This window comes from Rhinopithecus roxellana, chromosome 12 (assembly GCF_007565055.1).
Source record: "Rhinopithecus roxellana isolate Shanxi Qingling chromosome 12, ASM756505v1, whole genome shotgun sequence".
In the NCBI taxonomy this organism is placed as follows: domain Eukaryota; kingdom Metazoa; phylum Chordata; class Mammalia; order Primates; family Cercopithecidae; genus Rhinopithecus; species Rhinopithecus roxellana.
The window spans coordinates 120680193-120747891 of record NC_044560.1 but is presented as its reverse complement, the minus strand read 5'-3'; the positions used below and the strand labels follow the sequence as shown (position 1 = coordinate 120747891).

Genomic DNA, 67699 nt, shown 5'->3' with positions numbered 1-67699 from the left:
GTAGCTGGGACTACAGTCATGCACCGCCACACAAAGCTAATTTTTTTATTTTTAGTAGAGACGGGGTTTTATCATGTTGGCCAGGCTGGTCTTGAACTCCTGACCTCAGGTTATCTGCCCACCTCAGCCTCCCAAAGTGCTGGGATTACAGGCGTGAGCCACTGCACCCAGCATGGTAGTTCTTTAAAGTAAGCTAAACACTTAAAGATGTCAAAATTCTGAGTACAGAATATTCACAGACTTGTATTTATACAGGTCTAGTTTTATCACTCACTTTTACCTCAATAGGATTTAAAGAATCTCTGATTCACCCACCTTGGCCTCCCAAAGTGCTGGGATTACAAGGGCGAACCACCACATCTGGCTGAAAATTACACATTCTGATGTGGAAATATACAGAACAGTGAACTATACACACTGTGGAAATATACAGAACAGTGAAAATTTTTTAAGAATTTAGTTTGGGGCCGGGCGCGGTGGCTCAAGCCTGTAATCCCAGCACTTTGGGAGGCCAAGACGGGCGGATCATGAGGTCAGGAGATCGAGACCATCCTGGCGAACACGGTGAAACCCTGTCTCTACTAAAAAACTACAAAAAACTAGCCGGGCAAGGTGGCGGGTGCCTGTAATCCCAGCTACTCGGGAGGCTGAGGCAGGAGAATGGCGTAAATCCAGGAGGCGGAGCTTGCAGTGAGCTGAGATCTGGCCACTGCACTCCAGCCTGGGCAACAGAGCGAGACTCCGTCTCAAAAAAAAAAAAAAGAAAAGAATTTAGTTTGAAATACAGATATGCAGGACGTTGCAAATGTAGGAGTAGGGTCAGGAGCAAGAGCAAAGTTGGAGGTGCCACATACTTACAAACAACCAGATTTCATGAGAACTCACTATCGTGAGGATAGCAAGTGCTAAACCATTCAGGGGAAACCACCCTCATGAGCCAATCGCCTCCTGCCAGGCCCCACCTCCAACACTGGAGATTACATTTTTTCAACATGAGGTTTGGGCAGGACAGATATCCACACCGTATCAATAGTACAGAATACGTTTCACCTACTTTCCCCAGTAGTAACATCTTATATAACCTTAGTACATCATCAAAACCAGGAATGCGACATTGGTTCAATCCTCAGACCTCTTTCAGACCTCACCATTTTATACACTCATTGTGTGTGTGTAGTTCTGTATTTTTTTTTTTTTTTTTTTTTTTTGAGACAGAGTCTCTCTCTGTCACCCAGGCTGGAATGCCATGGGGCGATCTTGGCTCACTGTAACCTGCACCTCCCGAGTTCAAGCGATTCTCCTGCCTCAGCCTCCTGCATAGCTGGGACTACAAGTGCATGCCACCAGGCCCAGGCTGTTTTTTTGTTTTGTTTTGTTTTTTTGAGACAGAGTCTCACTCTGTCACCCAGGCTGGAGTGCAGTGGCACGATCTTGGCTCACTGCAAGCTCCGTCTCCCAGGTTCACGCCATTCTCCTGCCTCAGCCTCCTGAGTAGCTGGGACTACAGAGGCCCACCACCACACCCAGCTAATTTTTTGTATGGGCAATAATTCAAATTCAGATTATGCCAAAACTGGAAAGACAGTTGTATTTTTCCATTATACTGTTGTCTCTGAGGCATACAAATAATATGACACCTCCCTCTCCCTCCAAAGGTGTTTACTCTGTAAAGCTGGCAGGGCCCAATTCTGTTTTTGAACCACCTTAAAGAGTGAATCAAATGCCAAGATAAAGGTAGCTTAAATAATAATGCCTTTATTATTGTAAAAAACAAAGCAATGTGAGGCAAGCAGTTCCAAAGTTGGTGACTTAGAGGCTCGAAAAAATCCATGGAGGTGTCACATGAAACCAACATGTCTTGAAAAAAAAAAAAAAGAGTCCTTCTTGGCAAGCTGCCAACAACACTCATATTGGGTTCTCTGGCACAAAGCTGGGTCAAGTTCATGCCCTAACTTGTCAGAGAGGACGACTCAGACTATTCATGATCTCTTCTAGCAAATGGGGAGAAACAGAGGTCTGCTTCCTTCAGCAGGTTCAGGAGGTAAATGATGCACATTATGTGGACCTCACAGGCGGTAGACGTGATACGGCTTCTGCCTTAGAAACTGTCAGTGACATAAATGGCAAGAGCCATATATGGCAGGTGAGAAAGTCTAACACTTTCTAAATGGCAGGTTAGAAAGTGTAACACATACCTGGAACTTAAGGGGAATCTGCCTACTGCATATCCTTAGATGGGGCTTCCAGTTCAGGGACTGGTCTCTCTCACAGGTGTACTCCTTCAGTATAATTACACTAAAAGGAAATTGCATATTCTCAGTACAGTTAAGGCTTTTCTCCAATGTGAACTCTCTGATGTTGAATGAGGACAGATTTGCAGCCAAAGGACTTCCCACATTCACTGCACTGATAAGGCCTTTTTCCAGTGTGAACTCTCCGGTGTTGAATGAGGCTAGAACTTTGGCTAAAGGATTTCCCACATTCACTGCACTCATAAGGCCTTTCTCCAGTGTGAACTCTCAGGTGTTTAATGAGGTTAGATTTACAGCTAAAGGATTTGCTACATTCACTGCACTCAACAGGCCTTTCTCCAGTGTGAACTCTCTGGTGGTTCTTAAGGTTGGAGCTATGGCTAAAGGATTTCCCACATTCCCCACACACATAAGGCCTTTCCCCTGTGTGGACTTTCCGGTGTGAACTGAAGCTGGAGCTTTGCTTAAATGATTTCCCACATTTACTGCACTCATAGGGTCTTTCTCCAGTGTGAAGTCTCCGGTGGTGAATGAGGCTGGAGCTTCGGCTAAAGGATTTTCCACATTCATTGCACTCATGAGGTCTTTCTCCAGTGTGAACTCTCTGGTGGTAAATGAGGCTGAAGTTTTGGCTAAAAGATTTCCCACATTCGCTGCATTCATAAGGCCTTTCTCCAGTGTGAACTCTGCGATGCTGCATGAGGTTGGACCTTTGGCTAAAAGATTTCCCACATTCGCTGCATTCATAAGGCCTTTCTCCAGTGTGAACTTTCCTATGGCTATTGAGGCTGTAGATCTGACTAAAGGATTTCCCACATTCAGGGCACACATAAGGCCTTTCTCCAGTATGAACTCTCTGATGTATAATGAAACTGGAGTAGTAGGTAAAGAATTTTCCACATTCATTGCACTCATAAGGCCTTTCTTCACTGTGGACTTTCTGGTGCTGAATGAGGTTACATCTTCGCGTACATGCTTTCCCACATTTGCTGCACTCAAAAAGCCCTTCTCTAGTGAGGATTCTCTGGTCCTGAACAAGTGTGTCTGTGTGGCTAAAGGCTTTACTGCATTTTCCCCAGTTGCGATGCCTTTTTCCACTGTAAAAGGCCACCACACACTTGTTACTATTATTTGGCTTCTCCCCTGTTTGAGTGGCCTCTTGATGGAGAAACCTCATGTTGGCCAGGAAGTCTTTCCTGATCTCCCTACAGGTGAAGGGCTTCTCCGACACATGGACTGTGCAGCTCTTTGTAAATGAGGCTGTGTCCACATAACTTGTGAAAGGTGCCTCTTTAATGTGCTGCCTCTGGTGCTGTTGAAGATTTGCATTGATGTAGAATTGTTTTCCATATGTGTGTAGTTTCTGCCCACAGTTTGTTCCTTGGTGTTCAGCCAAGTGCAAAATATCTCTCAAGACCAGGCCACATATTTCACAGGAGTAGGCATTCTGGGAAGATGAACCTTCTTTGGAAGTCCTGAACTGTGGCACTCCTTCTACAGAAATTCTCTGTTCAGGTGTTTCCTCATGTTCCACTCCATGCCAACAACCTAAAAGTAAAGAGGTCATCGTAAAGTACATGTTACCTTTATTAGGAGGAGGCAATGCAATCGCAAATGCACATCAGTTATAGCAAAGAACCAGTATATGGGCCTGTATTCAGGAAAAGTGAGTCGGGGGTCAGGTTGAGGAAGCACCTGTTGTGCATTACTGGTCCCTAAGGTTATGGAATAGGGTGGGCCTTCCCAGGTACAGTACACAAGGCTAAGGTATGGCCCAGGACTAAGAGGCATGTTCTACAATTAATTCCTCTGATAACAGCTTTTAGCGGGATCGTATCTGCTGGTGACAAGTGATGCTGTGAAGTGTAGGTCTAGGCCCAGGAAAATCTCACTGGAACAGTAACTAGTGTTTAGGGACTATTAAGGGAGATATGCACACTTCAGGACAAAATAATATTACAGAATGCTACAGAGGGAACAGTGTAAAGAACAGATGGGATAAGGAGTCCAGAGAGGTGAGGATTAGCGTTAGCTAGAAGTCAAAATAAAAATGACAAGTAGGAAAAATAACAAGTTTGTAAACTGTTAAGAATGAAGAGGGGAAGGTCAAAGTGAAGTGTCTCGGGCAATGGCATCAAGACAAGTCAAACAGGACAGGTTCTTGGTGCAATTTAAACACAGACCTGATGACAAGCCTTTTCCCAAGTGCCATTCATGTAGGCCAGGCCCTCTCTGATCCCATCTTGCTGAGGCTGGAGTCATGAACATCCTGTGAAGAACAGAGGACACTTTCCCTAGTCCTAGTTGAGCAACTACATGAGACCAGGATGATGTAAGTCCTAAGGGAAAGACAGGACACGTGAGCAACTAACACTGGCCCAGAAGAACTGGGCACAAAAAAGAACAAGAAAAGTTAAAGAAGTTTGTATAAATTCAAGTTAGTGTTGTAACTTTAGGATGTTAAATGTAATTCCCATGGTAACTATTTTTTAAAAAGAGCTACATTAAGTATACAAAGAGCTGGGCGTGGTGGCTCCCGCCTGTAATCCCAGCACTTTGGGAGGCTGAGGTTGGTGGATCAACTGAGGTCAGGAGTTTGGGACCAGCATGGCCAACACGGTGAAACCCTGTCTCTACTAAAAATACAAAAATTAGCTGGGTGTGGTGGTGTGTGTTTGTAATCCCAGGAGGGGTTACTCAGGAGGCTGAGGCAGGAGAATCGCTTGAACATGGGAGGCAGAGGTTGCAGTGAGCCAAGATCGCCCCACTGCACTCCAGCCTGGGCGACAGAGCGAGACTCCATTAAAAGAAAGAAAGAAAGAAAGAAAAAGTACACAAAGGAAATGAAAGGAATTAAAAAGTTTCACTACCAAAAAAAAAAAAAAGTGAGCCAAACACAAAAGAAGCAGTAATGTAGGCAATTAGGATCAAAAAAGCTATAAGGCTATTAAGACATGGGGAAAACAAAGAGCAAAATGATAGAAGTCACCCCTTCCTTATCAGTGATTACCTTAAACGTAAATGCCTTAAACTCTCCAAACTTTTAGCTTAAACTCTGCCAAAAGACAAAGATTGGCAGAATGGGTTAAAATGAAAACAACCCATGATCCAACTTTATGATGTCTACAGGAGATTCGCTTTAGATCCAAAGATATAAATAAGGTGGAAGTGACAGGCTACAAAAAGATATTCCATGCAAATAGCAAGCAAAAAAGAGTAAGAATGGCTACACTAATATCATACAATAGAGACTTTAAATCAAAAACGGTAACAAGATATATAAAAGGATATTATATACTAATAAAAGGTCAATAGAGCAAGAGGATATAACATAAACACTTATGCACCTAATAATAGACCATCAAAACACATGAGGCAAAAATTGACAGAACTGAAGGGAGAAATGGATGGTTCTACAATAACAGTTAAATGCAGCAATACCTGACTCTCAGCAGTGGACAGAAGAATCAGAGAGACTTGAGAAAACAGAGGACCTAAACAACCAACTAGCTCTAACAAATATATAAAGAGCATTCTACCCAACAACAACAGAATACACATTCCCTTCATGTGTACCTAGAACATTCTCCAGGACAGACCATAAATTAAGCCTCATTTGATTTAGAAAGACACATATCATACAAAGTATCTTCTCCAACCACAGTGGGATGAGGTTGGAAACTCTTAATAGAAGGAAACTAAAAAATTTACAAATCTGTAGAAATTAATACAATACTGAACAACCAATGGGGCCATGAAGAAATCAGAAGGGAAATAAATTGGAGATACAGTAAAAGCAGTACTAAAGGGGAAACTTATAGCTATAAACATTAAAAAGATGAAAGATCTCAACTCAACAATCTATTTTTACAACTTAAGGGATTATAAAAAGAGGAACAAACTAAAACCAAAGCTGGCAGGAAAAAAATTAATAAAGACTAAAGCCTAGATAAATAAAATACAGAAGAGAAAAACAATAGAAAAAAAATCAACAAAACCAAAAGGTGTTTCTTTGAAAAGGTTATCAAAATTGACAAACCTGGCCTGATGCAGTGGCTCATGTCTGTAATTCCAGCACTTTGGGAGGCCGAGGGAGCAGGTGGATCACCTGAGGTCAGGAGTTCAACAACAGCCTGGCCAATGTGGTGAAACCCTGTCTCTATTAAAAATACAAAAATTAGCCAGGTGTGGTGGCATGTTCCTGTAACCCCAGCTACTCGGGAGGTCAAGGCAGGAGAATTGCTTGAATCCAGGAAGTGGAAGTTGCAGTGAGCCAAGATCACACCACTGCACTCTAGCCTGGGTGTCAGAGCAAGACTCCATCTCAGAAAAAGAAAAAAAAGACAAACCTTAAAGAAAAGCCCTTGACTTGATGGCTTCACAGATGAATTCTACCAATCATTTAATTAAGAACAAATACTTATCCTTTTCAAATTCTCTCAAAAAACTGTAGCGTACACACTTCTAAACTCATTCTATATGGCCAGCATTACCCTGATTCCAAATGACGCAAAGATTGTGTAAGAAAATAAAACTTGGCCAGGCGCAGTGGCTCAAGCCTGTAATCCCAGCACTTTGGGAGGCCGAGACGGGCGGATCACGAGGTCAGGAGATCGAGACCATCCTGGCGAACACGGTGAAACCCCGTCTCTACTAAAAAATACAAAAAAAAAAAAAAAAAAACTAGCCGGGCGAGGTGGCGGGCGCCTGTAGTCCCAGCTACTCGGGAGGCTGAGGCAGGAGAATGGCGTAAACCCGGGAGGTGGAGCTTGCAGTGAGCTGAGATCCGGCCACTGCACTCCAGCCCGGGCAACAGAGCGAGACTCCATCTCAAAAAAAAAAAAAAAAAAAAAAAAAAAAAAAAGAAAATAAAACTACAGACCAATATCCTTGATTATTAACGCAAAAACCATCAACCAAATATTAGCAAACTGAATTCAACAGCACATTAAAAGGATTATGCACTACTACCAGATAGAATTTATTTGTGGAATGCAAGGATGGTTCAACAAACAAAAACTGATCAAAGTGGTGGCTTGCACCTGTAATCCCAGCTACTTGGGAGGCTGAGGCAGGAGGATCGATTGAGGCCAGGAGCTTAAGACCAGCCTGTGTAACATAGCAAGACCCCATCTCTAAAAAAATTAAAACAATCATCTCAGCTGATGCACTAAACGGATTAGACAATATGCAACACTTCTTCGTGGAAAAACACACAGTAAACCAGGAATAGGGGGAAATTACCTAAACATAATAAAATCCATATGCAAAAAAACAAAAAAACAAAAAACCCACAGCTAAAATTATACTCTACAATGAAAGACTGAAAGATTTTCCCCTAAGATTAACAACAAGATAAGGATGCCTACTTTTAGCCCTTCTGTTCAATGTAGCAATTAGGCAAGAAAAAGAAAGAAAAGGGACTAAAATGGGAAAAGAAGAGTAAAATTATCCCCGCTCACAGATGATATACATGGAATAACATAAAGATTCCACGAAAAAACTGTTACCTGTAATCCCAGCACTTTGGGAGGCCGAGACGGGTGGATCACGAGGTCAGGAGATCGAGACCATCCTGGCTAATACGGTGAAACCCCGTCTCTACTAAAAAATACAAAAAACTAGCCGGGCGACGAGGCAGGCGCCTGTAGTCCCAGCTACCCGGGAGGCTGAGACAGGAGAATGACGTGAACCCGGGAGGCGGAGCTTGCAGTGAGCTGAGAGCCAGCCACTGCACTCCAGCCTGGGCAGCAGAGCAAGACTCCGTCTCAAAAAAAAAAAAAAAAAAAAAAAAAAAAAAAAAAGAAAAAACTGTTACAACTAATAAGCAAATTCAGCAAATAGAAGAATACAAATACAACATGCCAAAATCAGTTACGCTTCTATACGCTAATGACGAACAATTTGAAAAGTAAACAATTCCACTTATATCAAAAAGAATAAAACATTAAAGATTAACTTAACAAGTAAAAGCCTTGTACACTAGAAACTACAAAATATTGCTAAAATGAATTAAATAAAACATTAATAAAAAAATATATCACATGCCTGTTCATGGACTAGAGGGCTCAATATTGTTAAGATGTCTATACTAGACAAAGTAATCTATAGAAAGCGTGATACCTATCAAAATCGAAATGATGTTATTTTGCAGAAATAAAAAAATCCATCCTAAAATTCATTTGAAATATTAAGAGACACAGAATAGCTAAAACAATTTTGAAAAGGATGAAAGTTGCAAGACTCACAGTTTGTAATTTCAAAACTTACTGCAAGGCTATAGAAATTAAAACTATGGTACTCTCATAAAGAAAGACATATAGATCAATGGACTAGAAGAGACCCCAGAAATAAACCCTCAAATATCTGGCCAAATGATTTTTGACCAGGAGAAAGAAGACAAATTTTCAACACATGATGCTAGGAAAACTGGATATCTACATGTGAAAAGAATGAAGTTGGTCCCTTACCTGACACCACATATAAAAATTAATTCAAAACAGATCAAAGATCTGAATGTAAGCACTAAAACTATAAAACTCTTAAAACAAGGAAAAAGCTTCATGACACTGGACTTGTTAATGATTCCTTGGATATGATATAAAAAGCATAGACAATAAAACAGTAAAACTGAATTCATCAAAATGAGAAACTTGTACATCAAAGGATCCTATCAACACACTAAAAACGTAACCCACAAAATAAGAGAAAACATTTGCAAATCACGTATCTGATAAGGGAATATCTAGAACACACAGATAACTCTTAAAGCTCAATAAAAAATTATATTTAACACTTTTAATTACAATTAATAAAACCCAACTTAAAAATAGGCAAAGGACTTGAATAAAAACATCATTTGAAGATATACAAATAGCCAATCAGCACATGAACAGATGCTCAGTATCAGTAATCTGCAAATCACAACCACAACAAGATATCACCTCACACCAATCTGGATGACTTATCAAAAAAAATCAGAAAATAACAAGTGATGGTGAGGGTGTGAAGAAACTGGAACCTTTGTCTGCTGCTTGTGGGAATGTAAAATGGTGCAGCTGCTATGAAAAACAATTTTGGTGGTTCCTTAAAAATTAAAAATAATTACCTTATGATCCAGAAATTCTGCTTTTGGGCCAATACCCAAAAGAATTGAAAGCAAGAACACAAATATGTATCTGAACACCCATGTTCACAGTAATATTATTCACAACAGCCAGAAGGTGAAAACAACCTGTGTCCACTGATGAAGGAATGGATAAACTAATACATACAAAAGAATATTATTCAGCCTTAAAAGGAAGCAATTCTGATACATATTACAACATGGATGAACCTTGAAGATATTATGCTAAGTGAAGTAAGCCAGACAGAAAAGAACAAATATTGTGTGATCCCACTCATATGAGGTACTTACAGTAGACAAATTCATACCGACCAAAAGCAAAATGGTGGTTGCCAGGGGATGGGAAGAGTTACTGTTTAATGAGTACAAAGTTTCAGTTTTATAAGATGAAAAAGTAGTATAGAAGGATGGTGGTGATAGTTGTACAACAATGTGAATGTGCTAAATGCTGCTAAACTATATACTTGAAAATGATTAAAATAGTAAAGTTTGTTATATATATTTTACAATTAAAAACAAAAAGAAGAACACCTTCGAGGAGGTTTTCATAAGAACAGTCTGTGTAGTGTCTCTGTGGCGCAATTCGTTAGAGCATTCTGCTGTTAATGGAAAGGTTGATAGTTCAAGAACAGTTTCTGTAAATAGTGACAATGTCAGTGACTGCATTTCATGTCACAGTCAAGCACAAATAAATGTCAGGGTACATGAAGGGAGGGAAAACTGGATGCCATAGATCTAGAAAGTTACCAGACAGGGAGAAGGCAAGTCAGGTGGGATCTATTAGGCTTACTATAAGACTTGGATAAGGATTGATCCCAAATCCTTACCCAAGATGCTTTTGGGCTGGGATGATAAGGGAAGTAGGTTTGGGTTGCACTCAGTCTACAACATCTACCCAGGGAACTGGGGAAGGAGGCAGTGCCTATGGTCCAGATATGAGGACAGAGCTGCTCCTGAGGAAAAGGAGAAACACAGCCTAGTACAGGGTACAAGGGTGAGTATGAGGGCCTTACCCAGGGAGGACGTAAGTGCAAAGTTCTCTAGCATCACATCGAAGTACAGGCGTTTCTGAGCCTCATCAAGGAGATCCCATTCCTCCCAGGAGAAGTACACGGCCACATCTTCAAAGGTCACACTTCCCTAGCATAATAGGGATTGATGAAACCATGAACAGTCTCACTTTGGAAGACTCAAAATCCATGTCCCCATACATTCTCCTCCCAAGCTCCACAAGTCAGAAGGGACACCAGACCTTGGTGTCATTGATCCCTGCTGTCTCTTCACGTTCCCATTAGTCACTGTGTTCATTCTGTTTTCCACTCTGTATCCTGTCAACACTCGGGTTAGATAAATCTCCCTCCTCTGATCCCAAACTCCAACTTCCTCACAATAGATGCCAAACTTCACAGAAATGAGGGAAATCTGCAGTTCCCTGAACCAGTTCAGACTCACCCCCAAGGAGTTCCAAAAGCTGGTACCCGCTATCATAAACTTTCACCCCTTTACATTGGCTGCTCCAAATGGAAACATTGGCCTGGACTTAGCACCCTGAGCTCAGGGATTCTCTAGAGTTCTCAAACCAACAGCTGAGAGAATGGTAGGTGAGTCCCATTACACCCCAAATCTAAAGAAATTATCTGTGTGGGGAGGGAGGAGGGACATTCCAGACCAGTGAGGGGCTGAGATACCTCCACTTACCTGTGCAAGCTTGAAAAGTACCTCTGTAGCTATGGGAACCTGTGGAAAGACGCAGGCCTCAGAGGAATGTGATCATGGTAGTGCTCCATGGGCACAGGCCTTCCCTGTACCCTTGCCTCGGCCGAGAGCCACGTAACTTTGGGTCGACAGTCTAACCTGTGAGCCTCAGTCCTTAGTGCTGCCTCTCACCAATTGTGTGGCCTTGGAAAAATATTCAACCTCCCTCTGCCTCAACGTCCTCATCCATCTCTAAAGTCTTTTCTTCCACTGAACAGCCCGCAGAGGATTTTTCAAATCCTAACTCAGATGGTGTCTCTCGTTTAAGCTCTCTATGGCTCCCACGGCCCTAAGAATAAAGGTAGATCTCTCTCAAACTTTGTTCCCTGCAGTAACAATGTGGAGCCCAGGTTCCTGAATGCCCCCTTCTCGGTCGGTCATCCAAGCTCTGCAAGCGCCGGTCCTGTCCCTTGTCCCCCTGCCCACCACATCGGATGTCAGAAACAGGGGCCCCACCCACGGGCCTCAGTGTCCCCGACCCTGTGCTACAGAAGCGAGAGCTGGTGCCCCTCACTTGGGATTTAAGAATCTCGGCCGGGGGAGGTCCGGAGATCGCAGCGCTCACCGTAGTCGGGTTCCTCAGTGCGGTCGCCATCCGAGTCTGTGGGCGGAGCTGGACCGGGAGCTGCTGGCGACTGGGGGGGAACACGAGCACCACTATCCCCAGGCAGGCCTGGCAGGCGGCTCTGCCCCCGACTCTCAGACCCGACTCTCGCGCCTTCACGGTCCGTCACTTCGATTCCAAAGAGGCACACCAAGGAGGCTAACGGCTAGAACGGACCGGAGGGCACCCAAAATGACCGCTGCGAAGACGCCAGAAGTCCCGCCCTGAGAGGCACGCCCACACGGAAATGCCCCTATCTTGGATTTTCATTGGATCAAAGTACTGCCGCTCGACGCAAAGCTTTCTGGGAAATGTAGTCTCCCCAAGGCTACGGCGGACGGCACCTTGTGTGCAGACTGCTGGGAGCGCTAGGAAACTGAGTCTGCCGCCCTCCAGGGCGACTGAGGGGCTTCGGTGTTTGAGGTCTTAAGTAGGTTGACACTTGAACAACACAGGTTTCAGCTGTGCGGGTCCATTTACACGTAGGCTTTTTTTTTTCCCCCAATAAACGTTACTTCGAGTGTGCTCCTTTAGCTCCCCCACCTCTTGCCGCAGAGACAAGACTCATTCTCTTGCCCAGCGTGAAGAACACAAGGATGAAGACCTTTATGATGATACACTTCCACTTAATGATTAGTAAATGTATTTTCCCTTCCGTATTATTTTATTTTCCTTTTTTTATTGGGTGAAATGTCAATGAGCCTCTTATAATTTTCCTGATACCCTTTCTCTAGTCTGTTTTAGAATTAGTATAGTTCTTACACTAAAATATACATAATGCATATATCAAACAAAATGTGTAATCATATATATATGTGTTATGCATATATAATACAAAATGTGTTAATCGATTGGGAGTTTATGTAATTCATAAGGCTTCTGGGCAACTACATAAGGCTTCCGGGCAACAGTCGGCTATTAGTAGTTAAGGTCTAGGGGAGTCAAAAGTAATACGAGGATTTTCAATTCCGTGGGGGTCGATGTCAGCTGTATATCAGTCTCTAGTGTAGAGGATCACTTCAGTACTTAGACATCATTTCAGATTCCATGCAGCCCACCCCAGCAGATCTCCACTGGTAGCTGGAAGTGAAAAAACGTTATCTTATTGCTCTTCAAATGCATGCAGCCTGAAGTGTTAAAGTTACTTTTTGTAGGTTTTGTCAGGGACAAAAGACGCCAGACAGGGCTATGACGGGAAGATAGTGGAGGGATAGTGGGCAGCCCTGAATCCAATGGACAAGGAAAGTTCCCTGCTTCTGGTGTCCCCAGAAAACGCTCTCCTGCCTGCAAAGTCAGTTTTGTTCACAAAACATGAAGCTTTAATACATGAATGTTCATTTTCCTTGTATAATCAAAACATTTATTTATTTATTTATTTTGAGACAGGGTCTCATTCTGTTGTCCAGGCTGGAGTACAGTGGAACAATCATAGCTCATTGCAACCTTGACCTCCTGGGTTCAAGTGATCCTCTGGCCTCAGCCTCTTGAGTAGCTGGGACTACAAGCACACCACCACACCCGGCTAATTGAAAAAATTATTGTAGGAATGGGGTCTCCCCATAGGGCCCAGGCTAGTCTCAAACTCCTAGGGCCATGCAATCTTCTTGCCTCAGCCTCCCAAACTGCTGAGATTACAAGTGTGAGTCACCATGCCCAGCCAAAAGTTTTTAATGCATAAAATATCAAATTATGATCATTATTTTAAACAGGGCCTCACTCTGTCACCCAGAAAGTTTATATTATTTTAAGGTACATATATGCACATTGTTAAATGTACACATATACATTTTATATATACTAGATCAAATTTTACATTTCACAATAAAAATCATCCTTTAGGACAAATTAATACCAATAAAATTAAATTAAATTAAAAATTGTAAAATGATTTTATCAAATATATAATGTATTTCTTTACACATTTACTACAAAAATTTGTAAGTGGAATGACTACTATTGTACATTTGGTTAGATCTCACAATGGGCTTGTCATTGTTTTTAGGAAAAAGGTTAGAGTTCTTGGCTGGGCTGATATTACAGAACCAACCATTACATATTGCTTCACCTCCTACCATGTATCTCCTCTACATCCCACACATGCTGGATTTCTTCAGACCCCTGAAAGCTGTGTGTGCATTCACATGCAGGGATCTTTCCAGGTTACTTTTTTCCTACCTGAGACTGCTGAATCCTATTATGCTTTAAAAATTCATACTTTCAGGTAACCAACTGAAAAACTAGTGAAAAATGACACAACTCGCCAGCCACGGTGGCTCACGCTTGTAATCCCAGCACTTTGGGAGGCCGAGGTGGGCGAATCACCTGAGGTGAGGAGTTCAAGAACAGCCTGGCCAACATGGTGAAACCCCGTCTCTACTAAAAATTCCAAAATTAGCTGGGGGTGGTGGCGGGCACCTGTAATCCCAGTTACTTGGGAAGCTGAGGCAGGAGAATCAGAATCACTTGAACTTGGGAAGCGAAGGTTGCAGTGAGTCGAGATTGCGCCACTGCATTCCAGCCTAGGTGACAGAGCGAGACTCTGTCTCCAACAACAACAACAAAAGGACACAACTCTTTCTGTCCAAATTCAATGTTTCCATCCATTGCACGTACTCAAAACTTCCCAGTACTCCTCATGAGGTAATGAAGCACAATTAGCTGAAGTAAGTTTTGTATAATCATATAAAATTTTCAGGGCTGGATTTGGTGGCTCACGCCTGTAATCCCAGCACTTTGGGAGGCTGAGGCGGGCGGATCACAAGGTCAAGAGATCAAGACTATCCTGGCCAACATGGTGAAACCCTGTCTCTACTAAAAAATACAAAAATTACCTGGGCGTGGTGGCGCATGCCTGTAGTCCCAGCTACTCGGGAGGCTGAGGCAGAAGAATTGCTTGAACCCAGGAGGTGGAGGTTGCAGTGAGCCGAGATCATGCCACAGCACTCCAGCCTAGTGACAGTGCAAGACTCCGTCTCAAAAGAAAAAAAGAAGAAACATCTTGATTAAAAACTGAAATGGGCAAAGACTTTAGGTTTAGATACCTCACCAGAGAAGATACACAGATGACAAATAAGTGTATGAAAAGATAATTCCTGTCATATGTCATCAGGGAAGCGAAAATTAAAACAGCAGTGAGATACCACTACACATCCATTAGAATGAACAACCTCTGACAACTGCAAATGACTGAGAAAATGTACAGCAACAGGAGCTCTCATTGCTGATGGGATGCAAAATTGTACAGCCACTTTGAAATGGAGTTTGGTGGTTTCTTACAAAACTAAACACACTTTTACCATACAATGTGGTAACCATATTTTTCAGAATTTATCCATATGAATGGAAAATTTATGTCCACACAAAAACCTGTACATGTTGGCATACCTTGGAAGCAACAAAAATGTCCTTCAGTAAGTGAATGGATTAGAAACTGTAGTATATCAAGACAATAGAACATTACTCAATGCTGAAGGTCAATCATCAAGACATGAAAAAACATGGAGGTACCTTGTATGCGTACCACTAAATGAAAGAAGCCAATCTGAAAAGGCAATATGCTGTATGATTCCAATTAATGACATTTGAGAAAAGGTAAAAGTATGAAAGAGCAAAAAGATTAGTGGTTGCTGGGGGTTTAGAAGGGTAGGAGGGATGAATTTGTGGGGCACAGCGGATTAGTAGGGCGATGAAACTATTTTATATGACACTCTAATAGTGGACACGTGTCATTGTACCTTTGTCCAAACACAGAATGTACAACACTAAGAGTGAACCCTAATGTAAAGTAGGGACTTTGGGTGATAATGATGTGTCAGTGTAGGTTTACAATTGTTACAAATGTGCCACTCCGGTTGGGGTTGGTGGTGGGGCGGGCCGGGCGGCTATGCATATGTAGGTGCAGGGAGTATATGGATATCTCTTTACTTTTCCCTTAATTTTACTGCAAACCTAAAAGTGCTCTTAAAAACTTAGTAATAGGCCAGGCGCGGTGGCTCACGCCTGTAATCCCAGCACTTTGGGAGGCCGAGACGGGCGGATCACGAGGTCAGGAGATCGAGAACATCCTGGCTAATCCGGTGAAACCCCATCTCTACTAAAAGATACAAAAAATTAGCTGGGCGAGGTGGCGGGAGCCTGTAGTCCCAGCTACTCGGGAGACCGAGGCAGGAGAATGGCGTGAACCCAGGAGGCGGAGGTTGCAGTGAGCTGAGATCGCGCCACTGCACTCCAGCCCGGGCGGCAGAGCGAGACTCCGTCTCAAAAAAAAACAAAACAACTTAGTAATAAAAAAGATTGTGTCAGCACCATAAGGTAGGGTGGGGAAAAAAAGATTAAAAAAAAAAAAATTGTGGCTGCCTCAGAGGCATATTCTGCGTCCTCTTGAAAGATAGTTGGGGATCAAAATTTTCCCTGTAGATGAAGCCACAAGTGGCATACCTTGTAAACCCTTTTATGCGGAGGAATTAAGTGTCCAAATAACAAGTATTTCACAGGATAGCAGTCAATGACCTGGTAGTGTAATCAAGGGCAAGAATATGTTTGAGAAGATAGTTGACAAGGAGGTCTGAGATAATGACATGTGAATGGATATACGGGCAATTGTGCACATTGGGGAGATTTTTTATGGTATAAAAACCATCACCAGTCACTCTTGAATTGTGCTTTGACCACATGATTTGTTTCACTTCCAGGCAAGCTCCTGCTTTTTGGACACTGTACTGTTTCTTTTCCATAGCATATTTTCCCTGTGTTTACAAATCACTCTCTGCTCTGCTCTGCTTAAATACATGCTCAAATATTATCTCTACTACAAGGACAACCCTGACCTATTTCCTATAGAAATTCTACCTACTTCACATGTTGGTTATTACTTGGTGCTGATATTCTGATATTTTCCATAGAATCTGTCTCTTAATAACTTAGTGTATGTTTTCCAATATTTTCATTATTATTTCCAGACCACATCTCTCAATTTGAATAAAGACTACTTGAGAATACATTTCTTTGTAGGTTGTTCACTGCTGTAAATACAAATCTAGAAGAGCCTCTGAACCAGATAAGATGTTGAGTAGTGCTTTCCCTCAACTCTTCCACCTTTGTACTCTTACTTAAGTCTTTTTACTCTTTCCTTCCAAGTTTGTTATTCATCACCATTCATACGAATGAAAAAATGTCACACTTTGTAGAAATAAGAATTTAGGCCGGGTGCGGTGGTTCACACCTGTAATCCCAGCACTTTGGGAGGCTGAGGTGGGTCGATCACCTGAGGTCAGCAGTTCAAAACCAGCCTGGCCAACATGGCGAAACTCTGTCTCTATTAAAAATACAAAAATTAGCCAGGCGTGGTGGTAGGCGCCTGTAATCCCAGCTACTTGGGGGGCTGAGGCAGGAGAATTGTTTGAACCTGGGAGGCGGAGGTTGCAGTGAGCCGAGATTGTGCCATTGCAGTCCAGCCTGGGCAACAGAGCGAGACTCCGTCTCAAAAAAAAAAAAAAAAGAATTTCATGGGAGCCAAGATTCTAGCATAGCCAAGGGTTCAACGTACATGTTTCATGTCTTAGAACTGTTTCCTCTATTGACCTTTATTTTTTCTCATTTCACAGATAATTTTCTCTTTTAGGTATGATGTCATTCTAAATGGATAACTCCAGCAATTAATGTTAATAATTTTCTATAATTTTCTAACTTCAAAAACATATTTTTTAGAGATTATCTCCAATCCTCTTGGAGACACTGTCACTGCAATTACAGGCAGAAGAATAAAATTACCATCATTTCCCAGCAAGGAGATGAGGTCATGGAATCCCAAACCTTATTCTCAGAGTTCAGATATTTCTACATAATGTCATATTCTTCAAAAAGTAGACTATATCTTGGAGAATCCAGTAAGAAATGTTATATAAAAAATTGTAATTTTGAGGTTTGGAATACAAATACTCAGAAGGAACATACTACGAGGTACCCAGAAGCATAGACTACCTCATGCATTTGCTTTAGTGCCCCTAGAATCTCTATTCCATGTTTTCTCTTATAACCTATGTTTTCTCTTCTTAGCCTCCATTTCATCCCTGACCAAATACTCTGAACTTCACACAATCACTCAAAGAGTTTATTTGCCTGTGAAGTGAAGAGCAATAAGACAAATTGTTTTACTCACAACTACTGAGTGGACATTTGGTATCTCTGTAGCAATTAATAGGAAATAAACATTTTTGCTTTTTTAAAAAACATGATTTCAAAATAGAATCTGTAGGGGTATTTTACTAAAGATTCTCAGACACCTGCAAGACCAAACATTCGTTCTAGTTTAGTTTAAGAAAAATATTTGTAAAAAGTTGTAAGTTACAAATAGATAATCCTGAATATAAGGACTCTGAGGCTATAATTGTTAGGCACATTTGAAAGCATGTTTTTTTTGTTTGTTTTGTTTTTGATGGAGTTTTGCTCTTGTCGCCCAGGCTGGAGTGTAATGGCGCAATCTCTGCTCACTGCAATCTCTGCCTCCCGGATTCAAGCGATTCACCTGCCTAGTGTTAGTATTTTTAGTAGAGACGGGGTTTTGCCATGTTGGCCAGGCTGGTCTGGAACTCCTGTCCTCAGATGATCCGCCTGCCTTGGCCTTCTGAAGGGCTGGGATTATAGGTGTGAGTCACTGCAACTGGCTGAAAGTATCTTTTATAAGTATATAGTAATGTAATTATCAGTATTTTGCTATGTCCTATGTTGAAGTAGCTCAGGTAATTCTGAATCAGTATAAGTATTTAGTATGTCATCTAGACATCGTAAGATGGCTTATTCTGGCAAAATTTACTGTGGTCACATACACTCTCTGATGAATATCTAGTTTCCTAAAGACTGTAATTTTCTTTTTTTCTTTTCTTTTCTTGAGACAGAGTCTTGCTCTGACGCCCAGGCTGGAGTGCAGTGGCGGGATCTTGGCTCACTGCAAGCTCCGCCTCCCGGGTTCACACCATTGTCCTGCCTCAGCCTTCGAGTAGCTGGGACTACAGGCGCCCACCACCACGCCTGGCTAATTTTTTGTGTTTTTAGTAGAGACGGGGGTTTCACTGTGTTAACCAAGGTGGTCTCGACCTCCTGACCTCATGATCCGCCCGCCTCGGACTCCTAAAGTGCTGAGATTACAGGCGTAAGCCACCGCGCCTGGCCTAAATAATGTAATGTTCTTAAGTTAAATCTGAACTGTGCTCCCACAGTACCTCTGTACCAGAAAACCTTGAGCCTTTTTGAAAACTTGAAGTTTGTAAGAGGCTTAGTGTTAAGCATAATTTTAGGATCTGCAGACTCCTAGTCTTTTTCTCCAATTAATACAATCTTTGTTAATCTCACATTAATTTGGTATGCTTGTATATGACTTAAATTTTATACATTTTGATATTAATTTATTTCCTTTTCATTAGTCTCTTATTGTGCTTCATCAACCTAATTGTTGTTGTTCTAATAGCATTTTTTTCAATTTTTACAGCGCTAATTTACTATTGTTTTAAACAAATCTATGCATATGTGGCATATTATCCTCTCTGAATCACTTACTCTATGATTTGGACTGAGATCACTATTGTTAATTTTCTCAGCAACAATTTTATTCATTTTCAAATATACTAGGAACTCCGTCGCTAATCTGTTTGTGGTAATTGCTCAATTAATTGTCTTCCACAGCTCTTTAAACCAATCCCAAAAGGTCGGGCATGGTGGTTCATGCCTGTAATTCTGCCACTTGGGGAGGTCGAGGCAGCCGGATCACCTGAGGTCGGAAGTTCAAGACCAGCCTGACCAACATGGAGAAACCCTGTCTCTACTAAAAATACAAAATTAGCTGGGTGTGGTGGCACATGCCTGTGGAATCCCAGTGACTCGGAAGGCTGAAGCAGAAGAATTGCTTGAACCTGGGAAGTGGAGGCTGCAGTGAGCTGAGATCATGCCATGGCACTCCAGCCTGGGCAACAAGAGTGAAACTCTGTCTCGGAAAAAAAAACAAAAACAAAAAAAAAACAAAATCCCATTTCTGATTATGAAATTCAAAATGATCAAGGCTATTAATACGTTATCCCACATACCAGAAGTGCTGTTTTCAGTTCACCAGTATCTCCCCTCCAAAATTTGATATCTTTTATTGTTATTTTTTGAGACAGTCTCCCTCTATTGCCCAGGCTAGAGTGCAGTAGCGCAATCTTGGCTCACTGCCACCTCTGCCTCCTGGATTCAAGCGATTCTCCTGCCTTAGCCTCCTGAGTAACTGGGATTACAGGTGTGCGCCTCCACACTTAGCTAAAGTCTCCAATCTCATCTAAATTGTCTAAGTCCGGTACGGATGGGGCTCTAGGTATAATCTCATCTTGGGGCACAATTCCTGTGTTGTTGGGGGGCTCACTGGACATTGTTGGTGAGACCCCAGACCCAGCCAGCATCCAGGTTCTTAACACCATTGAAGAATTCAGTGACGAGTCACAATGAAGCAAAGGCAAGGAGCTTTTATTGTGAATCAAAAGTACACACGAGAGAGAAGTGTGGGAGTGCTCCTGAGAGCAAGTCATGCAAAACGAAGTTTGGGTTTCTACTTGTATGGGTGTTCCTCTAATCGGGGTAATCATTAGGTATTCTGGGAAAGGAGGGAATTTCAGGGACCCCCGATTACCACCCCTCCTCCCTTATTTGCGTTTGACTGGAAGAGTCGTGGACATGTCACCCTGACTGGGGTTCTGGCAGTTTCCTCTTCCGTTTTGGGTTTTCTATTATCCCACGGTTTCTTTGCCTAGTTCCCGTTTTAGCTGTTGTTTGGGTTTTTTCTTTTTTTTCAGCCGCACCAAAACCAGGGTGTTGAGATTTTCCATCCTCCTGTGACCACCCAGTTCTATTCCTGTCTCGTCTGGATCCGTAAAACTAGAAAACTAGTTATCTGCTCCCAAACAAAAGGGTGGGAAAGACCTAGGGTAATAGTTGTATGTATATGCATTGTTTCAAAAAGGGAGGAAATGGAAGGGGGAAAACAAATGGAACCACCAATCCCAAGAAAATTTGAAATCTAGTTTGGCAAATGCCACTGGGAGGCAAGACATGGGAATATCATGTAGTTCAGGACTCTGCCCACTGGACTCTCCTCTGCTCTGAGTCATTCTTCCTTTCTCATGAAAGGTAGCAAGGGCTCGCACCTGTTTCTGCAGCCAGTCCCATGTATAGAATATTACACCCTTTAACTTCACACTTTACATGCCTACACCCTTTAACTTCATACTTTCAAGGTTCCTTTAGACCCAAGGTGAGCATTTTCACTGGTATAAAATTTTCAAGAATTTGTGAGTCTCCTGTATGTCACTGAAATTCACACCATTAGAAAAGAGGTTTATGCAGATTATTCCCCCTAGGGAATCCCCTATCTATACTTTTGGCTTTTGCTGAGATGACTGATAGTTTAAACTTCTTACAAATTGTTTGTATTGAGGGGATCTACAAGTCATGTTTAATCTCTTCAAAGAAATGAGTGTTCTAATGTGTGTTTTGATCTCGGTAATAGCAAACATCCTTGCCTATCTCTCTAAAACATGCTTTCCTGACAATGAATCTCTTTCAATTTTTTTTTTTTCCAATTCAGATGAGCTGAGAATTTCCCAAATCATCAAATCTTGGGTCTTTTCTGTTTCGCAGTTCTTCCCTGTATGTATCTCTTTTCCAATATATTTTACTATAATCAGTAAGAAACATGGCCACACCTTCAAAACCTCTGCTTAAAAATGTTCTCAGCTAAGTGTCCATATAAAGACTCATGCATCAATATTTGCAGCAGCTTTTTAGTATTTAAAAATGGGGTGTGGAGTGCAGACACCAATCAAGATAAATGGATAAACTGTGGTATATCCATACAGAATATGACTCAGTAATTTTAAAATGGGCTATTCATCCATACCATGGACAAATTTCAAATTCTGTTGCATGAAGACAACAAACAAAATTAACACTTTATAGACAGACTTACATAAAATTCTAGAAAAGACAAATTTACCTATAGTGAAAACTACTCAATGGTTGCCTAGAGATTTTGGGGGAAGGAGAGCACTGAGATAAAGGTTAAGGGCCTGAGGTTAACTTTGGGGGTGACAGATCTGTCCAACACCACTGATAGGGTGATAGTTTCAAGAGTGTGTGTGTGTATCAAGACTTACTGGTACACTTTAAATATCTGAAATATATTGCATGTTGATTACACCTCAGTGAACCCATAAAAAGTTATCCCTTTAAAAAATCTGGGTCTCCCACTTCTACTGGAAACTGGACAACTGGACATCATTAAGAGTGACTCTACATCACTATGGTGACTCTTATCACTCCAAATACCTTGGGAAGACAATCTCTTCCTCAGTAGTAAGAAAAACTGGCAAACAATGAGGACCATTGCCAACAGAGTCACCAGACACTCCAGCTGGTCACAAAAGCTACTTCTTTGGACCACCACACCTCTTTACTTCGAGGGTTACTGCCTGTGCAGCAAAGACATTAGGTAAAGAGCCCAGGGAGGCAGAGGAATCTAGGAAAACTACATTCATTGCTGCACCAGTGATCTTGACCTAAGAGTAACACGGCCCTGGAGATCCTGAGATTTCTGGATACCTGATCCCATTCAGCCTCAGTGCCTGGACTGTCTGTGGATGTGTTTTTACAATGGGTACTTCCCCTCTAGTTCGCCGCAATCTCCCCAATCCCAATTATCCACACCCAATATTTATCAATTTTGTTTCCCTACTGGATGTTTTAGATCTTACCAACAGTGGCCTGTGTACCAGATTCAGGCCTTCAGGGAATATGGCCACTCGGCAGGTCCTGAGGAAAAGCTTTCCCTCAACAGTGTTGGGGAACATGGGACATATGCTGGAAACAAGACACTCAGTCCATGCTGTTTCAAAACACTGCAGGCTGTCACAGCAGCGGCACCCTCCTCAAGGTGAAATATGGGCTCTCAAATAATCCAGACAAATCAGGTCTACACAAGATCTGAATTCTTACTTAACAAGCTTTGTCAGCTATGGAAGTTAACATCAAAACTGAACTAAGAACTGTTCTCCCTCAACCCACTGTCCCATCTGAGGCAAAGTTGGAGGTGCCCCACAAAGGCTGTCTTCAGTTTGGCAGAGTCTGTTTTCAATCCACTCCAGACAGTAAGAAGAACCCCCAAGATTAAAAGTGGCTTAAACTGTAAAGCCTTTATTATCACAAACCAGAGCAACACGAGGCAAGTACTTTCCCAGGCCAGGTGACTTGGAGGCTGAAAAAACTCATTACAAGTATGTGAGACCAAGAATATCCACGAAGAAAGTAGACCTTCTGTATAAGACACCAGCAGATACAGCGCAGACCCTCGTGGCTAAAGATGGGTCATGTCCATACCTGTATCTGTCATACAGAATGGAATGAGGACCCCCAATGAACTCAGGCATCTCATGATTTTCTCCAGGGACTGGAGAATACAAAACCCTGCGTTCCCCAATGCTGGGGTATCTAAGCTGGTAGAGTTAAGATGGTTTTGGCCACAGGCATTGACAGCGACAAAACTCTGGCAAAAAACCTGAGCAAGTCAGAAAGTGCAACATATCCCTCGAAGCTTCCTACATACCTGGCACCATAAGGAATCTCCTTGGTATCAATGTTCAGATATATGAAATTCAACATCTGATTGATGAGTCCTGTTGTATTCAAAGCACTCCTAAAGCCTGCCTGCAGTGTGAACTTTCTGGTGCCGATTGAGGTGGGAGCTTAAGCTGTAGGCCTTCCCACATTCACTGCACTCATAGGGCCTTTCTCCAGTGTGAACTCTTTGGTGTCGAACAAGGTGGGACGTTCTGATAAAGTCTTTCCCACATTTACTGCACACAAAAGGCCTTTCACCAGTGTGAACCCTCTGGTGTGCAATAAAGTCAGAACTTCGACTAAAGAATTTCCCGCATTCAATGCACTCAAAAGGCTTTGACTCAGTGTGAATTCTCTGATGTTTAATGAGGGTGTATTTGTGGCCAAAGGATTTCCCACAATCACTGCAATCATAAGGATTTTCTCCAGTGTGAATACTCTCATGCTGAACAAGTGTAGATTTGTGTCTGAATACTTTCCCACAATCACTGCACTTATAAGGCCTTGCTCCATTGTGAACTCTCTGGTGTACAATTAGATTGGAGTGATGGCTAAAATATTTCCCACATTCATTGCACTTATAAGGCATTTCTCCAGTGTGGATTCTCTTGTGCTGAGTAAGGTTATCTTTTCGACTGAAGGTTTTTCCACATTCGCTGCATTCATAAGGCCTTTCTCCAGTATGAATTCTCTGATGCTGGACAAGTGTAGCTTTGCGGCTGAAGGCCTTCCCACACTCGCTGCACTCGTAAGGCTTCTCTCCACTATGAATTCTCTGGTGCTGGACAAGTGTGTCTTTGCGGCTGAAAGCTTTCCCACACTCACTGCACTTGTAATGCATTTGTTCACCATGAAATGCATCCCCACTCTCAGTGCTCCTGTGTATCTTCCTCTTACTGCGGATGGCCTTTTGTTGGCAGCCACCCAAAGTAGCCTGGAAGTTTTTCTGCTCCTCCTTACATGTAAAGGGTTTCTCTGATGGGTGAGGTTCTTTGCTAACTGTGCAGTTCTTCACAATTGAGGCCTCACCTTCATCCCTTCTTAAGGGTTTCTCTATACTGTAACACTTCTGGTGTTGATGAAGGTTTGCCCTGAACCAGAATTGTCTCCCGCATGCCCCACATGTGTGAAGTTTCAGTCCATGGTGTGTACCCTGGTGTTCATCCAGGCACAAAATATCTTTCAAGATGGGGGCACATATGTCACAAGAGTAAGCTGTCTGTGTGGGCAAACCTGCCTTGGAAGTATTAACATGTGACACTGCTATAGAAATGCTCTGTTCAGAAGATGACTCTTCATCCTTCACTCCATGCCAACAACCTGAAGGCAGAAAAATACTATTGATGTACATGCTGACTTTGGTGGGTGGGGCAACTCCATCACAAACGTGTCTGTTGTACCCAGGACTGAGTACCTAAGTTTCCTGGTGGAACAGAGCTAGGATCAGGTTGAAGAAAAGGCTGCTGTACAGTACTGGAATCTAAAAGTCACAGAACGGAGATGGCCTCACAAGAAACAAAGACACGAGGATGGGGTGTAGTACAAGGTCTCCAACTTCATCCTCTGCAATGACTTTTAGCAGGACCTTGGCTGACTGTGGGTGACAGGTGAGTGCTATGCCAAAATGTGTGTCCAGGCCCAGGAAAATGTGACTAAAAACAAGTAACGTGTTCAGGGACTATTTAAGGATATGCACACATCTTATGACACATCAGTGTAAGTGTAGTCCAATAGTGGAAAGCACTGCAGAGAGAGAGCTATTGCTCTACTAAGAGGCCTTCTGGTAGAGAATGGGAGAAGACAGCCCTGGGTCAGAAGTCAGATTAGAAATGACAAGAGTGTACAGAATGGGGATAAAAAGGTAGAACTAAGTTAGGGCCTCTAGCCTTGGCACTTGTGATGGGCACAACATAGGTTTCTGGAACTACAGGAACCCAGCCCTGAGGTTATGGCGTCCCTCAGCTCCCACTCACCAGGGCCTGTCCAAGCCCCTCCTGCTGTGACTAAAGTCATGCCCTCTCAGGCACCCAGGGTTTTCTCTCTTGTTACAATTCAGCAACCACAAAGGATCTGGAAGATACAAAGCATAGGGGAAAGATGAAACAGACTGAGTGTGAAAGCACTAGCCCAGAGTAGCCCACCCATGCAAAACTGCAAGAAAACAAATACTACAAAATGAACCTCAGAAAATTGTCCAGCAGGAACAATGCAAGGGGCTCACAAGTGGTGACCATGATTTGACCCAGGCAGACTCAAGGAAATTACAATTAGAGGAAGCGGGTAGAGCCTGGAGTCCGGAGGTGTCATGATTGTGGACAGTCACCTGGCCGCGGAGAGGCCAAGCAGGATTCACTGGGTCACCTTAGGACTCCTGACCCCCAAACCCTTCCTGGCAAGGCTTCAGGGCAGCAGGAGTTAAGGAACACAGGGAAGAGAGGAGGCAATGCATCTAGCTGAGCCTTGGCACCCAGGGGACCTATGTGAGGGAATCAGAGAAGACAGCAGTGCCCATGCTCTAGCTATGGAAAGGAAAGAGCAACCCCCAGGGCAAAAAGGAAGAGTAGGGCCCAGCCCAGAGAAACGGGATACTGGGGCCTCACCCAGGGAGACTATAAATGCAAAGCACAGAAACCATTATTTCATAATAAAAGAGTCTCTGAGCCTCATCCAGCAGCTCCCATTCCTCCTAAGTACACAAATAAATCCGTGAAGGTCACACAGCCCTGTGTGAGATGGACAACTGAGCTTAAGGGCAGCCTCTCTCTCCGGGACTCCTTGTCACATCTAACTCAAATGAGATAACAGGCCTTGGTGTGACTGAGCTCAGCACTGTCTCAGAAACCCTTGGTACCAGAGCTCTGGGCTCATGAATTCACACTCCATCTCCATGTGTACATCACCCTTTTGGCCATACCTCCTTACATCTATGGACACCCACAACATAGGTACCTCCACGGCTTCCCCACATGCAAATCTGCACACAGCATCCAGAGAATGCTTGGATAAAGCATCCAGGATAACATCTGGTCCTGATCAATGGACACACTGCCATGGTTTGCCCTGAATCCAGTTACTAAATCCCCCCCTCCTGGCTCTATTTCACAGGTCAATTAGCAATGCAGAACCATGTGCAGATCTCAGATAAACTCAGCCCTTTTCTGCTTTGCCATTGTACTACTGAGGTCAGTCACAGGCTTCTTCTCAACATTTAACTCATTCAAAACCCACACTCACTGGGCACCTACCCCAAGCGCAGTGATTCTGCCTACTGTCCCAATCTGTCTCTGGGCTAATTCACTAGCTTGACTGAAACTCCAGGTCCCACCAAAGGTCACCATGGAAGCCTGAGGAGCACATAAAGAGCTGAATAAGCACAGCTTTGGCCTCACTGTCACCTCCCTTCTATTACTACAGTAATTCACCTCACATCCACTCTCTCTCTGGAACACTTTGCCACCTGGCCTGGGACCCTATTATTCTCCTTCCTCCCAAGGACACTTCCTTCCCTCTTCTATCCTCTAAGATGGCCCCTACTTCCACCCTGCTGTGCCTGCCCTTACAGTGCGCTGATGGCACTGTCACCATGACCTAAAGATTCTCTAAATTGGAAGCAAGCCTCAATCCTGATCCACATGCTGGGCAGCCACCCTGTGGATAGCTCCAACCTGAATCCCTTCTCTGAACTTCAGATCTCTGTGTCCAGCTGTCTACTTGACATCTCCACACAAGTGTCTTTGGAACATGGTAGATTCCACACAGCCAAACTGCACGACTGATATTACCTCTGAAAGGTACTCCTACCCCCAACTTTGTTACCTCAGTTGATGGCATATATATATCTTCTCAGACGAAAACATCCAGGGTCATCCTTCACCTCTCCCCTTTTCTTTCTCATCCTCCACATCAGAAAATCTGGTTGGTCCCACTTCAAGAAAAATGATTCAGAATCCATCCACATCTCCAACCTCTACAGCCACCACTGTGGTCCAACCTGAACTGTTGCATTAAACTCCTCAGTGGTAGGCCGGGCGCGGTGGCTCAAGCCTGTAATCCCAGCACTTTGGGAGGCCGAGACGGGCGGATCACAAGGTCAGGAGATCGAGACCATCCTGGCGAACACAGTGAAACCCCGTCTCTACTAAAAAAATACAAAAAACTAGCCGGGCGAGGTGGCGGGCGCCTGTAGTCCCAGCTACTTGGGAGGCTGAGGCAGGAGAATGGCGTAAACCCGGGAGGCGGAGCTTGCAGTGAGCTGAGATCCGGCCACTGCACTCCAGCCTGGGCGACAGAGAGAGACTCCGTCTCAAAAAAAATAAATAAATAAATAAACTCCTCAGTGGTACTCCTTCCTTCATCTTCACTCCCACAGTCTTTTCTTCACTGTACAGTCAAGAGAAAGTTGGTTAAGACCAAAGTCAGATCACTCCCTCCTAGCTCCAAACCTGCAGTGGCTCCCAATTCTCTCAGCAAAGAAACCCAGATCCTCAGGCTGCCATTTCTGGGCCGAATCCTGTCCCTGCTGTCCGATACCACTAGACATAATGGAGACCTGAGGTTCCCCAAACACTCCTAGTTTAGCCTCAAGTGAAGTATATGCACATGCTGGTTCCTGTGCCTGAGATAATGTTCCACACTTCATCCCATTGCTTGCCAGAAATGGAAACTCCACATAACTCCAAAACAGAATTTACAACACAGAGCTTTGGGTGACTGCAGGACCTCCTCAAACAGTAGGCAGAAGGGACACTGAAGAGTTCCAGAACACTATCATTCTTCATACTGAGTTCCTGAGATAATGGGGGTGTGATAATGGGGGTGTGTTGGGCTAAGTGAGGGCGTGAGACAATCTGCACTCATCTAGGTAGGAATCACAAGTTTCTGCCACCATGGCAACCTCACAAGAAGAGGGAAGCTGGGAGTGGCAGGTTCCCACAGTGGGATCTCATGGACTGAACTGTTTCCCTAAGCTCTGTCTACCCTGCCCTTTGGCAGAAATGATTTTGGGTTACCTCTCTAACTTTAGATACTCAGATCTCAGTGCTGGCTCCTACCAGCTGTGTGAATATAAACAAAGACCAGTGTCTGAGTGTCCTCATCTTAAAAGTGGGGATAAAAACGGCACCTACCTCATAGGGCTATTGTTTGTATCAGGATTGTCTGTACATCTCAAGTGCCTTTAAAACAGCTACTACTATACATGCAAATGAACTGATGAGTTTTTAAAAAATTAGGTCTGTTTTGCTTGCTTTAAAAGTTTTTAAGAAAATTTGGTAAGATTTTCCATTGTAATAAAATAGTTCAAGGCAAATTAATATTTTGACCAATCATTAAGTGCTAGTATAAATTTACCTTACTTTGTATATACATTTTTTAGTTCCCTACTTCCGTGGACTTGCAAGGTGTACACTAGCCCTTGCACTAAACCAGCCTACCTGATACACATTCCTCTGAAGGGGAGCTGCAGTGATCCTTCATTAGAGATGTTCATCAATTCTGCTTACCTGAGGGTTTGGGTAACTGAGGCACCAGTGCACTGGTTGGGGATGGAACTGCTCCACAGGCAGCGCCCATGAAGGCATGCTAAGCCTGTAGGATGGCAAATCTACTGCATCCCTCACCTTGGTCTCCAGTGCAGGCCAGGCTACATATGCTCTACAGCCCTCTCCTCTTGCTGGCACTGTAAGATATAATAAAATTGCTCTTCAAAGGTTTACTGTTAACTTCCTTGTTCTTTGTTCTCAAACCTAATTTTCTTGTTCTCCATGCCTCCTTCTCCTAGTTACTGTAAACAACCTTCCCGTCAGCACTAATCATTAATTCACATCTGTTCCCTTATTCACTATGCACCCATTCCCCCCACCTTAAAACCACACGTCCCACACAACCCACATGTCCCACCACTGTAACTCACCTTCCCCTTCCCTCTTTCTTATTTGGGAAAATATACCCAATTGGGTCAGCTTAGATTGTGCGGTTCGACCCCAGCCCCTAGGGGAGTGACACAGAGGAAGGTAGGGACTACGGGTTAGAGATAAAATCCCCTTCCCTCCTTTGTTCAGTGTGCTCTTGTGATCGTGATTAACGCAGGCAGCACACTTGCACAGAAGTAAATTGCCTTGCTGAGAAAACTTTTGCCTGAGTGCTGGTTTCACTTTGCAGCATGGAGCATTTACTTCCAACACCACCATCTACAATCTTTTCACATGCCAGGACCCCTCCTTTCTGGAAGGAATCTTAAGTGTCTACCCCTTCATCCCTGGTCTTCCACCCTAACCCCACCTCTCACTTCAGAGGCCACATAAGATAATATCCTTAATATTCCACCCTCTAAATCTGATCCACTACAGGCTTTACCCTTATGCCTCACGCATTGAAAGTCTCTAGCGCAACTCCCTCTCCAGAACTCCAGACTTGCATGTTCAGGAACCCATGTGAACCTCCAAAGCAGAACACCTTAGATTCACCAAGTACAAAACCCAATTCCTGATCCCCCTGAAAGGTGCTCCCTGCTGTGACTTACCAATTTCCATTCTTTCACATGTTCAGGAAGGAAAACAGACCAAAAAAACCCCTGGATAGCCCTCCCCTCCCCACATTCACTTACGACCACATCTGATGCAGCAGGAAACCCCGTTGATTCCATCTTTAAAAACCTATCCAGAATCTCACGACTTCCTCACCCAAATCCCTCCTGCCACTGCTCTGGCCTAGCCACCACGGCAACACTTCTGGAGATTGTTGCAGGGACCTCTTCAAAGGTCTCCCTGCTCTGCCACCATCTTCATCGTTTCTACCTCACTTTAGTCTGTTTCCTCCTCAGCAAACATTGGAATACTTTAAAAATCCTTTATCAAATCCCTTCCCTCCACCCTTCAAAACCCGCCATGGCTCCTATCGTCCTCGCAATGAAGGTGCAACTTCTCCCCGCGACACTGCAGGCGTGACTACCGCTCACACACGCTCCCGACTGCTACGGGCTCAGTCCAGCTCCAAGCCTGTGCTCAGGCTGCCCCTCTGCCCGTCACACTCGCCCCCACCTTACATGCCAGATTTAGGAACGAGGTCCCACCCACCAGCGCCCCGCTGCTCTGGACACTGGGGCCTGCGCAGCATGGACTCAGACAGGCGCTCCTCGTTCGGAGCTTCAGGATTACGGGCGGGCGAAAGTCTGCGGAACGCAGCACCCACCTGCGCCCGGCTCAACACCGCGGCCGCCGCCATCATAGTTCATAGACCTCACAGAGCCGCGAGGCGGGTCCCAGGTCGCGGGACCCTGGCACCGTGGTCGTTCGTCCCCGGGGGTGGAAGCAGGGTCTTCGCTGGCGAGCCACTCTGCAGGAGGAACAATGACTCTTCCCGCACCCTCCCGCTTCCGTCACCTCGGAACTGCCCAGCCACCCCAAGCTTTTGCTCCGATGGTTCCACTTAAGAGCCGACAAGATGTCCGCCGCGAGGAAGATGCCGGAAGTCACGCCCAGAGAGCTTCCGTCCGCAGGGAAACGCCCCTAAGAGTGCCGCCGAGGCGCGGCGCAGACGTTTCTGGGCAATGTAGTTCTCATGTGCAGTTGGCCGTGGCAACTCGCCTGCACGCTGGGCAAAGACCAAATGGTACTGCGAGGGGCGCTGAGAAATTATGCCTTGAGACTCTGAGGGCAGGGCGTGGCTTCGCTCCTCTTAAAGGACCCTCAACCAGGTCTTGTGTAGTGAAGCCTGCAGGGATCTCCGAAATATTGGGATATAGTCTTACATATGTTCCCCGAAGTCACACCACCAAATGGACACACAACATCCAATGTCACTCTGAGTCCACTCATGGTTCACTCAAATTTCCTTCATTTAAAAAATATGTGTACTGGGCCGGGCGCGGTGGCTCAAGCCTGTAATCCCAGCACTTTGGGAGGCCGAGACGGGCGGATCACGAGGTCAGGAGATCGAGACCATCCTGGCTAACATGGTGAAACCCCGTCTCTACTAAAAAATACAAAAAAACTAGCCGGGCGAGGTGGCGGGCGCCTGTAGTCCCAGCTACTTGGGAGGCTGAGGCAGGAGAATGGCGTAAACCCGGGAGGCGGAGCTTGCAGTGAGCTGAGATCCGGCCACTGCACTCCAGCCCGGGCGACAGAGCGAGACTCCGTCTCAAAAAAAAAAAAAAAAAAAAAAAAAAAAAAAAAAATATGTGTACTGTAGAGGGAAGCTTTGAGTCAGTTTTGTGAGCCTCAGTTGGGTCAGGGTTAACAGAGAATTGTCCCCAGGCAGGGCCATGGAGTGGAAGAATGGTCTCCAGACAGTGGCTATGGAGGGATGCTGGAGCTCCCTGAGGCAAGTGGACTAATATAGAGCTCTTCCTCTGGTTTCCTCAGAAAAGAAATACCTGAGAGAACCATGAGGAGGAAGACAGGCAAAAGAAGGTGGTCAAGGAAGGCACCTTTCCTGCCTGTATGGTCACTAAGGTCCAACCAAAGGAGCAATACTCTTTTATCCAAATGAGAGTTCCTAGCCCAAAAATTGAGATATATCTATTTCCTTTTGGGAATGTTTCTTATCTGAAAAGAAGAAGCATTATAAATGTTTTTATGTGCCAAGACAGGGATTGAAAAGGTGTTGTCTGAACCCAGAAACAAAGATTTGGAAAAGTGGGATCACATTTCTTGGCTGGGAGGTGATTCTCATTTCACCTGCAATTACGTGGACAGTGTCTGAATTGAGAATTGAGATTTACTTATGGTTTAAAAAAATGAAAGAAGGGGGAATGTATGGGGAAAGAAAGACAAAAACATTTGTGAATTGTTTAAATTACTCAGTTTTTTTGTTTTTTCTTTGAGACAGAGTCTCGCTGTGTCACCCAGGATGGAGTGCAGGGCACGATCTCGGCTCACTGCAAGCTTCGCCTCCCGGGTTCACGCCATTCTCCTGCCTCAGCTTCCCGAGTAGCTGGGACTACAGGTGCCCGCCATCACGCCTGGCTTTTTTGTCTTTTTAGTAAAGACGGGGGTTTCACCATGTTAGCCAGGATGGTCTCGATCTCCTGACCTCGTGATCCACCCGCCTCAGCCTCCCAAAGTGCTGGGATTACAGGCGTTAGCCACCGCGCCTGGCCAAATTACTCAAAGTTAATAATTCTGTAGTTATTCATAGATACATGAAGAAATGGACCTGGAGACACATATCTGTCATAGGTGAAAACGGTTAAGATGACAGCAAAATTTGAGCAGGAGATATTGAATTCCGAGAAGTGAGCAAATGAAGCTGAGCACACAGCTGTGCTAGAACTATGATCACAAGCAGGGTTTAGTCTCCAAAATGTAATATTTTTTATTTATTTAATTTTGGAGACAGGATCTCGCTGTGTTGCACAGGCTGGAGTGTAGTGGCATGATCATGGCTTGCTGCAGCCTCAAACTCTTAGGCTCAAGGGATCCTCCCACCTCAACCTCCCAAAAAGTTGGGATTACAGATGTGAGCCACCGTGCCAGGCCTCTTCATTCTTGAAAACACTCAGTAATACCTGGAGGGAGAAGTAAAGAAAACATTTAGAAAGTGCTGCTAGAATGTTATGTGAACAGGGATGCTGTAGTATTATGCTTATTCATAGTTCTAAAAAATGTTCAAGGAACACCTACTGTATTTCAGACACTATCTTAACTGCATGGGACATTTACAAAACAAGATTCGGACCCCAGTAGCTTACACTGTACTCAGGAAAGACAGAGGAGGAAATATGAAAAATATGCTACATTATATGGAGTGTTATAATGTGGCAGGCATAATGGAGAAAAGAGGTGAAGGCACTGAGAAGTGCTGGAATGATATGTAATATTACATAGCCAAGAGAGGCTGATTTGTGGATGGGTCTTTATTGGAAAAGGACATGGAGAGCTCAATGCCACTGAAATAAAAGGTTAATGTTACTCAGAATTCCCCTAGAAATGAGAAGTACAGTACGCCATGCAGGGCCACAGGAAGAACAGGTTTTAGTCTAAAGGAAGAAGCAAGAGCTAGAGGAGCGCCTAGGCCAGATCCTTTATTGTGTTTTCCATGGGAAAGGGAAGGCAGATCAGAGCAAACAGCTGAGTACTGGCTGCTGAATAATTCTGGTTGGCTTTGATTTACAGGGGTGGTCTCTAGTGGCCTCATACCCTGACCCTGGTGTTAGAGTAGGTAGATACGAGTAGGGCAGGAGAGAGGGACCCCAGGAATGTCAAGCAATTTTGGCATTAAGGATGGGCAATCCATAAATCTTTTCCTCTGAGATAATAAACAGAATGAGAGAGGGAGCCCTGAGATGTCCAGCTCTCATTGGGTGAAGTACAGGAGAGCATAAAACTATCCGAGATGGTAAGCGGCCATGATTGGTACCAGGAGGGAAAAGAGTTTTCCAACAGATAGAAAACACCTGGAGCCAGTGAACCGCAATCCCTGACAAGGTTTCAAGCATGCACAAAATGGGGCAAGATGGTAAAATTTGTCTGGTATTTGACCTTCCTCTGGGGGTGCTTGACTCATAAGGGAAAATCACCCCAAATGAGTATATGTATGACTTCAGTAAACAGTCATGTTTACTGCATGCGGCCCCTCCCAAGTGCTGGCAGACCACTGTGCATGCAGTAGTCAAGCAACAGCCTCCCGAGGGAGGAGAATAGAGAGCCTGGGAAATGAGCAAATGTATAAAGTCCCAAGCCAAGGATCAAGTGGGGCCCTTGACCTCTTGAGTAATCCACTTGGCCCTCTTTCCAGTGTACTTTGATTACTTTCACTCCTACTCTAAAACACTTTAATAAATTCTCACTCCTGCTAAAAAAAACTTGCCTTGGTCTCTTCTTCTGCCTTAAACCAACCTCTGCCTCCTTGGCTGAATTTTCTTCTGAGGAGGCAAGGACCAAAATTGCTGTGGACTGCTGCAAACTCACTGGCAGTAACGCTGGGATGATTTAGTGCAGGGAAAGTATTGGTTTGGTGAGTAAGAGTTAGATAAAGAGGGCGGTTGGCTTGCCTTGCTCCCAAGATAGTTTACTATTTTTAGAAATTAGCTACCTCTGGTAGGGTAAGTCTTTCTGTAACCAGCAAGAATTTTTTTTTTTTTTTTTTTTTTTTGAGATGGAGTCTCGCTCTGTCGCCCAGGCTGGAGTGCAGTGGCCGGATCTCAGCTCACTGCAAGCTCTGCCTCCCAGGTTTATGCCATTCTCCTGCCTCAGCCTCCCGAGTAGCTGGGACTACAGGCGCCCGCCACCTCGCCCGGCTAGTTTTTTGTATTTTTTAGTAGAGACAGGGTTTCATCATGTTAGCCAGGATGGTCTCGATCTCCTGACCTCGTGATCCGCCCGTCTCGGCCTCCCAAAGTGCTGGGATTACAGGCTTGAGCCACCGCGCCCGGCCACACCAGCAAGAATTTTAAGATGTCAAGACATATAACACAAAAAACAAAAACCGTGATTAATACATATGTTTTCTTAATGAGAAGGTGGTTGAAAAAAAAGGTTGAGGAATGAGGGCCCTGAACAGACCATTTCACAATTATAAAAATATTCACTTAATATGTTCGTTCTTGGAAATTATAAGATGTGCACAATGAATTTGGCGGCTACTGATTCAGGCAAGGTTTTAAGCTCTGAAAAGTTGTCCAAAACAGTCACCGTGTTACTTTTCTGACATTAAGGGAATATGGTCACTCAGCAGGTGCTGAGGAACACCTTTTTGCTGAGGAATAGCTGTTCCTCCCTGTTTCCTGAGGAACAGTGTTGGGGAACATGGGACATATGCTGGAAACAAGACACCCAATCCATGCTGTTTCAAAACACTGCAGGCTGTCAAGTTGTCCAGTTTCCAATAGAAGTGGGAGGCCCAGATTTTTAAATGGAATAACTTTTTATAGGTTCATTGAGGTGTAATCAACATGCAATATACTGCACATATTTAAAGTGTAACAGTAAGTCTTGATATATATACACACACGCACACACACACGTATATACCCTTTTGAAATCATCACCCTATCAATGGTGTTGGACATATCTGTCACCCCCAAAGTTAATCTCAGGCCCTTACCTAAGGAGAAGTTTTATAAATAAAACCACACACACACACAAAAAAAATACATGCTTTATGATGTCTAAAATAAAATTCCAGAAAATTCAAGTCAATCAATTGTAAAGGAATGTCAAAAGTTGCCTGCATATTCTGGAATGCATTATAAAAGAGCAAAAGTAAAATATGCAGATGAGATATGCTCATTCTTACGATTACAATAATGCTTCCATGAGTTTACACTTATGTCAGAACTTAAGTTGTACACTTTAAATATGTACAATTTATTCCACATCAGTTATAACTTGATAATTTTTTTTAATGGATGCAATTAACAATCTCAGTCATTGACATTTCAAAAAGTCTGGTTTACTAAGTCTCTATTGACTCTACCGTCTAGCTCCCAGGCCACACAGAGGCAGTCCTGCTTCAGTGGCAGGAAATACAGATGAGCAATGAAGGCCATTTCCACCAGCATTAAGAGGATTGCTACTGGATGACAAAAGCCGGACCAAGGACAACTGAATCTCTCTTGACTTCATATGTTTTTATTGTCTATGTAGCAATAGCCTTGAAGTAAACAGGCCAGAGAGGCTACAGGAATCCATAAAACCCGTGTTGTCTCTAATAATGACTTGAGCTACAAGACACACATTTCTAGAGATTTAGGCACACAGTGATCCTGCAGTCATAGTCACTGGAACACTTGTGGATAATTTTTTTTTTTTTTTTGAGATGGAGTTTTGCTCTTGTTGCCCAGGCTGAAGTGCAGTGGCGTGATCTTGGCTCACTGCAACCTCCGCCTCCCAGGTTCAAGAGATTCTCCTGCCTCAGTCTCCTGAGTAGCTGGGATTACTGGTGCCCACCACCACACCCAGCTAATTTTTTACTTTTAGTAGAGACAGAATTTCACCATGTTGACCAGGCTGGTCTCGAACTCCTGACCTCAGGTGATCCACCTGCCTCAGCCTCCTAAAGTGCTGGGATTACAGGTGTGAGCCATCACGCCCGGTCTTTTTTTTTTTTTTTTTTTTTTTTGAAACAGTCTCTCTCCATCACCCAGGCTGGAGTGCAGTGGCGTGGTCTCAGCTCACTGCAACCTCCACCTCTGGATTCAAGCTATTCTCGGTGTGTCAGCTTTCCGAGCAGCTGGGATTATAGACATGCACAACTGCACCTGGCTAATTTTTGTATTTTTAGTAGAGATGGGGTTTCACCATGTTGGCCAGTCTGGTCTCTGACTCCTGACCTCAAGTGATCTGCACGCCATGGCCTCCCAAAGTGTGGGGATTACAGGCGTGAGCCACTGTGACTGGCCTGAATAGATCTTTTTTTTTTTTTGAGACAGAGCCTCACTCTGCTGCCTAGGCTGGAGTGCAGTGGTGCAATCTCGGCTTACTGCAACCTCTGCCTCCCAAGTTCAAGCAATTCTCTGCCTCAGCCTCCCGAGTAGCTGGGGTTACAGGCGCCCACGATCATGCCCGGCTAATTTTTGTATTTTTAGCAGAGATGGGGTTTCACCATCTTGGCCAGGCTGGTCTTGAACTCCTGACCTCGTGATCCACCCACCTCGGCCTCCCAAAGTGCTAGGATTAAAGGTGTGAACCACTGAGCCCGGCCGGATGAAACTTTATATGAGGAACAGTCCATGTAATTTGCTGCAGTCTCCTCCATTCCCTAATATTCAACCCAGCGTTTCTTTACCAATTATGTTTCCTTCCAGCCCCACAGTTTTATACCTAGGGACACTAGCTCACTGAATTGTGTTTCAAGGGACACAACTCCTTCACAGGACCTCATTAAGGGATTCTAAACATTGCAGGGCATTATGTGCTATCCTCAATCAACAAGAAAAACTTTGTGTTGTCTCCAGAAACAATGAAAGTTGTCACAACTGCCCCCTCTGCAGAATGACCTCTGAGCCCACATGCAGGCAAAAATCAGAACCAGAAGGCCCTGCAGTGTCTCCTAGAAGGTCTTGGTAACAACGCAAAATAGGCCAAAAATGGAGCAAAAGCTATATTCTGTCAGCATACCGTCCCATCTGAGGCAAACAAAATTTGAATCCCCACAAATGTTATATACCCTTTTAAGCTGACAGAGTCCTATTATGTCTCCAAACTACCCCACAGTTAATACAACTTACAAGATTAAAGGTACTTAAACAAAAGGCCTTTATCATTGCACAAGCCAGTTAACAGGCAGTTCCTGTTACGTGGTGGAAGCTAAAAAACGCTTCACCATAAGCGTGGCCTGAGATCGACAATGTCTTCAAAAAAGGCAGTCCTCTGGAAGCTGCCAGCAGAATTCAGGTCAGGTCCTGGGGCCAACAATGGGGTAGTTACATACACTATGTAGCCAGAGGAGGAAATGAGAAATCCCCCTAAGAGCTTAGACTACTCATACTTTCCTCCAACTAATGGAAGAGGTCTGCATCCCTGAGCATGTTGGGGTGGTGACTGATGCACACTCTGTGGGTCTCCCAGTGGGTAGAGATGAAAAGGCTTCAGCCACAGAAACTGGCAGTGATATGAATCTGGTAAGGTCCCTGGGCAGGTTTAGAGAGTACAACATAGCTACACATGCTTCCCACATACCTCAAATTTATGGGGAATCCATAGATGTTTGGATACATGAGTCACATCAGGAGAAGGCTCTTCTCAAAGGCTAGCCTCCAGTGCCATCATACCAAGTTAAAACAAACAAACAACACACAAATTCACAGCATATAGAAGGCCTTTCTTCTTTGGGAAATCTTGTGTTAAATGTGACAACACAAGCTGGGCATGGTGGCTCACGCTTATAATCTCAGCACTTTGGGAGGCCAAAGCATGTGGATCACCTGAGGTCAGGAGTTCAAGACCAGCCCGACCAATATGGTGAAACCTTGTTTCTACTAAAAATACAAAAATTAGCTGGGCATGGCGGCAGATGCCTGTAATCTCAGGTACTCAGGAGGCTGTGGCAGGAGAATCACCTGATCCCAGGAGGCGGGGGTTGCAGTGAGCCCAGATTGCACCATTGCGCTCCAGCCAGGGTGACAAGAGCAAAATTCCATCTCAAAAAAAAAAGAAAAAAAAAGTGACAAAATAATTTCCCACATTCACTGCACATGAACTCTTCTGTGTCTTAAGAGGCCAGAGCTTTGGCTAAAGGATTTCCCACATTCACTGCATTCATAAGGCCTTTCTCCAGTGTGAACTGTCTTGTGTTGAATGAGGTGATTTTTGCGGGTAAAAGATTTCCCACATTCGCTGCACTCATAAGGCCTTTCTCCAGTGTGAACTCTCCTATGCTGAAGGAGGGCAGAGCTTTGGCTATAGGATTTGCCACATTCATTGCACTCATAAGGCCTTTCATTAGTGTGAACAGTCTGGTGTCGAATGAGGTGGGTTTTTCGGATAAAAGATTTCCCACATACACTGCACTCATAAGGCCTTTCTCCAGTGTGAACTGTCTGGTGTCGAACGAGGTCAGTTTTGCAACTAAATGATTTTTCACATTCACTGCACTCATAAGGCTTTGTTTTAGTGTGAGCTCTTCTGTGTCGAAAGAGGCCAGAGCTTTGGCTAAAATCTTTCCCACATTCACTGCACTCATAAGGCCTTTCTCCAGTGTGAACTCTTTGGTGTTGAATGAGGACAGATTTCTGGCCAAATGATTTCCCACATTCACTGCACACATAAGGCCTTTCTCCAGTGTGAAATCTTTGGTGGTGAATGAGGTAGATATTGCAACTAAATGATTTCCCACATTCACTACACTCATAAGGCCTTGCTCCAGTGTGAACTCTCCAGTGTCTCAAGAGGTTAGTGCTATGGCTAAAGGATTTTCCACATTCACTGCACTCATAAGGCCTTGTGCTAGTGTGAGCACTCCTATGACGATAGAGGTTAGTGCTGTGGCTAAAAGATTTCCCACATTCACTGCACTCATAAGGCCTTTCTCCAGTGTGAACTCGTTGATGTTGAATGAGGACAGATATCTGGCGAAAGGATTTGCCACATTCACTGCAGTCATAAGGCCTTTCTCCAGTGTGAACTCTTTGGTGTTGAGTTAGGTGACTTTTGCGACTAAATGATTTCCCACATTCACTACATTCATGAGTCCTTGTTCTATTGTGTGCTTTCCTGTGTCGAAGAAAGCCAGAACTTTGACTAAAGGATTTCCCACATTCACTGCACTTGTAAGGCCTTTCTCCAGAGTCAGCTCTTTGGTGTTGAATGAATACAGAGTTCTCTCTAAAAGATTTCCTGGATTCAGTGTATTTGAGAGGCTTTTGTCCAGTGGGAACTCTGAAGTGTCGAATCCTGCTGTGTGGTCTCTCACTGCTGGGAGTCACCTGAAGCTGGAGAAGTCCTGAGGTAGCTGAAAAGTCCCTCCCAACTTCCCCAAATATGAAGGGTTTTCCTGACACATGGAACCTGCAGTTCATCATAAATGAGGCCTGGTCCCCATCCATTTCAAAGAGCTTCTCTCCATTATCAAGTTTCTGGAGCTGGTGAAGGTTTGAACTCATCCAGAAATCTGATGCCCCACCCAAGTACAATTTCTGTCCATGGGGTGAGGCTTTGAGCTCAATCATTCGTAAAACGTCTCTCAGGACTGGGGTACAAATCTCACAGGGGTGACTCTTATCGGTGGATGTATCTGCCTTTGGAGTCCTGCCCTGTGACAGTTCTGCCACAGAAATGCTCTCTGCAGAAGGTGCCCCCTCATCTTCTGCTCCACACCAACAACCTGAAAGAAGAGAAATGCTGAGAAAATGCAGGTCCACTATGGTGTGAGAAGTTACATCAAAAATGTGTGTCAGACAAAGAATGAGTCTAAGAAAATGTTCTTAGGATATGAGAGCTGGTGGCAATTTGGGGAAAAAAGGCTCCACAAGTCACAGAAAACAAGGAAGGCCTTATGAGATGAAAGACACAAAGTTGGGGCACAACTCAGAGAGAAGAGGTAGGGTCTCTGACTCACTATTCTTCCAAAAGCTTTTATCAGGACCTCCTCCCCTATGAGAAGAGAGGACTTCGGTATACTGCACAGAAGATTATTGGTGTCCAGGCCCAGTAGAAACCCATGGGAACTGAATACTTGGTGTGGAAGGACTATTTAAAAACATGTGCACATCTGACAACATATTACATGTGGGTAAGTGTTAAAGAACACCCTAGAAGTTGCACTGGAAAGGAACAGGTAACACGTGGAGGCCAGAAATTGGGAGCAGCTAAGGGCTGGAAGTCATGGATGAAATAAAAATCAGAACATGTGTAGAAAAGAAAAAAAAGGCCAGGCGCTGTGGCTCATGCCTGTAATCCCAGCACTTTGGGAGGCTGAGGTGGGCAGATCACGAGGTCAGGAGATCTAGATCATCCTGGCTAACATGGTGAAACCCCAGCTAACACGGTGAAACCCTGTCTTTACTGAAAACACAAAAAAATAGCCGGGCGTGGTGGCGGGTGCCTGTAGTCCCAGTTACTCGGGGGGCTGAGGCAGGAGAATGGCGTGAACCCGGGAGGCGGAGCTTGCGGTGAGCAGAGATAATACCACTGCACGCCACCCTGAGCAACAGAGTGAGACTCTGTCTCAAAAAAAAAAAAAAAAAAAAAGAAAAGAAAAAAAAGAAATGATGTATGTCCTATGGAATTGGCACCCAATCACTGAGAACTCAGGACAGGTTTATGGTGTGATTAGAAACAGCCCTAGCGTCTTGCCCTCCCTTAGTTGTCACTCATCAGGGCCGCCAGGCTTCCTCTGAGAGTATCTTGCTATTTGCACCCCATAAAGCAACCAGAGCCATCCCCCAATCCCAGTTGGGCAACTATACTGGGCCTGTAAGATGCAAGCCCTAAAGGGTAGACCAGAGAGGTGCACAGCCAGCACTGGCACAGAGCAACTCAGCACATGACAAACTACAGCAGTGAAAAATAATGTTACAAGAAAATCTTTTAGGTAGATCTTTATGAAAAGCCTACGGACCAATTAGTAGTTACCATCATGATGCCTGCAATTACTGAAACAGGCAGCTTGAGATTTTAGTTAGAAGCAAAAGGCAGAACACGGAGCAAACAGCATCCTAGAAGTGGACAAAGCCATCCCGTCATGGAGAAGGCAAGGACAAATCCTTTAGGTTGAAAGAATGATCCTGTCTCCCAGACCCTTCACTGCATGCCTAGAGGCAACAGGTGTTAGGATAGTCTTGAGAGTGCCTTGCTTGGTGGTGTCCCCCAGAATACATACGCCAAGAAAGTGGGAAGCTCTGTAGAGCTCAGGGTCTAACTGAAGAAAGGACAGAGCTGCCTCAGGGACAGGGGAAAAGGAGAGACCCACAAAGGACACTGGGAGGAATAGGAGGGCCTTACCTAGGGATGCCATAACTGCAAAGTTCTCCAGCATCACATCGTGGTACAGGAGCCTCTGCGTCTCATCAAGGAGCTCCCACTCCTCCTGGGAGAAGTAAATGGCCACATCCTCAAAGGCTACAAAACCCTGCTATGATGAGGACAGTTCATTCCATGATCAGCATCTTTCCTAGGACCCCAAGTTGATTCTCCCACACGTCCATCCCTGGCTCACCCTCCTCCCCATCTCCCCACCTCAGGGAATATGTCCATCCTCCACACGTTGATTCCCCCACACGTCCATCCCTGGCTCACCCTCCTCCCCATCTCCCCACCTCAGGAAATACAACAGGCCCTGATGCCACTGATGCCCACTCTCTCCTCATGGTCCCATTGGTCACTGTGTTCTCCCACAGCAACAACAGGCAGGTGGACAGATAGAAACCACATTCTCGTGTCTATAAATTCTCCTGGAATCCCTCAGACCATGGCTCCCAAACACAACTGAAGGTCTGGGTTCACATTCCGCTCTCATGTCCTCAATGTCCAGACTCATGAAACAAAAGCTCACACTCCCTCTTCATATGTGCATCACTCTTTCCACCACACCTCTCTCACCCAACTCACTCCCTCAGCCACCTCCACCCCCATCCCATAACACAGGCATCTCTCCTGCCTTCCTATATGTTACTCAGCACAAGATATCTAGAAAGTGCTTGCAAATTCAAACAAGTTTCAGGACTACCCAGACCTCTGATGGTCCCTACTGCCACAGGTAGCCCCATATCCTGCTCTGAAGCCCTCCCTACCTGAGTCTATTCCTTTCATCAACCTCAGCTACCCAGAACCACATACATATGTCAGACACACATGACCATTTCCAACTTGTATTGCACTAAACAGTAACTGCCTTCCTCTCTTGCTACCCTTCATTCCAGTGGCCCTCCACCCAAGGTTAAGTGATGCTCCCAGATGACTACCTCTGCCCGTAAACTTATCCACCAGTCTGCATGAAACTCCGTAGGCATAGGAGCAGTCATAAGATCCTGGTGAGGCCATAGAGCAGTAAAGCATTAGGTCTGGCCTCAGCCTCATCTTGTCTGAAATCCCACTAGGTCTCTAATATGGTTTGGCTGTGTCTCCACCCAAATCTCATCTTGAATTATAACTCCCACAATTCCTATGTGTCATGGGAGGGATCCAGTAGGAGTTAACTGAATCATGGGGGCGGGTCTTTCTTGTGCTGTTCTCGCAATAGTGAATAAGTCTCACAAGAACTGATGGTTTTAAGGCCGGTCACAGTGGCTCATGCCTCTAATCCCAGAACTTTGGGAGGCCAAGGCAGGCGGATCACTTGAGGTCAGGAGTTTGAGACCAGCCTGGCCAATGTGGCAAAACCCCGTCTCTACTAAAAATATGAAAATTAGCTGGGTGTGGTGGCGCACACCTGTAATCCCAGCTACTTGGGAGGCTGAGACAGGAGAATCCCTTGAGTCCAGGACATGGAGGCTGTAGGGAGCTGAGATCTCACCACTGCCCTTCAGCCTGGGAACAGAGCAAGACTCCATCTCAAAAAAAAACAAAAAACAAAAAACTGATGGTTTTAAAAAGAGGAGCTCCCCTGCACAAACTCCTTTTTGCCTGCTGCCATCCATGTAAGATGTGACTTGCTCCTCCTTGCTTTCCACCATGATTGTGAGGCCTCCCTAGCCATGTGGAACTGTAAGTCCATTAAACCTCTTTTTCTTCCCAGTATCAGGTATGTCTTTATCAGTAGCATGAAAACGGACTATTATTATTATTATAATAATAAATAATAATAAAACGGACTATTATATTATTCCTAGGCCCACTTCCCTCTATAACCTGTTTGTGATTTCCACACATCCATCCAGATACCCAAGTATGGTACCCTCTTGTGGCTCCCACGCCTCCCTTTCCTGGCCTGCTATTAATATTATCATCATGACCAGGAATCCCACTACTCAATGGGATCTATGATGTTATGGGCTCAATGTTTCTGCCCCATGCCCACCCACAAAATGCTTACGTTGAAGCACTAAACACAATGAAGCGTAATACAGTGTGACAGTATTTGGAGATGGAATCTTTGGGTGGTAATTAGATTTAGATCAGGTCAAAAGACCCCTCATGATGGAATTAATGCTTTTGTAAGAATAGAAAGAGATTCCTTGCTTTCTTTACATATTCCCTCCCAGGAAAGGCCATGTGAGGACAGTACAAGAAGGCAGCCACTGCAAGCCAAAAAGGAGCCCATCACAAATAATTGAATCTATAGGCACCCTGATGTAGAATTTCCTAGCCTGAAGAACTGTGAGAAACACATTTTTGCTGTTTAAGCCACCAATATAGGCTATTTCATTATCAACCCAAGGTAAGACACTGATATAGCCTGGATATTTGTCCCCTTCAAATCTCACCTGGAAATGTGATCCCCAATGTTGGAAGTGGGGCCTAGTGGGATGTTATCTGGGTCATGGAGGTGGAGCCCTCATGAATGGCATAGTATCCTCCACACAGTGATAAGTTCATATGAGACCTGGTCGCTAAAAAGAGACTGGTGCCTCCCTTCTGTCTTGCTGGCTCCCTTTTTGCCTTTTGCAATGAATGGAAGCTTCCTGAGGCTCTCACCAGAAGTGGACACTACCACTAAGCTTCCTGTACAGCCTGCAGAACTATAAGCTGTAATAAACCTTGTTTCTTTATAAACTACCCAGCCTTAGGTATTTCTTTATAGTAATGTAAATGGCCTAACAGACATAGGGCTCTATCCTAGTTCAATACTATCCTCCACTCTTTGTAGAAGTTTCTATCCTGCACCCCTCCTCAGAGTTCAAGACCTGTGTGTCCACCTAGCCACTTGATACAGCTACTTACTTATTCTCTAAAACATTTCATATTTTTAACATGGACAAAACACAATCCTGATATCTTGAGTGAAAAATAATCCTACTATCTACCTGGCTCTCCCAGTAGATGGAGCGTCTATGCTTCCAGCTGCTAAACCCAAAACGCCCTGAATCATCCCTTCTTATCTCTCAGCCCTGGTATCAGAAAATGAGAGCTGACTTACAATCCAAAATTCAACCATTTCTACCACACTGTGGCCACTACTCTGGCCCACATCATCTATACTCGCCTGGACCTATTGCATTAGTCTTCTCTTTCCTCTTTGGTATTGCTACCAACTCCCTTAAACCCACAGTCTCTTGTCTGTGCTCAGCCACAGGAGCCTCATGAGGCCTGGGGAAGATCACTTCCCTCTTCTGCTCCAAATCTTCATTGCTGCCATCATCTCCAGAACAAAGACATCCGAGACAGTCATTTAGTTTCTAGCTCCTGTACCTCTGCTCTCTGTTCCCATGAGAAGGAAATGAGACTTGAGGTTCTCTTAACCAGCTCAGCCTCACTCCAAGCAGCTCCAAACACCTGTACTTATCTCTGGGACAAACTTCCACATTCATTCTATTATTTGCCAGCAACAGTTACCATCTCATAGAATACCCACCCTGGGCATATTTTGCTCAGAGTTCCTAGGCTCAAAGCCTGGAAAAGCGGTAAGTAAACAATCCCAGGTCACCACAGTCCCAGTCCCAGAGATCCCATTGCTGGAATCAGTGAGGTTCTGGATTTCCTCCACTCACCCTTGTAGTGTCTGTAAGTTCTTCTTACAGACCTATAAGTATTAGTGGCAATCTGTGGGAAGAGACATGTTCTGAGAGGCAGGTGACCACATTGCGGCTCCATGGGCTTCTAGTTCCAATGTGTAACACCAGAGCCAGGTGTCCTGGGATGACTGCTTTATATCTGGGTGTCAGTCCTTGGTGCTGACTTTTATCAGCTTTGTGACCTCGTAAAAAGACTAGGTCCCTCCATGCCTGCTATCATCACTGCCCTTCCAGTGAGTTCCTCTGAACAGCTTTTGTGAAACTTTTAGAAGGGTGACTGGGCCATGGCCCTCTTCTGTCCTACGCGCTGTGGCCCTCAGTGTGCTGGCGAAACTCAGTGGGGCCAATGCAGCGTGGCGCTGCCCCACCCTCTGCTCCCTGCACGCGGGAGGCCGGCCTGGGTCTCCCCAGCCTCCTGGCTCAGGCGCAGCTCCAAGCCGTCGCTCTCCCGCTCCCTGCTACACTACCAGAAACGAGACCCATCACCAGAGCCTCACTGTGCTGGACAATGTGGTCCGGCTGCTGAAAACCCTTCACGTGGCCCTCAGTTTCGGGTGGGGAGGGCGGAGGAGGCCGGGAGGACGCAGCGCTCACCAGGGTCGGGGCCCTCATTGCCGACGCCATCGGACTCTGGGCACAGCGGGCCGGGAGCGGTGGACGATCCGGGCGGGGACACGAGCAAAGCAATCACCACCGCCGGCGACCGTCAGGCCCCGGCTGTGCAGCTGGGAAAACCACTCTCCTCGCGCCTTCTCGCTGTCAGCACCTGGGTCCAGATCCGGCACCCGCGGATGGAACTGACACAAGCCAAAGTGCCCGCCACTGGGAGAACGCCGGAAGTCCCGCCCAGACAAGTTGGACAGAGCGGAAAAGACCCTCTCCTGGGCCTCATTGGCTCCACGGCAAGTGCCTGGCGCACGGGCCTCTGGGTAATGTAGTTCTCACCGCTTCCTGGGCTGGCAGAGGTTGCTCTTCTCCTGGACCTCAGGGAGGAATGGCCCCGTGCTATGGAGAAAAGTGGAGGGGAAGCCTGAGAGGTGGTGTCTCCAGCCTCCTTGGACCAGGGAGGAGCTTCGCTGCTTTTTTAAGGTACCATACAGAGATTTTTGGAGAGTATTGTGTACAACTAGTCACCTAGGTAGTCAGTCATTCAGATACAAAATGCCTCTATCCATGGTGAGAACCTAGTAAACATTACCTTCTTTCTCCACACATTTATGTAGAGTAGAACGTTAGAGTCAGCTTTGTGAGTTTCATTATGCTCAGTAAGGAATGAGGGAAATAGAGTTTACATAGAGCCACGACAGGAATGATAAAACATCCGTTAGATTGCACCGAAGCAGGAGGACGAAAGTGGAATTCTGTTTCTGGTTCTCACAGAAAATGCCTCTCCTGCCTGTGTAATCAGTAAGTGTGTCTAACCCTGTAAGGAACAGTGTTTTATTCATATAATATTTCTTCCTCCATATTCTTAGATATGCTTCTTTTAGGATTGTAGCAACTTTCTAAACAGAAGAGCCACTTAGCATATGTCATTTTAAAGTAGAACAGTGTCTGTAGTGTTCACAGTCAGAGCACTTGTGCAAAGGGGACACCAGAATGCCAGAGTAAAGGTTAGGGACACCTAGCTTTCATCTCTTTGATGCGAAATTTTGATCTTTGATACTGTTACTGCACGGACAGTGCCTGCAAGGGGAGTTGAGATTATCTCAGAAAAACAGTTGTGAAATGAAAATTACTGAAAGCCATTGTGTTAGTCAGGATTCTCCAGAGAAACACAGAACCAATAGGGTACATAGATGTACAAGAGGGGATTTATTATGGGAATTGGCTCATCCAGTTATGGAGACTAAGAAGTCCCAGGATATGCCTTTTGCAACCTGGTAAATCACGAAGTTGGGTGGTATTCAGTCTGCATCTGAAGGCCTGAAAACCAAGGGAGCCTATGGTGAAATTCCCAGTTGGAGGCTGAAGGCCTGAGAACTGGGTGAGGGTCATTCTTGTATGTTCCAGAGTCCAAAGGCCCAAGATCCAAGACCCTTAATGTTGGAAAGCAGAAGAAGGTGGATGACCCAGGACAAGAAGAGAGTAACTTGCTCTTTCTCTGCCTTTTTGTTCTATTTTGGCTCTCAAAGCATTGGATGTTGCCCCCCAACACTGATGAGGCCAGATCTCCTTTACGTTGTCTACAAACTCAAATGCTAATATCTTCCATAAACATTCTCACAGACACATCCTATACTAAGGTTTTCCCAACTATTTCGGTAGCCCCTAATGCAGGCAAGTTGGCACAAAACATTAAACGTCACAACTATTAATAACCTTGTGGCTAGGCCGGGCGTGGTGGCTCATGCCTGTAATCCCAGCACTTTAGGAGGCCGAGGCAGGCTGATCACGAGGTCAAGAGATCAAGACCAGCCTGGCCAACATGGTGAAGCCCTATCTCTACTAAAAATACAAAAATTAGCTGGGTGTGGTGGCACACGCCTATAGTCCCAGCTACTTGGGAGACTGAGGCAGGAGAATCGCTTGAACTCAGGACGTGGAGGTTGCAGTGAGCCGAGATCACGCCACTGCACTCCAGCCTGGTGACAGAGCGAGTCTCCATCTCAGGAAAAAAAAAAAAAGAATATTGAACATAATTAATTGAACTGAACATAGATTTACTTTGCTTTTTTTAGTGCACTCATACATAAGTCTATGAGTACATTTGGCTTGACTCTGGAAAAGTTTACCCTGAAGACATGTAGAGCAGATAGCTTTTCAGTTGCTGAATTGAAGTCCTGTCTGAAAAGAAAGGGAGAAGGTCTGGCTCCAGCATGATTTCATATAGAAAGGTAAGTGGGGAGCTCTTCTGAGTGACTCCACAAAGGACTCATTTTGTCTGCATATTTGAGTGTCTAATGGTAATTTTTTTTTTTTTGAGGAAGAGTCTTGCTCTGTTGCCCAGGCTAGAGTGCAGTGGCAGGATCATAGATTACTGCAGCCTCAAACTCTGGGACTCCAGCGACATTTCTGTATCAGCCTCCTGAGTGTATGGGATTGCAGGCACTCACTACTGTGCCCAGCTAATTTTAAGAAGATTTTTTCCCAGCTAATTTAAAAAAAAATATATATATATATATATATATTTTACAGACAGGGTTCTTGATATGTTGCCCAGGCTGGTTTAAAATTCCTAGTCTCAGGTGATCCTCCCGCCTCAGCCTCCCAAGTAGCTGGGGCTACAGGTACAGCTCTTATGGCAATTTCTTAGGCTAATAGTCAAAATAGGGAAATATTAAGCTTGAAAAGTGCCAGAAAATCTGTATATCTACTTGTTTTTGTTGTTTAAGTAGATAAATTAACTAGGCTGCTCATGGAAATAACTGGCTTACCAAATTCAATTTGTTAAAATGAATCTCCCTTGAGTTATATGAATACATACACAGCAAAAATATTGCTAAATAAATATTTTAAACTGACTTACAAATTAGTTAATTTTGATTTTTTTTTTTGAGAAAGAGTGTCACTCTGTCATCCAAGCTGAAGTGCAGTGGCACAATCTGAGCTCACTGTAGCTTTGAATTCCTGGGCTCAAGCAATCCTCCCACGTCAGCCTCCAGAGTAGCTGGAAACACAGGTGTGCACCTGTACCACTATGCCCCGATAACTTTTTGATTTTTTGTAGGGATGGGGTCTCACCATGTTGCTCAGGCTGGTAATGTTTTAATAGATTATTTTTTTTGTTTTTTTTTTTTTGTTTTTTTTTTTTTGAGGCGGAGTCTCGCTCTGTCGCCCGGACTGGAGTGCAGTGGCCGGATCTCAGCTCACTGCAAGCTCCGCCTCTCGGGTTTACGCCATTCTCCTGCCTCAGCCTCCCGAGTAGCTGGGACTACAGGAGCCCGCCACCTCGCCCGGCTAGTTTTTGTATTTTTAGTAGAGACGGGGTTTCACCAGGTTAGCCAGGATGGTCTCGATCTCCTGACCTTGTGATCCGCCCGTCTCGGCCTCCCAAAGTGCTGGGATTACAGGCTTGAGCCACCGCGCCCGGCCAATAGATTATTTTTTAGAGCAGTTTTGGTTCATAGGAAAATTGAGCAAAAAATTACAGAGCTTCCACATATCCCTTGCCTCTACGCATGTACAGCCTCTCCACTATAAACATTCCCCACTAGAATAGTATATTTGTTACAATTTATGGTACATTGGCATATTGTTATCATCCCAAATCTATAGTTTACATTAGGATTTACTCTAGCTGGACGTTATATGGGTTTTAACAAGTGTATAGTGACTTGTACACACCATGGTAGTATCACAGAGTAGTTTCACTGCCCTAAAAGTCCTCCGTGCTCCACCTGTTCATCCCTTCCTCCCTTAGCCCAAGCCCCTGGCAACCACTCACTTTTTACTGTCTCCATAGTTTTGCTTTTTCTGGAATGTCATGTAGTTCAAATCACAGTATGTAGTCCTTTTAGTTTGGATCCTTTAATAGTCCATTTTTGTGCTGCTGAAAAGACACACCCAAGACTGGGCAATTTACAAAGGAAAGAGGTTTAATGGAGAACTCACAGTTCCACATGGCTGGGGAAGCTTCACAATTAATGAAGAAGGCAAGGAGGAGCAAGTCATATCCTAGGTGGATGGCAGCAGGCAAAGAGAATAAGCTTGTGCAGGTAAACTCCTGTTTTTAAAGCTATCAGATCTCATGAGACTAATTTACTGTCATGAGAACAGCGGGGGAAAAACCCACTCCTATAATTCAATCACCTCCCACTGGGTTCCTCCCGTGACATGTGGGAGTTACAATTCACGATGAGATTTGAGTGGGGACACAGCCAAACCATATCAGATCGCTTCACTTAGAAATATGTATTTAAGGTTCTTCCACATCTTTTATTATTTATTTTAATGTGGATAAATATACCATTTTCTAGATGTACCACACTTATCTATTCACTTACTGAAGGACATTTTGGTTGCTACCAAATTTTGCCAATTATGAACAAAGGTGCTATAAATATTCATGTACAAGATTTTGTGTGGACATAAATGTTTAATTCATTTGAGTAAAACCAAGAAGCACTATGACTGGATCTATGGTCATTGTCTTGGCGTTGTTTCACATTTCCAATCAGTTGAGAAACCTTCTCAGGTGTCTTAAAGGAAGCAAAAACAAAGTGCTTCTTCCTTTTTTCCTTTTTCAATAATCTCTAAGCCTCCAGATGTCTGTGAATGTCACCCTGTGAATAGACACACACATACACACAACACAGTCACACACTGCATAAGTGTGTTACTATTGCACACCTATCTGCAGGACCAGAGTTCAATTACCCATTTCCTTAATATCTAGTGCACAGGAATATGGAGAAAGGGTCAGCATGTTAAATGACATCAGAGAGACACAAAACAAAACAAAATCACACACCATTACAGAATGTGGCAAATTCTGGACAAATGTCTCATCAACTTCAAGAATAATAATAAAAAGTGGTAGCTATATATTATTATAGACTCACCAGATGAAACTATTAATAGCCATACAGATTCATTTTGGACCTGATTGCAATGAATTTGTCTTAAAAATCAATTTTGGGCCGGGCGCGGTGGCTCAAGCCTGTAATCCCAGCACTTTGGGAGGCCGAGACGGGCGGATCACGAGGTCAGGAGATCGAGACCATCCTGGCTAACACTGTGAAACCCCCGTCTCTACTAAAAAATACAAAAAAAATCTAGCCGGGCGAGGTGGCGGGCGCCTATAGTCCCAGCTACTCGGGAGGCTGAGGCAGGAGAATGGCGTGAACCCGGAAGGCGGAGCTTGCAGTGAGCTGAGATCCGGCCACTGCACTCCAGCCCCGGCGACAGAGTGAGACTCTGTCTCAAAAAAAAAAAAAAAAAAAAAAAAAAAAAAAAAAAAAAAAAAAAAAAAAAAAAAAATCAATTTTGGTTGGCCGGGCGCGGTGGCTCAAGCCTGTAATCCCAGCACTTTGGGAGGCCGAGACGGGCGGATCACGAGGTCAGGAGATCGAGACCATCCTGGCTAACACGGTGAAACCCCGTCTCTACTAAAAAATACAAAAAATTAGCCGGGCGAGGTGGCGGCGCCTGTAGTCCCAGCTACTCGGGAGGCTGAGGCAGGAGAATGGCGTGAACCCGGGAGGCGGAGCTTGCAGTGAGCTGAGATCCGGCCACTGCACTCCAGCCTGGGCGACAGAGCGAGACTCCATCTCAAAAAAAAAAAAAAAAATCAATTTTGGAGACAATTCGAGGCAACTGAGCACTGATGATATATTTTATGATGCCTTAAATAATGATTGATAAAGTTACAGGAATTATGAAAGAGCTCTTATGCTTGGAAGTGCATTCTGAAGAGATGCAGCATTGAATGACAAGATGGGGGAATTGTAAGTAAAATAATTATGTGTGAAAAGAGTTCAAACAAGAACAGCTACTAAATGATAAGTAATATGGACGATTTAGGAAGGTTTCATAGTGCTTCTGAACATAGTCTTTTCCATTTGTGTATATACTTGAAAATATCCATTAGCAGAGGAAAAATATGTTTTTGTATCCATTACTTGTTAAGAGGGATGGACTAAAAAGGGCAGGTGGAAACTTATAGTTTCAGGGGTTTAAGTACGTATTAACATAGGAATTGTGTACTTTAAATATGCAGAATTTAAGACAACTAGATTTCACTTAAGCCACTTTTAAAAACACAAGTAACAAATACTCAAAAGTTGTCAGTTCCTAATCATTTTACTGTTTTACTCTTACATATACATTGTTCTATAGTGAGCAGGTGTATGAAAATCTATCCCAAAGGCCAACGAAGGTGAAAGGCCAAAGAAGGAGAAAGAGGCCAAGAAATTGTTTTCAGAAACATTTCATGGGGAATCATGAACAGAAGTGATGTCTTGTGCAGCTGTGAGACAATGGATCCCTGTATCTGCCCTCCAGAAAGCAGTATCCTTTACATCCTTTTTAGGACTCTTTTTATAGTGGTCAACAAGGCTGGAGGTTTTTTGTTTGTTTGTTTTGTTTTGTTTTGAGACGGAGTCTCACTCCATTGCCTGTTGCCAGGCTGGAGTGCAATGGCACGATCTTGGCTCACGGCAACCTCCACCTCCTGGGTTCAAGTGATTCTCCTGACGCAGCCTCCCGAGTAGCTGGAATCACAGGCACCCATGGGCCACCACAACTGGCTAATTTTTGTACTTTTAGTAGAGATGGGGTTTCACCATTTAGTAGAGATAGAGGCCAGGATGGTCTCCATCTCCTGATCTCATGATCCGCCCAGTTGGCCTCCCAGTGTTGGGATTACAGGCGTGAGACAACACGCCCGGCCTGGAGTTTTTAGGGTAAAACGTGCAGCTGCTGACATATTCAGACTTTGTTGCCAAGACTCATGACCACTGGGGGAGAGAAGCATTTTGATGATACCTATGCTACTGCTTCAGAATGTAAGTGACCATGACAGTTTCACTTCAAGATGGCATCAGTCTTGCCACACCACAGGCTGTATGTTCCTACATACATGTTCTTGAGGTTATCTGCGGCTACTGTATCGGCATAGTGAAAATAGAATACAATGGTGTGACACTACCCACTTCTCAATTCATATTCAATGACATTATTTTGACAACTTGTAATTGGCCATGGTGGGAGAATTTTACCAGGGAAATTGGCAAATATTAAAAGCCAGGGCTTATTTGTTTCATTGAATGGTTAGACCTAAGAAAGTGATGGAGAATTTGTAAATGAAGGTAGTGTTTCAGGTATATAGTGTCTGAGGTTTTTTTTTTTTTTTTTTTTTTTTCTGAGATGGAGTCTCGCTCTGTCACCCAGGCTGCAGTGCAATGGCACAATCTCAGCTCACTGCAACCTCCGCCTCGCAGGTTCAAGTGATTCTCCTGCCTCAGCCTCCCTAGTAGCTGGGATTACAGGCATGCGCCACCACACCTGGCTAATTTTGTAATTTTAGTAGAGATGGGGTTTATCCATGTTGGTCAGGCTAGTCTCAAACTCCCAATCTCAGGTGATCCACCCGCCTCAGCCTCCCAAAGTGCTGGGATTACAGGCGTGAGCCACTGCGCCCGGCTGAGGTTGTTACACTGTGAATAGAATAGACCAAAAAATTGAGAAAATATTTTCCCAGTATTTGAAAACAATTTTATCATTTAGCAAAGTGTATCACATTACTGAAGACTGAGAAAAGTTCCAACATATCTTTGTTATACATGTCTATTTATTAATGAAAAAGAAAATATCACCAACATCCATTTAAAAATAAGCAAAAGACATTAATAAACATTCTTCCAAAGAGGATATACAGGTGGCAAGTTGACACAAGATGTTCAAATGTTCAATACCATAAAATACCAGAAAAATGCAATAAAATCACAGAGAGATGCTATTATACAGCTATTAAAACAACTAAAATTAAAAAGACTAACCATACCACGTATGGCAAGAATGTAGAGAAATGGGAAGCTTCACATACTGTTGATGGGAATGCAGATGGTAGAGTCAGGTTATAGTCTGGTCGTGTCTTTGAAAGTGAAGCATTCACATACACTGTACTGCTGACACAGGAGAAATAAAGCACTTCTGCATATTAAGAATTATATGCCTATGTTCATAGTAGCATTATTTGCAACAGCCCAAACTGGAAAGCATCCAACTGTTTATCCAAATTGTGACATATCCACAGAATATTTCTCAGTAACACAAATGAACTGTTCACATAAGCAATACTGGTAAATCTTTTTTTTTTTTTTTTTTTTGAGACGGAGTCTTGCTCTGCCGCCCAGGCTGGAGTGCAGTGGCCGGATCTCAGCTCACTGCAAGCTCCGCCTCCCGGGTTCATGCCATTCTCCTGCCTCAGCCTCCCGAGTAGCTGGGACTACAGGCGCCTGCCACCTCGCCCGGCTAGTTTTTTGTATTTTTTAGTAGAGACGGGGTTTCACTGTGTTAGCCAGGATGGTCTCGATCTCCTGACCTCGTGGTCCGCCCATCTCGGCCTCCCAAAGTGCTGTGATTACAGGCTTGAGCCACCGCGCCCGGCCTATACTGGTAAATCTTAAAAATAATTGTGCATCAGCTGGCGCAGTGGCTCATGCCTGTAATCCCAGCACTTTGGGAGGCCGAGGTTGGTGGATCACAAGGTCAAGAGATCGAGACCATCCTGGCCAACATGGTGAAACCACATTTCTACTAAAAATACAAAAATTAGTTGGGCATGGTGGCGCATGGCTGTAGTCCCAGCTTCTCAGGAGGCTGGGGCAGGAGAATCGCTGGAACCCAGGAGGCAGAGGTTGGAGTGAGCCAAGATCACGCCACTGCACTCCAGCCTGGTGACAGAGTGAGACTCCATCTCAAAAAAAAAAAAAAAAAAAAAAAAAAAATTGTGCATCATCAGGAAAAATGGAGTCTTTTATGATTCAATTCACACAAAATCCTAGAAAACACAAACTATTCTCCTGTAGGGAAAGTAAATGACGGGACTCCTGAAGGCCTGGAAAGTGCACGCAGAGATTGTAAAACAACAAAAGGTGAATCATGAATATGTTCAAGATCATGATTATCATGGTTTCACAGGCTTATATGACAAACTCTTCAAATTATACACCATAAATGGATGTAAACTATGGCACGTCACTTATACATCAAGAAAGTTTGTAAAACATGTTTCAAAGTAAAGTATCTGATCTCCCACCTTTCAAAAACCAGAATGCCTTGCAATCTCATGTTGACTGCACTCTCTCTTCAGGCCTGGGGAAAGGCAACCATGCGTCCCTCCGTGCAGGAAATGTTGGCAAGCAATGAAGGCTGTGGCAATTTGAGACAACAGCAACACTGGTGGAAATCACAAGAGCTATCAATACATCCCTGGCCTATAGGACTTCTATTATCTTTATCCTCCTTTTTCTACCTCTACAGCAATGAACTTGAGGTGAACAACCTAGAAAGCCAACAATTAAAACAAAACGCCTTTCCGGCGGTGACGACCTACCCACACGAGAATATGCCTCTCGCAAAGGATCTCCTTCATCCCTCCCCAGAAGAGGAGAAGAGGAAACACAAGAAGAAACGCCTGGTGCAGAGCCCCAATTCCTACTTCATGGATGTGAAATGCCCAGGATGCTATAAAATCACCACGGTCTTTAGCCATGCACAAACGGTAGTTTTGTGTGTTGGCTGCTCCACTGTCCTCTGCCAGCCTACAGGAGGAAAAGCAAGGCTTACAGAAGGATGTTCCTTTAGGAGGAAGCAGCACTAAAGGCACTCTGAATCAAGATGAGTGGGAAACCATCTCAATAAACACATTTTGGATAAAAAAAAAAAAAAAAAAAAAACAAAACAAAACAAAACAAAACAAAAAAAAATCTTTATTTTTGCTGACAATAACCTAAGCTATTGGACATTCAGAGATTTCTAGGTCCTATGACTGCTCAAAGCCACAGTCACGGAAAGATTTGTAAATGTACTTTTACAAGAGGCACATTCCAACTAGTTTGCTACAGTACACAGAGTACAGAAATACCCAGTATTTCTGTACCAATTACAGTTCACACGTGACTCCCGTTGTCTTCTGAGTGACATCAGCCTATGCAATGTTTGATATCAGGGCATGTCTCCTTATAGAACCCCATGAAAATCTCAACAGCACTGGGCATCATATGACATCCTCTGGAAACAATAGAATAAAATTGTCCTATTCCCTGAAGCACAGGTGCTTGTCATAACAGCTGGCCTCTCCTCAGGATGACCTCTAGTCTCACAGAAAGAATAGGGATCCAGGCCACAAATTAGAATAACCAAAACCTTGCATTGTTTCCTAGGAGATTTTAGGTAGCAAAGCAAGTAGGACCAAAACCAGAATGAGAATTACTCTGTCATCTTACTTTTCCTGCAGAGGCCCACAAAAGCTGTCCATTCCTTCATATAGAGTTGAAACCTGTTTCCCAGCCACCCCACACAGTAAACAAAACCCCAAGACTACAAGTAGATTCAAATATAAGGCTTTTATTAGTGCACAAACTGGAGCAATATGAGGCAGCCATTCACCAGGTGGTGACTTGGAGGCTAGAATGACCAGGTATCATGTGAGACCAAGAATTTACAAAAAGGGAATCCTTGCACATAAGCGTCCAGCAGAACCAAGGCTGGGCCCTCCTGACCAAAACTGGGTCACATGTATGCTGTGATCAGTCAGAAAAAAGAATGAATTTTCTCTAAAGGCTTAGATTGCTCAAGATTTCCTCCAAAGACTAAGAGAACACACAAATGTCTGCCTTGCCTTAGCACATCAGTGTGACCAATGCCCACTGTGCAAGGTGGCAGAGGGTAGATGGTTTCTACCAGAGAAACAAGGAAGAATGAGGTTCAACTTTAGGCAGATGGCTTCCTCACAAAGGCCCTCTACTGCTACAGTACTACGGAGGCAGCACATTCCCTGTAGGTCTAAGGCTCTACCTAAGTGTGGACTTTCAGGAGCTACATGATGATAGATCTTGAGTTGCAGACGCTTCCACATTTGCTGCATTCATGAGACCTCTATGTGTTATGGCATTTTTGGTGATGTATGAGGCTGGAGCATTGGCTAAAGGAATTCCCGCATTTGTCGCACTCATAAGGCCTTTCTCCAGTGTGAACCACTTGGTGTTGAATGAGGCCTGACTTTTGGCTAAAGGACTTTCCACACTGGCCACACTCATAAGGCCTTGCTCCAGTATGAATTCTCCGGTGTTGAATAAGGATGGAGCTTTGACTAAAGGATTTCCCACATTCACCACACTTATAAGGCCTTTCTCCAGTGTGAACTCTCTGATGTTTAATGAGGGTAGCTTTTTGACTAAAGGATTTCCCACACTGGCCACACTCATAAGGCTTTGCTCCAGTGTGAATTCTTCGGTGTTGATTAAGAATGGCACTTTGACTAAAGGAATTCCCACATTCACCACACTTATAAGGCCTTTCTCCAGTGTGAACTCTTTGGTGTTTAACAAGGGTGGCTTTTTGGCTAAAGGATTTCCCACACTGGCTGCACTCATAAGGCCTTGCTCCAGTGTGTATTTTCTGGTGGTCAACAAGGCTGGAGTTTTGTCTAAATAATTTTCCACATTCGCTGCACTCATAAGGCCTTTCTCCGGTGTGGATTCTCCGATGGTCATTCAGGTGGGAGGTTTGGCTAAAGAATTTTCCACATTCACTGCACTCCCAAGGCCTTTCTCCAGTATGGACTCTCTGGTGCTGAACAAGTGAGTACTTGCCACGGAAGGCTTTCCCACATTTGCTACACTCGTAAAGCTTTTTTCCAGTGTAAACTCTTGGATGATGAACAGGAGTGTGTTTGTGCCTGGAAGCCTTCCCACATTCACCTGACTTGTAATGACTTTTTTGACTGCAAACGTCCTCCCCACATTCAGTAATTGTGTTGGGTTTCTTGCCTCCAGGAAAGACCAGGGACCTCAGAAGGCCCAACATGGCTGGGAGGTCCTTTCCAACCTCCCATTTGCGAAAGGGCTTCAATGACATACGGAATAGGCAGCGCTTCACATATGAGGCTCTGTCCATGTCCCTCTTCAAGGATTTCTTTGCACTGTGATGCTTCTGGTGCTGGTGATGGTTTGTACATTCTCCAACCAAGTATGGTTTCTGCCCAGGGAGATCAGCCAGATGCAAAATATCTTTCAGGACTGGGACACACATCTCACAGGATTGAGTCTTCTGTGTGGATGAACCTGCCTTTGACTGTGACACTCTTACAGAAACATTCTGCCCAGAAGGTGTCTCTTCATCTTCTGTTCCATGGCTACAACCTGAAAGCAGAGAACTGCTGATGAAATATACATTGACTATGCTGAGAGCAGGAAGCCCCATTACACACATACCAAAGGAATGATTCACCAGGTTTGTTTTGAGGATAATAGAGCTGAGGGCAGGTTGAGGAAGGGGTTGCTTTGCAATACTGGATCTTTAAAGATCACAGAATGAGGGAGGCCTCACCAAATAAAGGACACAAGGATGGGATGGAGGACAGGGAATGGCATTGTCTTCAAACCATTCCTCTACCAACAGCCTCAAAAGTTATCCTTGAGTAGCCTTCCAATTCCTAAAACTCACCACATAGTGTTCAGGAGGACCTTGTCTGCTGGTGACACCTGCATGCTGTGCAGAAGGTTGACTGTGCCCAAGCCCAGGAAAATACAATTGAAACTGAGTAGCAAGTCATATGATCACATATCTTCATGTAATCATACATACATACTTCATGAGACATTATGTTTGTGTCAATGTTGGAAAACATTGCAGAGGGAGTAGTGCAGAGGAGCAGATGATGCAAGAAGTTCAGAAAGGTGGAGGTAGCCAGGTGCTAGAAGTCATAGATAAAAATAGTAAGACAGAAAAGTGTCAAGTACAAGGAAGAAAATACAGAAATGAGGTTTGGCCAATGGCATGTGCACCCAAACAGTGGTGAAGACAGGACAGGCTCCTTATGTGACCTGAAAACAGCCTGGATATCATGCCCCCAACCAGCTGCCAGTCAATAAGCCCAGGCCTTCTCTGAGACCATGTTCACCCTATAAAGCAACCAGGTTTCTCCACACACCCTCAATTGTCTAGCTGTGTGGGACCTTCATGAAGCCAAGTCCTACCAGAAAGACAGAACGTGTGAGTGATCAGCACTAATGCAGAACGACTCAGCACACAAGAGCCCATGGGAAAGAAACTTAATATCATTAAACAAACAAACTAGAAGGAGTAAGAAGAGCCCACTGTCCCCATAAGTATAGACCATGACAATGACTACAATCATGACACAGGTAGCCACAAGAAAATGTCAGCTAGCAGATGGGGGTGCAGGGAACTTGGGACACAAGGTGTCATGGATCTGAACACAGGCACCCAGCCAAGAAGAGAGCAAGCAAGAGAGATCCATTTGGCTGACTGAAGAACACCTACTTCCCAGACCACTGGGCAGCAGGTGTTAGGGCTGCTCAGGCAGTGCACAGTGCTGGCCCCCATAGCACATATCCCAAGAGAGTGGGGAAGTCAGCAAAAGAGCATAGACAGACCAAGACACTGGAGTTGGTGTTAGGGCCTTACCCAGTGAGGCTACAAGGGCAAAGTTCTCCAGCATCACTTCAAGGTACAGGAGTCTCTGAGCCTCATCAAGAAGTCCCCACTCTTCCTGTGAGAAGTAAATGGCGATGTCCTCAAAGGTCACACAGCCCTGTCATGATGGGGACAGGTCACTCCACAATCAACGCCTCCACATCAAGTTCATCCACCCACTCATTCATCCCCACCTTAAGGAAATACACACCCTGGTGACACAGATGCCCACTCTCTCTTCATGGTGATCCCTGTATCCTTCTACAGTACCAATCAGGAGGTGGGCAGGATGCACCACATCGAAACTTTGGGCCCAGTATGTAGGGGTGTATCCCTTCTTGTCAGGCAGTTCCCCAAGAATCTTTCAGATAGTGCCTCCTAGACACAATCAAATGTGGGTTCACCTTTCACCCTTAAGTCCTCAATGCCAGGGGCCTGGGTCCTTCAGTTCACATTCCCTCTCCATGTGCACATCATTCTTTGAACCATTCTCGCTCAGTCTCACTCCCATAGCCACCTCAACCCTTCTGCCCACCAAATTGAGACAGCATTCAGTGCTACACAGACCTCTGATGGTTCCTGTCATAGACAGCCCCCATCCTGCTCTGAAGGGCTATCTTCCTGACTCTGTTCCTTGCTTCAACCTCAGCCACCAAGAATCACTGATGTCAGACACTGATGACCGTCCTCCACTTGTGCTGTACTTGATGTCCCCTCTTCAGTCAACAACCTTCCTCTCACCTCTTAACCCTCTTTCAAAATCAGTGCCCTCAGTGGCACAGGCTCTCAGTGGCTCTCTACCTCCAACCTAATGACTCATACAGATGAACACTTGTACTACTAAACTTATTCAACTGCTTGACTGACACCTTCCCCAGACACATCAAGGGTCACAACAAATTCCTGGTGAGTTTTTACCATGGTGAATAAGCACTAGTCCTAGTGTTTTCGTCAGTTTGGGCTGCTAGCATAATACCACAAACTGGGTGGCTTATGAACAACAGAAATTTATTTCTCAGAGATCTGCAGGTGGGGCCAGGCGCGGTAGCTCAAGCCTGTAATCCCAGCACTTTGGGAGGCCAAGACGGGTGGATCACGAGGTCAGGAGATCGAGACCATCCTGGCTAACACGGTGAAACCCCGTCTCTACTAAAAAATACAAAAAATTAGCCGGGCGAGGTGGCGGCGCCTGTAGTCCCAGCTACTCTGGAGGCTGAGACAGGAGAATGGCGTGAACCCCGGAGGCAGAGCTTGCAGTGAGCTGAGATCCGGCCACTGCACTCCAGCCTGGGCGACAGAGCGAGACTCCATCTCAAAAAAAAAAAAAAAAAAAAGAAAGAGAGATCTGCAGGCGGGAAGCCTGAGATCAGAGTGCCAGCATGGTCAGGTTCTGGTGGGGGCTCTTTCCAGGTTGTAGACTGCTGACTTCTTATATCCTCACTTGGTGGAAAGAACACTAGGTAGTAGCTCTCTGGCCTCTTTGTTTAAGAGCACTCACTAATCCCATTCATTAGGGCTTCACCCTCATGACCTAATTATCTCCCAAAGGCCCAACCTCCAAATACCATCACACTGGAATTAGTGTTTAAGCATATGAATTTTGCAGGGACACAGTCCAGTCCACTGTACCTGGCCTCAGTGTCATCTTCTACCAATTATTTCTTTGTCTCCATGTCTGTCTTATGTCCTCAATGCCTTGGAAGCCTTGACCACTTACCAGATGATATGGTTTGGCTGTGTCCCCACCCAAATCTCATCTTGAATTGTAGCTCCCACAATTCCCACGTCATGGGAGGGACCTGGTGGGAGGTAATCAAATCTTGAGGGCAGGTCTTTCCCATACTGCTCTCATGATAGTAAATAAGTCTCATAAGATTTGATGGTTTTATAAGGGGGGAGTTCCCCTGAACAAATTATCTCATCTGCCGCCGTGCAAGACGAGCCTCGCGCCCTCTGCCATAATTGGGAGGCCTTCCCAGCCACATGGAATCATGAGTCCATTAAACCTCTTTTTTTTTTTTTTTTTTTTTTTTGAGACGGAGTCTCGCTCTGTCGCCCAGGCTGGAGTGCAGTGGCCGGATCTCAGCTCACTGCAAGCTCCGCCTCCCAGGTTTACGCCATTCTCCTGCCTCAGCCTCCCGAGTAGCTGGGACTACAGGCGCCTGCCACCTCGCCCGGCTAGTTTTTTGTATTTTTTAGTAGAGACGGGGTTTCACCGGGTTAGCCAGGATGGTCTCGATCTCCTGACCTCGTGATCCGCCCGTCTCGGCCTCCCAAAGTGCTGGGATTACAGGCTTGAGCCACCGTGCCCGGCCCATTAAACCGCTTTTTCCTTACAAATTACCTACTCTCGAGCACATCTTTATCAGCAGCGTGAAAATGGACTAATATAGTAAATCCGTATGAGTAAAGTGGGGCTCTGCTGTAAAGATAACTGAAAATGTGGAAGCGATTTTGGAACTGGGTAACAGGCAGAGGTTGGAACAGTTTGGAGGGCTGAGAAGAAGACAGGAATATGTGGGAAAGTCTGGAACTTCCTAGAGACTTGTCTTTATCAGCAGCGTGAAAACGGACTAATATACCAGATCATCCTCTTTCCTACAATCTTCCCATGACCACTTTTCTTCCACAACTGTTTGTGATGTTCACCACCTCTACCACGTGTCCAAGCACGAGACACAGTCATAGCCCTGACCTTTCCTTTTCTGTTTTTTTGTTTGTTTGTTTGTTTTTTGAGATGGAGTCTCACTCTGTCACCCAGGCTGGAGTGCAGTGGTGTGATCTTGGCTCACTGCAACCTCTGCCTCCCAGGCTCAAGCAATTCTCCTGCCTCGGCCTCCGTGGTAGCTGGGATTACAGATGCCCGCCACCATGCCTGGCAAATTTTTGTATTTTTAGTGGAGACAGAGTTTCACCATGTTGGCCATGCTGGTCTAGAACTCCTGACCTCAAGTGATTCGCCTGCCTTGGCCTCCCAAAGTGCTGAAATTACAGGTGTGAACCACCACGCCCAGCCCTTTCCTGGGTTATTAATAGCATTACCTTCATGACCCAGGATTACCCACTCCTAATTGTGACCCACAGCTACTCTGGGCCAAACACTGGCCACCACCTTTTGGATTTCTCCATCTTAAACCACTTCTAGAATTCCAGATGTACATGGACAGCTACTCACTTGATGTCTCCATATATCACTCTTTGGAACATCTCAGACTATAATAGCTAAAGACAGAACTCCTGTTATCCTTAATGAAAATTAATCGGCTGGGCATGGTGGCTCATGCCTGTAATCCCAGCACTTTGGGAGGCCAAGACGAGTGGATCACCTGAGGTCAGGAGTTCGAGACCAGCCTGGTCAACATGGTGAAACCCTGTCTCTACTAAAAAAAAGAAAAAAAAGGTCATGGTACTATGTGTCTGTAGTCCCAACTACTCAGGAGGCTGAGGCAGGAGGATTGCTTGAACCTGGGAGGTGGAGGTTGCAATGAGCCAAGATCGAGCCACTGCTCGGTCTGAGTGACAAAGTGAGACTCTGTCTAAAAAAATAATAAAACAAAAATAAGATCAATCCTATTACATGCTATTTGATGGAGCTTCCATCCTCCCAGATGCTAAACTCAAAATGCCTGGAGTAATGCTTGACTACTATCTCTTACCCTCAAAATCTGAAAATGCAAGCAGGCCTAATTAAAAATCTGACCCAGAATCCAGCCACTTCTTCTACCTTCACGGCCACCACACTGGTGAAGCCACTATCAAAACTCACCTTGGCCACTGCAGTAGCTTCCTCCCTGGTTGCCTCCATCACACCCACAGAGTATTCTCTATGCTGCATTAACAGTGAACCTGATGAGACCAGTGCCAGATAACCTCCCTCCTCTTCTCTAAACCTCCCATTGTTCCCATCACCTCCAGAAAAAAACACCCAATTTCTCAGAGCCATTCCAGACCTGAGTCCTGCCCTGCTGCTCTGAATTCCCATGAGAAAGAAAGGAGAGTTGGGTTCCCCTGAACCAGCTCAGCTTCACTGCCAACTTTACACATTATCGTACCTAGGCGGGACAACCTTTCACACCTCATTCCATTGTCTGCCAGCAATAAGAACGTCTACAAATAACCACCAGTCTAGAATCAGGATGTCAAGCTTGGGGTTTGTGAAGAGTCCTTAGGTGAAAGAACTGGATGGTGGCAAAAAAGATACATGAAAAAACCCCAGGATGGGGCCAGGACCAGTGAGGGCCCGGGACACCCTCCACTCACCTTTGTGAGGTCCATATGTGTTTCTGGAGACACAGTCACCTGTGGAAAGCCAAAGATCATGAAAGGCAGGTGACCATACAGGGCTCTACTGATTCAGGCTTCCCTGGATTCCTGACCAGGCCAGAGCCAGATGGACTGAGGATGTCTGCATTATTTCTGAGCCTCAGCTTTCCAGTCCTCAGTGCTAACTCTTAGCAACTGTGGGACCTTGCACAAGAACTCAATCTCCCTGTGATTCTGTGTTATTCCACTCTGTTCTAGTCTAACTCCATGAGGTTTTGGAAAACTCAGACCTAACTCAGACCATACGTCGCTTCTGTACACAACTCTCCATAGCTCCTAGCATCCTAAGAATTGAGGGAAAACTCCTCACCTTGGCAGTCTTCACTCCATCTCCAAGAGTTTAGAAACGCTGGTCCCTTTGCCTGTCACCTTCTTCCATGCCTCATCACCCAAGTTCTGGAAATAGGGACCCCACCCACGAGCCCCCATTGTACTGGACATGAGGATCTCGACCCTAGCGACCCAAGAAGGCACCCCTTACTGGGCCTTAGAATTTGAGTGAGGATGAAGGAGGTTGAGGTCCAGTGGACGCAGCGCTCACCTGAGTCGGGGCCCTCAGCGCAGCCGCAGCCATCGGAGTCTGGGCAGAGCGGGCCCGGGACCGACAGCGACGGGCGCGGGGACCTGGGCAAAGCCGTCAACCCCGCCGCCGCCGACGCTTAGACCCCCGACTGTTCAGCGGGAGGAACCCTCCCCTCGCGCCTTCCGACTCTCTCGCCAAACAAAGCGCTCCCAAAGCTCTGACGATCTGGATGCACCCAAGCGCTGCAAAAATGACCGCCACTGAAGTGATACAGGAAGTACCTCCCCGACCTAGTGGTCTCAAAGCGGAAACGACCCTTTTCTCAGCGCGGATTGGCTCAGCATCTCTGCCGCTGGAGACAAAACCTTCTGGGTAATGTAGTTCCCCCGGCACCCAGGGTGCCCGAAGGGATGCTGCGGCCAGAAGTCACCTCAAACAAAAGCCAAGCGGCCGCGCTGGGGGCGCAGGGAGAAGGCGTCGCCACAGTCCAGGAGAGGGCTGGGCCTTGTCGCTCCTTAAACGGGCCGCTGGTCCATTTCTGTGGTCCCGTCGCGGCTGAGCGCCCACGTGATTAGAGGCATTGATTCAGGCTCGGGAAGCTGAGGCCGGATCCACAGGTATTCGACGCCCCTGCGGGAGCGAAGGAGCTTCGTCCCCCTCCCCTGCGGGGTCAAGGCGTTCGAGGCCGTGCCGGGGCCGAGGATGTTCTGTGAAAGACAGGAGCGATCTAGGTGTCGCGCTGTGGGCAGATGTTCCGGGAGGCCACGTGGGGACCGCGCCCGCGCTACTCCTGCTCTGAGCCCCTGGACTGTCCCCAGATGAGGGAGGCGGGGCCGAGACGTCCCATGGGAAGGGGTCCTGGGCAGCTCTCTCCCGGGGACGTCTTCTCTAGGGGAGGGCAAGCTGGGGAAGCCCCGGAGCGGCTGAGGAAAGTGCCTCTGCTTCCTTGAGTCCCCTCCTGGGTCTGGGAGCCGCTCCTGCGTTTTCTGACGCCCCCTCCACCGCCCCTTGGCTGACAACTGGGTCCAGATGAGCCTTGGACCCCACTGAAGACATCTCCTACCTCATCTCCCACACCTGCTAAGACCATCTCCGTCCACCCTCAGGACAGTAGGGAGGTAGGCGGGTTTCCAGGGCACCCCACGCGGTGGCGTACAGTGGTAGGAACAAGGCCTCTGGAGCCCAAGAATGGGATTTAGTCCCCGAGGGGAAATCCATGCTCTGCCTTACAGCAGCTGACTCGGCCTTTAGGGATACTCTTAACGGCCTCCACGAAGGTGCAGGTATAACCGCTGGACCAGTCTCATCTGGCCGTCCTCTGTTGGTAACAGAATGTCCAGTTATTTTGCAGGCACAGAGCTAAAGAGTTGCAAGTTATATAGCTAGAGAATGTGCAGAAAAGAAAAATGTCAGGCCCAGCGCGGTGGCTCATGCCTGTAATCCAAGCACACTGGGATGCTGAGGTGGAAGGATCACTTGGGCAACATAGCTAGACCCTGTCTCTACAAAAAATAAAAAATTACCCGGGTGTGGTGGTGCACCTGTAATCCTAGCTACTCAGAATGCTGAGGTGGGAGGATCGCTTGGGCCCAGGAGATCGTGGTTACAGTGAGTTATGATTATGCCACTGCACTCCAGCCTGGGCAACAGAGCCAGACCCTGTCTGGATGGATGGATGGATAGATAGATAGATAGATAGATAGATAGATAGATAGATAGATAAAATTAAAAGAAAAGAAAACATTGACCCAACACCTGGAGCTGAAGTCTCACCTACCAGACTCCACCCTGCCACCACCAGGAAACCAAAATACCGGGCTATGGCCGGAACCCAAGTGTTGAAACACTTCTGAAAGCAAGGGGTCTGTTGTCTCTGAATCTTGGGTGATAACACCCCTGTCCCCGCCTTGCCATCAATAGATTTGTTTGAAGTCCTTCCAATCAAAATCCACCCTTCCAGTGCTTACCAACCTATCCTTCCTAATCCTTAAAAGCTGCCCCAAACCCCATACTGGGGAGACGCATTTGAGCTGGACTCCTGTCTTCTTGTTTGTGGATTTGCAATAAAGGTTTGCTTTTCTCAAAAACCTGCTGCCATGGTACTGCTTCTGTGTGCATCGGACAGCAACCCTTTTCCTTAGTAACACTGGCACTCTCTCGGTGCCACCGTTCTGCCCTTCACTACCCTCTGGTCCCAGAGGCCAGCAGCCCCCACAATGGCCACCTAACACATGCCCTTACCCTCACTGTCCTCTCAGAGTTGCCATATCAGATCACACATGGCTCCCCAAACTTCAAGCATGTGTGTCCATCTAGGCATAGAACTAGTGGGATTGCCTGGATAACTTGGGGAGAAGGGATAGCCTAGCTAGGTTAACCTGCTCTGTGTGGCATGCCCAGGGGACAAAAGACCCACCTGCTCCTGAGGCCCAGTCCTTCAGGGAGAAGCCCAGCCAGAGATGAGGGGGGCTGCCAGTGATCACAAAGCAGTAATAAACTCCATCTATAGCTAAACTTAGGTGAGACCAACAGTCAATAAGTATCTAAAGAGAAAGCTAAAAATCATTGAAGATAGAGTGCAAGAAAGTGTGAAGCCCTGAGGATGTGCATGGGTTGTTTTGTGTTTTCTTTCTGTGTTTGTCTCTTTGGCACAGCTATTCAAGTACAGCTTGGCAGTGTCATTCATAAAGTCTACTAACTTCTATTGCTGTTCACCCAGTTAATCCCAAGGGACTCCACAGGTACCAAATGGTATGGGGGAGTGTCAACCTCAAGGACCATGACATCTAGCAAGGGACTGAAGACAGCAGAGGCCAGCTCCACCTGCAGGTAGAACATACCAGAGGGCGCAGGTTTAGCTCCATCCTGTCTTTATTTTTTTGATTTCTTATCTTTAGTCTTTAGGGGTACATAGTAGGTGTATATATTTATGGGTTACATGGCATAGTTTGATACAGGCATACAGTCTGTAATAATCACATTGGGGTAAATGGTATTCATCACCTCAAGCATTTATCATTTTTTTGTGTTACAAGCATTCTAGTTATACTCTTAATTATGTTTAATTCTACAATAGATTATTGTTGACTGTAGTCACCCTCTTGTGCTATCAAATACTATGTCTTATTCCTTCTATCTGACTATATTTTTTCACCCATTAACTATCCCCATATGTTGAGTTCGTTATACCTCAGGGGCTAGATTCAGGAACAGGAATGTCTCTCCTTCCCTCCTTTCACCTGCCCCAAGGCAGAACTCTAATCTTTGTTCACCTTTCTGATTGTGGTCTTACACCCTCCCCAGAGGGAGACCTATGCAATATAATGGG

At 45.1% G+C, this 67699-nt stretch overlaps 5 protein-coding genes across 14 annotated transcripts; 1 reads left to right on the top strand and 4 right to left on the bottom strand.

Moving 5' to 3' along the window:
• Positions 1–1735: 1735 nt before the first annotated feature.
• ZNF211 (zinc finger protein 211) lies at positions 1736–14631 on the bottom strand. Of its 5 annotated transcripts, XM_010386990.2 has the most exons (6): positions 14569–14631; positions 11699–12817; positions 11077–11115; positions 10392–10518; positions 4436–4591; positions 1736–3800 (listed from the first exon to the last, which is right to left on the bottom strand). In XM_010386990.2, the coding sequence occupies exons 2-6, from the start codon at positions 11726–11728 to the stop codon at positions 2326–2328; spliced, it is 1827 nt and encodes a 608-aa protein (XP_010385292.1). In that variant the 5' UTR covers positions 11729–12817; positions 14569–14631; the 3' UTR covers positions 1736–2325. The 5 variants fall into 5 exon arrangements, with proteins under 5 accessions (XP_010385292.1, XP_010385294.1, XP_010385293.1 ...); XM_010386992.2 differs by lacking the exon at positions 4436–4591; XM_010386991.2 differs by lacking the exon at positions 11077–11115.
• Positions 14632–21522: 6891 nt separating this feature from the next.
• ZNF134 (zinc finger protein 134) lies at positions 21523–30845 on the bottom strand. 3 transcript variants are annotated; one of them, XM_030942719.1, is made up of 4 exons: positions 30560–30833; positions 28990–29048; positions 25345–25441; positions 21523–24691 (listed from the first exon to the last, which is right to left on the bottom strand). In XM_030942719.1, the coding sequence occupies exons 3-4, from the start codon at positions 25382–25384 to the stop codon at positions 23448–23450; spliced, it is 1284 nt and encodes a 427-aa protein (XP_030798579.1). In that variant the 5' UTR covers positions 25385–25441; positions 28990–29048; positions 30560–30833; the 3' UTR covers positions 21523–23447. The 3 variants fall into 3 exon arrangements, with proteins under 3 accessions (XP_030798579.1, XP_010385296.1, XP_030798580.1); XM_010386994.2 differs by lacking the exon at positions 28990–29048 and having other exon boundaries at positions 30560–30845; XM_030942720.1 differs by lacking the exons at positions 28990–29048; positions 30560–30833 and adding an exon at positions 28873–28956.
• Positions 30846–37549: 6704 nt separating this feature from the next.
• ZNF530 (zinc finger protein 530) lies at positions 37550–46263 on the bottom strand. Of its 2 annotated transcripts, none has more exons than XM_010386996.2 (3): positions 46014–46263; positions 41752–41881; positions 37550–40132 (listed from the first exon to the last, which is right to left on the bottom strand). In XM_010386996.2, exons 1-3 carry the CDS (start codon positions 46041–46043, stop codon positions 38496–38498), a joined length of 1797 nt encoding a protein of 598 aa, XP_010385298.1. In that variant the 5' UTR covers positions 46044–46263; the 3' UTR covers positions 37550–38495. The 2 variants fall into 2 exon arrangements, with proteins under 2 accessions (XP_010385298.1, XP_030798578.1); XM_030942718.1 differs by having other exon boundaries at positions 38342–40132; positions 41752–41878; positions 46014–46260.
• Positions 46264–55385: 9122 nt separating this feature from the next.
• Positions 55386–55762, top strand: LOC115900799 (40S ribosomal protein S27). Its single transcript, XM_030942721.1, has one exon. It carries the CDS (start codon positions 55432–55434, stop codon positions 55684–55686), a length of 255 nt encoding a protein of 84 aa, XP_030798581.1. The 5' UTR covers positions 55386–55431; the 3' UTR covers positions 55687–55762.
• Positions 55763–56412: 650 nt separating this feature from the next.
• Positions 56413–65824, bottom strand: ZIK1 (zinc finger protein interacting with K protein 1). Of its 3 annotated transcripts, XM_010386997.2 has the most exons (5): positions 65435–65824; positions 64390–65078; positions 63786–63824; positions 59517–59643; positions 56413–58228 (listed from the first exon to the last, which is right to left on the bottom strand). In XM_010386997.2, the coding sequence occupies exons 2-5, from the start codon at positions 64420–64422 to the stop codon at positions 56964–56966; spliced, it is 1464 nt and encodes a 487-aa protein (XP_010385299.1). In that variant the 5' UTR covers positions 64423–65078; positions 65435–65824; the 3' UTR covers positions 56413–56963. The 3 variants fall into 3 exon arrangements, with proteins under 3 accessions (XP_010385299.1, XP_030769095.1, XP_030769094.1); XM_030913235.1 differs by having other exon boundaries at positions 59517–59601; positions 64390–65824; XM_030913234.1 differs by lacking the exon at positions 63786–63824 and having other exon boundaries at positions 64390–65824.
• Positions 65825–67699: the final 1875 nt, after the last annotated feature.

Excerpts from the sequence above, each read along its gene's own strand:
- ZNF530 (XM_010386996.2), bottom strand. The coding sequence starts at position 46,043 with ATGGCGTCGGCAATGAGGGCCCCGACCCTG. Across the intron at positions 41,882-46,013 it reads CAATGAGGGCCCCGACCCTG|CAGGGTTTTGTAGCCTTTGA; the intron begins GTGAGCGCTGCG and ends TCCTCATCATAG. Across the intron at positions 40,133-41,751 it reads TGCAGTTATGGCATCCCTAG|GTTGTTGGTGTGGAGCAGAA; the intron begins GTAAGGCCCTCC and ends CTCTTCTTTCAG.
- ZIK1 (XM_010386997.2), bottom strand. The coding sequence starts at position 64,422 with ATGGCTGCGGCTGCGCTGAGGGCCCCGACTCAG. Across the intron at positions 63,825-64,389 it reads CGCTGAGGGCCCCGACTCAG|GTGACTGTGTCTCCAGAAAC; the intron begins GTGAGCGCTGCG and ends GGCTTTCCACAG. Across the intron at positions 58,229-59,516 it reads TGCCCTTGTAGCCTCACTGG|GTTGTAGCCATGGAACAGAA; the intron begins GTAAGGCCCTAA and ends CTCTGCTTTCAG.
- ZNF211 (XM_010386990.2), bottom strand. The coding sequence starts at position 11,728 with ATGGCGACCGCACTGAGGAACCCGACTACG. Across the intron at positions 4,592-10,391 it reads TGCACTTACGTCCTCCCTGG|GACTTACATCATCCTGGTCT; the intron begins GTAAGGCCCTCA and ends TCTTTCCCTTAG. Across the intron at positions 3,801-4,435 it reads GGGAAAAGGCTTGTCATCAG|GTTGTTGGCATGGAGTGGAA; the intron begins GTCTGTGTTTAA and ends CTTTACTTTTAG.
- LOC115900799 (XM_030942721.1), top strand. The coding sequence starts at position 55,432 with ATGCCTCTCGCAAAGGATCTCCTTCATCCCTCCCCAGAAGAGGAGAAG.
- ZNF134 (XM_010386994.2), bottom strand. The coding sequence starts at position 25,384 with ATGACTTTAGTCACAGCAGGAGGGGCTTGGACAGGCCCTG. Across the intron at positions 24,692-25,344 it reads AGGGGCTTGGACAGGCCCTG|GTTGTTGGCATGGAGTGAAG; the intron begins GTGAGTGGGAGC and ends TTCTGCCTTCAG.